Source organism: Heterodontus francisci, chromosome 27, assembly GCF_036365525.1.
Source record: "Heterodontus francisci isolate sHetFra1 chromosome 27, sHetFra1.hap1, whole genome shotgun sequence".
Taxonomy (NCBI): Eukaryota; Metazoa; Chordata; class Chondrichthyes; order Heterodontiformes; family Heterodontidae; genus Heterodontus; species Heterodontus francisci.
The window spans coordinates 30,387,209-30,459,297 of NC_090397.1; the positions used below are offsets into that span (position 1 = coordinate 30,387,209).

Here is a 72,089-nt window from a genome sequence, read left to right on the forward strand (position 1 = left end):
ATATAAGTTTCTCCTCTAGTTACAGAGGAATCAAGTGAAATTAAGGAAACGGAGCAATTACAGGAACAAGTTCCGAGAATATTTCCTGCGCGTGTAGTTACCCGAGCATTGGCTAAACAGGATCTATTGTCGAAGTTAAAAGGGGCACCACAAATAGATAATCAGGCATCTGAAACCTTATTTCAGGATTTAGATAATCCAAATGAAATGTTTAACAGATCGTCTATCATTGCAGCACAACAAGCTATGCAGAGATCTACCAAATAGCATAGATGGCTCTGTCAGAAGCTGAGGTGAAAGGAGTTCCGGAAAACTATTATATAGCAAGCAGGGTTTTGAGGAGGAAATGGAGACTGCCTCATAGACCTGCCGATGAAGACTGGACAGTTGTTGAACAGATAGTGGTACCACCTAAATATTAACAAGGATTATTAAGGTTAGCACACAATGTTCCTTTTTAAGGACATAGGGAAATTTGGAAGAGCAAATCACACATAAGCAAACCTTATTACTGGCCAGGTCTTACAAAGGATGTGAGACAATTTTGTTGGGCATGCCACACCGGTCAAACGGTGGGAAAACCACAAGCTACCATAAAACCAGGGGATGAAGTGTTAGTGTTGTTACCGTCACAGGGAGAACCAGTGAAAGCCCGGTTCAGTGGCCCATATAGAATGATCAAAGGAGTGGGTAAGGTAGATTACTTGATTGACACCCCTGATCGCCGGATGAAGAACCGGTTGTGTCATATTAATTTGCTCAAACCATATTATCTCAGGGAGGAGGATAAGCCAGTACAGGTATGTCAGGTAATCGGGACTGTGGAGAAGGAAAAGGATAGTGAGGGTGAGGCAGAAGTAGGCCTAGGAAATACTCAGATTGAACCTCCAACTATCCAATCAGTGAATGTAGAATGACGAGGAAAATTAAACAATAGGCTTTTACATTTAGAGGCAAAACAGTGTGAAGTGCTAACCAGGGTTTTCACAATGTTTCAATAAGTTTGTTGGGATAAGCCAGGATGTACAACCTTAGCTACACATGATGTGGGTATAGGGGGAGCCATTCCTTTAAAACGACATCCTTGTTGCTTAGATCCAGACAGACAGGCCCAAGTGGAAGCAGAGGCACAATGAATGCTGAAGGGCAGTTTAGATGAACCCAGTCAGGACAGCTGGAATTCGCAGATGGTCTTGGTGACAAAACCTGGTGGGACGGCTCAAACTTGCAAAGACTCTAGAAAAGTCACTGTGGTAAAGAAGGCAGACTCTTACCCAAATTCTCATTTAAAGGACCGTATAGACAGAGTGGCACACAATGTGTCTTAAAGAGACAGATGTGTCGGAGGGATACTGTCAAATTCCTTTGACACCCAGGGTAAGATAAAATCAGCTTCTGTTGCACTGGACAGGGTTTTCTAGTGTCAAGTGATGCCACATAGGTTAAAGGGTACTCGAGAAGCTTCTCGGAGAATAATGAACCCAGTAGTGGTCAAAGCTCCTAGCTGTGCAGCTCACCTGGCTGAGGTGATGGACAATAGGGACACTTGGAAGGAAAACAGGAAACAATTGAAAGACTATGCTTGGAAATTTAAAATATGCTAATTGGAACAACCTTTTGAACATTTAAAGCCAAAATGTTCTGGTGGAACTTGTTGCTGTAGTCTAAACATTTTTTTTTAGAAATGTGTATATCTGTAAATGCGTGGAAAAAAAAGTTCGCATTTTTTCAATTTGTACTTTTTTACCCATTGTAATGAAACGCATTTCAGGAATGGCATTTCATTCCACTAGGGGCGGAGGTGTCATGGTCCTGTAGTTTTTATTTGGAATATGCAGTTTGCTTTTAAGGCTTGCAAGGGATCAGTATTGCTTTAAGAAGCAGCAAGCCTCAGGAGTTGTAGGAAGGTGCAGTTTTGTTGCCTTAGAAACTGCGAGACTGCAATTCAAAGGGTGCATTCTCAATACCATTGAAACAGCCAATGGGAGTGAGACTCATGCGATACATTTGTTACAATTCAGTTTTGAACTGGCTTTTAGTGGAGACAGTTTGTTCGAACAGAGACACACAGACACAGAGGACACAGCTGTGATGAGCACACCTGAAAAAGAGCTCTCAACCATTTAAACTGAAGGAAGAGGATTTTAGTCTGTTTAATTATTAACTCTCAAAATCCTAAAACATCAAGCCAAAACAGAGATCTCTAGTAATTTAAATTGAAGGAAGGGAATTAGACTGTGACAATCTTTTATCCCTCAAAAAACTCTAAAGTCAGATTGATTCTGTTGAAAGTGTTTGCAAGTCGTTAACTGTTGAAATTTGCTGGAGAAGGAAAGTAACATTCTATGAGGACTTCGAGCAACATTCTGTGAGGAGTTCAAGCAACATCCTGTGAGGACTTCGAGCAACACTGGACTGCAAATTTGCAAGGACTCTAATTTTTTCTATTTTAAATTTGTTTATATCTTCATAATGTTTAGGAATTTAGTTCTTCGAATTAAAGAGTTAATTTGTTGATTTAAAGCCACCTGGTTTGGTTAGCCTCATTCAAGGGGTTAATAGATGATACAATTTGGCTGGGTCTTTCTTTAATTTGGAAAGTTATAAATGATTTGTTAGCTGATCTGTGGAGCAATGGGATTGAATTAACAGTGCATTGGTGCCACCACAATCAGAATCATATATTTTGATTGGGGCTTTACAGGAGTGGTCTGTCGTAACACACAGCAGCCTGCTGGCCCTCCCTTCATTGGAGGTGTCGCATCACACCATGGGGGTCCAAAAATGCTGGACGTATGAGACCCATGCCAGGTGACCTGTGGGCTTCCAGATCGCTGTTGAAGCAGAGGCAACCCTGCCTTGGCAACTGAGCTTTTGACGATTCTCTTGGTGGAGTTCCTGATGGACCTGTATGAGCGACCAAACATATCACACAGCAGTTTCGTAACTCAATACAGCACCGCCCACAAACACACACTAAACCCTTGCAAAGCCCCGAGACCCCGAACCCCACGCAGAGCCCCCAAAACCCCAATCCCCCTTGCAGAGCGCATAGCAACACGGTCTGACAAAGGCCTCCAAACCCCCAATCCCTCTTCCCCCATGCAGGAATGCTCAGGGCTGCCTCCCCATCATGGCAATTAGGCCTCTCACCTCAGTGCCACTAGCTTTTAATGGTCGCAAACCTGAAGGCACGTGAGTGCTGCCCACCATCCACTAAATTGAGGGACAATCATTAAATCAGTAATAATTAGATTAAAATGCAGTTAAGTAAGCTGCTCAGCAACTTAAAATAGCTTCCCATTGCATCAGGGCGTCAATGCTACCATGATGCTTTCCCACCACTGACAAAATCCGGAACCAATTTAACAATGCCGGATTTCCAGCAGACAGTTCCAATATAATTCTTCGCTCCTGCACACCATCGTTCCCGCCTTGAAAAGCCTCATTAACTTCTGCCCTATAGGTCATTTAGATTGACATCACCAGTAGGGAAAATACTAGAATCTGTTATTAGGGATGTTTTTTTTATTCATTCATGGGATGTGGGCATCACTGGCCAGGCCAACATTTATTGCCCATCCCTAATTGCCCTTGAGAAGGTGGTGGTGAGCTGCCTTCTTGAACCGCTGCAGTCCATTTGGGGTAGGTATACCCACAGTGCTGTTAGGAAGGGAGTTCCAGGATTTTGACCCAGCGACAGTGAAGGAACGGCAATATAGTTCCAAGTCAGGATGGTGTGTGACTTGGAAGGGAACTTGCAGGTGGTGGTGTTCCCATGTATTTGCTGCCCTTGAACTTCTAGTTGGTAGAGGTCGCAGGTTTAGTTCAGTTCAGTTCAGAGATACAGCACTGAAACAGGCCCTTCGGCCCACCGAGTCTGGGCCGACCATCAACCACCCATTTTATACTAATCCTACACTAATTCCATATTCCTACCACATCCCCACCTGTCCCTATATTTCCAGTTGGTAGAGGTCGCAGGTTTGGAAGGTGAAGCCTAAGGAGCCTTGGTGCATTGCTGCAGTGCATCTTGTAGATGGTACACACTGCTGCCACTGTGCGTTGGTGGTGGAGGGAGTGAAAGTTTGTAGATGGGGTGCCAATCAAGTGGGCTGCTTTGTCCTGGACGGTGTCGAGCTTCTTGAGTGTTGTTGGAGCTGCACCCATCCAGGCAAGTGGAGAGTATTCCATCACACTCCTGACTTTTGCTTTGTAAAATGGTGGACAGGCTTTGGGGAGTCAGGAGGTGAGTTACTCGCCTCAGGATTCCTAGCCTCTGACCTGCTCTTGTAGCCACGGTATTTATATGGCTACTCCAGTTCAGTTTCTGGTCAATGGTAGCCCCTAGGATGTTGATAGTAGGGGATTCAGCGATGGTAATGCCGTTGAATGTCAAGGGGAGATGGTTAGATTCTCTTTTGTTTGAGATGGTCATTGCCTAGCACTTGTGTGGCGCGAATGTTACTTGCCACTTATCAGCCCAAGCCTGGATATTGTCCAGGTATTGCTGCATTTCTACACAGACTGCTTCAGATTCTGAGGAGTCACGAATGGTGATGATTGACCTCCAACAACCACAACCATCTTCCTTTAAGCTAGATATGATTCCAGCCAGCAGAGGGTTTTCCCCGATTCCCATTGACCTCAGTTTTGCCAGGACTCCTTGATGCCATACTCGGTCAAATGCTGCCTTGATGTCGAGGGCAGTCACTCTCACCTCACCGCTTGAGTTCAGCTCTTTTGTCCTTTTTTGAACCAAGGCTGTAATGAGGTCAGGAGCTGAGTGGCCTTGGCGGAACCCAAACTGAGCGTTACTGAACAGGTTATTGCTAAGCAAGTGCCGCTTGATGGCACGGTTGATGACACCTTCCATCACTTTACCGATGATTGACAGTAGGCTGATGGGGCGGCAATTCGCCGGGTTGGACTTTTTGTGTACAGGACATACCTGGGCAATTTTCCACATTGCCGGGTAGATGCCAGTGTTGTAGCTGTACTGGAACAGCTTGGCTAGGGGTGCGGCAAGTTCTGGAGCACAGATCTTCAGTACTATTGCCAGAATATTGTCAGGGCCCATAGCTTTTGCAGTATGCAGTGCCTTCAGTCGTTACTTGATATCACATGGAGTGAATCAAATTGGCTGAAGTCTGGCATCTGTGATGCTGGGGACTTCAGGAGGAGGCCGAGATGGATCATCAACTTGGCACTTCTGGATGAAGATTGTTGCAAATGCTTCAGCCTTATCTTTCGCACTGATGTGCTGGGCTCCCCCATCATTGAGGATGGGGATATTTGTGGAGCCACCTCCTCCAGTTAGTTGTTTAATTGTCCACCACCATTCACGGCTGGATGTGGCAGGACTGCAGAGCTTAGATATGATCCGTTGGTTATGGGATCGCTTAGCTCTGTCTATCACATGCTGCTTACACAGTTTGGCAGGCAAGTAGTCCTGTGTTGTAGCTTCACCAGGTTGACACCTCATTTTCAGGTATGCCTGGTGCTGCTCCTGGCATGCCCTCCTGCACTCTTCATTGAACCAGGGTTGGTCTCCTGGCTTGATGGTAATGGTAGAGTGGGGGATATGCCGGGCCACGCGGTTACAGATTGTCGTTGAGTACAATTCTGCCGCTGCTGATGGCCCACAGCGCCTCATGGATGCCCAGTATTGCATTGCTAGATCTGTTCGAAATCTATCCCATTTAGCACGGTGGTAATGCCACACAACACGATGGACGGTATCCTCAATGTGAAGGTGGGACTTCGTCTCCACAAGGACTGTACGGTAGTCACTCCTACCAATACTGTCATGGACAGAAGTATCTGCGGCAGGCAGATTGGTGAGGACGAGGTCAAGTATGTTTTCCCCTCGTGTTGGTTCCGCCACCACCTGCCGCAGACCCAGTCTAGCAGATATGTCCTTTAGGACTCGGCCAGCAGTGGTGCTGCCAAGCCACACTTGGTGATGGACATTGAAGTCTCCCACCCAGAGTACATTTTGTGCCCTTGCCACCCTCAGTGCTTCCTCCAAGTGGTGTTCAACATGGAGGAGTACTGAGTCATCAGCTGAGGGAGGGCGGTAGGTGGTAATCAGTAGGAGGCTACCTTGCCCATGTTTGACCTGATGCCATGAGACCTCATGGGGTCCGGAGTCGATGTTGAGGACTCCCACGGCAACTCCCTCCCTACTGTATACCACTGTGCCACCACCTCTGCTGGTGGGACAGGACATACCCAGGGATGGTGATGGCAGTGTCTGGGACATCGTCTGTAAGGTATGATTCCGTGAGTATGACTTTGTCAGGCTGTTGCTTGACTAGTCTGTGGGACAGCTCTCCCAACTTTGGCACAAGCTCCCAGATGTTAGAAAGGAGGACTTTGCAGGGTCGACAGGGCTGGGTTTGCTGTTGTCGTTTCCGGTGCCTAGGTCGATGCCAAGTGGTCCGTCCAGTTTCATTCCTTTTTATTGACTTCGTAGTAGTTAGGTACAACTGAGTGGCCATTTTAGAGGGCATGTAATCGTTGCTGTGGGTCTGGAGTCACATGTAGGCCAGATGGGTTTTTACAACAATCGACAATGGTTTCATGGCCATCATTAGACTAGCTTTTAATTCCAGATTTATTAATTAAATTCAAATTCCACCTTCTGCTGTGGTGGGATTCGAACCCATGTCCCCAGAGAAATACCCTGGGTCTCTGGGTTACTAGTCCAGTGACAATACCACCACGCCATCGCCTCCCCTGTGGTAACAGTGCACTTAGAAAATCATTATATGGTTAGGCAGAGTCAACACAGTTTTATGAAAGGGAAATCATAGATAAGGGGGAACCTGTGGATGCAGTATATTTGAATTTTCAGAAGGCATTTGATAAAATGCCACTCAAGAGGTTGGTTACACAAATTTAGATCTCATAGGATTGGGGGTAATAAATTATCATGGATTGAGGATTGGTTCGTGAACAGAAAACAGTAAGTAGGAATAAACAAGTCTATTGGGGTGCCAGAAGGATCAGTGCTTGGGCCTCCGCCGTTTACAATGTACTGATGACTGAAATGAGGGTACCAAGTATAATATATCCAAGTTTGCTGATCATAAAAACTAGCTGGGAAAATAAGCTGTGTGGAGGACACAAAGAGCCTGTAAAGGGCTTTCGAAAGGTTAAGTGATTGGGCAAGAAGCTGGCAGATGGAATATAATGAGGGGAAATATGAAATTATCCACTTTGGTAGGAAAAACAGAAAAGCAGAATATTTTTTAAAAGCTGAGAGACAAGTAAATCTTGGTATTCAAAGGGATTTTGGTGTCCTTGTGCATGAATCATAGTAAGTTAACAAGTAATTAGAAAAACAAATGAATTGTTCATTTTAATTGCAAGAGGTTTGGAGTACAAGAGCAGAAAAGTTGCTGCAATTATATAGGGATTTGGCAAAACTACATTTTGAGTACTGCATACAGTTCTGGTCTCCTTGCCTAAGGAAGGTTATAATTGCTTGGAGGAGGTACAATGAAAGTTCACAAGATTAATTCCTGGGATGAGGAGAGATTGAGTGAAGTGAGCCTATAATTCTCTCGAGTTTATAAGAATGAGGCATAATCTCACTGAAACACATTAAATTCTTAAAGGGTTTCACAGGGGAGATGCTGAAAGGCTGTTTCCCCGACTACAGAGTCTAGAACTAAGCTCATAGTCTCAGGATAAGGGGTCAGCCATTTAGGACTGAGATATGGAGAAATTTGTTCACTCAAAAAATGGAGAATCTTTGAAATTCCCCACCCTAGAGGGCTATGGATGTTCAATCGTTGAGTACATTCAAGGATGAGATTGCTAGATTTTTGGATCCTAAGGGAATAAAGGGATCTGGGAATAGGTCGGGAAAGTGGAGTTGATGCAGAAGATCAACTATAAAGTTACTGAATGGTGGAACAAGCTTCAGGGGTTGCATGGTTTACTCCTGCTCCTATTTCCCATGTACCCTATCACATGCCAAAACCCTCTCAAAGACTTTCATGTACAATAAATTACATTGAAGTGCAGCAACTAGATAATTTTAATGAGATTTAAGATAATTTGAAGGTAATGTTTGTTGCCAGGATTAATTAACTAGAAAACTAAATACTAGTAGAAATATAGGTGCTAATGGTAAACAAGATGATATACTACCCAGTGTCAATAATGACATTGGTAAATAAAGATTAAATATAACATTGCACAAATAATTATTTTGCCACCATTTGGCAAAGTCTGAAAACATTATACCACAGGCCACTAGGACTTGCATTTGCACCAACAGTCCTTCATCTGTTGAGTTCCTGAGCTCAACCATATTATTCTGAGGAAATACTTAACAATATAAGACACTTCACCACAAGAGTAAGCTGAAGACTATATCAACCTCAACCATGCTTGTGGACCTCCATTCCAGCTGGTTGCCTGACTTGAATGGTGAATGATGCTAAAAGAAATCCAAGTAAGATAGAGAAAATACCCCAAAAAGATCAAAATTGACCATCAACGGAAACATTGGCACTATGGAATAAAAGTGTACGAATACTGAACATATTTGTCTGAAATTCCTCTCTGCAGTTTTAATGGAGTTAAAAAAAACTTCACATTTCTACTAGAATAACAGAAAGAGGAATTTCAGATTTTCAGAACATTAAGTGTTTTGTTGGGATCCCATGGTTCAGTTTCAGGACCATTATCTATTATTTTTCTGCTATAATACACATGTACATTTTAAACCTACCTCTAATTATACCCTCAAGTCTAAACCAGGGGAAATGATCACTGACCAATTCAAGCAAATGGACCGCTGGGTGCAGCACGACCGAGAACTGTACTCCAGGGAAAATGTTGTCACTGATACCGCCCTCAATGCAGCCCAGTCTCTGCCAGTCATGGATGAGCTGGATGAACAGCCAACAAAATCGGAACTCAGATGCTATTGATTCTCTGGCCAGTGGAAAAGCCCCAACAAAGGATGACATTACCCCTGAAATAATCAAGAGTGCCAAGCCTGCTATACTCTCAGCACTCCATGAACTGTTTTGCCTGTGCTGGGATGAGGGAGCAGGACCACAGGACATGCGTGATGCCAATATCATCACCCTCTATAAGAACAAGGGTGACGGCAGTGACTGCAACAATTACCGTGGAATCTCCCTGCTCAGCATAGTGGGGAAAGTCTTCGCTTGAGTCGTTCTAAACAGACTCAAGAAGCTGGCTGAGCATGTCTATCCTGAGGCACAATGAGGCTTTCAAGCAGAGAGATCCACCATTGACATGCTGTTCTCCCTTCACCAGCTACAGGAGAAATGCCGCGAACAACAGATGCCCCTCTATGTTGCTTCCATAGATCTCACCAAAGCCTTTGACCTCATCAGCAGATGTGGTCTCTTCAGACTACTAGCAAAGATCAGATGTCCACCAAAGCCCACCATGACAATATGAAAGGCACGATTCAGCATACCCTGAGTGGCGTGAAACAGGGCTGTGTTCTCGCACCTACACTGTTTGGGATCTTCTCACTGCTGCTCTCACATGCGTTCAAGTCTTCAGAAGAAGGAATTTTCCTCCACACAAGATCAGATGGCAGGTTGTTCAACTTTGCCCGTCTTAGAGCGAAGACCAAAGTACGGAAAGTCCTCATCAGGGAACTCCTCTTTGCTGACGATGCTGCATTAACATCCCACACTGACGAGTGTCTGCAGAGTCTCATCGACAGGATTGGGCGGCACAGTGGTTAACACCGCAGCCTCACAGCTCCAGCGACACGGGTTCAGTTCTGGGTACTGCCTGTGCGGAGTTTGCAAGTTCTCCCTGTGACCACGTGGGTTTCTGCCGGGTGCTCCAGTTTCCTCCCACAGCCAAATACTTGCAGGTTGATAGGTAAATTGGCCATGGTAAATTGCCCCTAGTGTAGGTAGGTGGTAGAAGAATTGAGGGAAGGTGGGGATGTGGTAGGGAATATGGGATTAATGTAGGATTAGTATAAATGGGTGGTTGTTGGTCGGCACAGACTCGGTGGGCTGAAGGCCCTGTTTCTGTGCTGTATCTCTCTATGATTGTGGCTGCCTGCAACGAATTTGGCCTAACCATCAGCCTCAAGAAAATGAACATCATGGGGCAGGAGGTCAGAAATGCTCCATCCATCAATATCGGCGACCACACTCTGGAAGTGGTTCAAGAGTTCACCTAACTAGGCTCAACTATCACCAGTAACCTGTCTCTCGATGCAGAAGTCAACAAGCGCATGGGAAAAGCGTCTGCTGCTATGTCCAGACTGGCCAAGAGAGTGTGGGAAAACGGCACACTGACATGGAACACAAAATTCTGAGTGTTTCAAGCCTGTGTCCTCAGTACCTTGCTCTATAGCAGCGAGGCCTGGACAATGTATGTCAGCCAAGAGGGACGTCTCAACTCATTCCATCTTCGCTGCCTCTGGAGAATCCTTGGCATCAGGTGGCAGGACCGTATCTCCAATGCAGAAGTCCTCGAGGCAGCCAACATCCCCAGCATATACACCCTACTGAGCCAGCGGCGTTTGAGATGGCTTGGCCATGCGAGCCGCATGGAAGATGGCAGGATCCCCAAGGAAGCGTTGTACAGTGAGCTTGTCACTGGTATCAGACCCACTGGCTGTCCATGTCTCCACTTTAAAGACGTCTACAAACGCGACATGAAGTCCTGTGACATTGACCACCAGTCATGGGAGTCAGTTGCCAGTGATCGCCAGAGCTGGCGGACAGCCATAAAGGTGGGGCTAAAGAGTGGCGGGTCGAAAAAGACTTAGCAGTTGGCAGGAAAAAAGACAGAAGTGCAAGGAGAGAGCCAACTGTGTAACAGTCCTGACAACCAATTTTATCTGCAGCGCCTTTGGGAGAGTCTGTCACTCTTGAATTGGCCTTTATAGCCACTCCAAGCGCTGTTCTACAAACCACTGACCACCTCTAGACGCTTACCCATTGTCTCTCGAGACAAGGAGGCCAAAGAAGAAGAAGAATTATATCTGGTGAAAGTCTTCAAGCAAATCACTACTGAATCAATGATACTGCAGCATAAATGAAATACTTGTGACAATACAATGTATAGATGTAAAACATTTTATTCTATAAAAGAAACATAATTTTTCTGAAAATGTATTCTATCATGTGAATTCCAATCCTCTGCTGCATTCCAAGGAAATATCACTTGTCGTTCCTGCATCTGTGAGTTTTTCAGTATCAGATATATGAGAAAGCAAATTAAATATTTTGTAACATAATGCTCACCGCAGTGCAATCCTACTCCATATCTCAGTAATAACAGAAAAACAAAGAACTCTGACAAGAATGCAAATCACTGACAACTTCAGATAATTACAGTTAAAGTCTCCAATTTAGTATCCTGTTATAAGAAAAATCTATGATCACTGACCCATAGTAGTGACTTGACTTAGTTGATCTTTTGTACCCTGACTGTCATTTGCGTTTACAGTGCAGTTAGCTAATTCTTTCCTTAAGTTGGCAATTTCCTCATTTCTTTTCAGTAGATCAGAAGAAATTTGACCAACCCTTCCAATGAGATCATTCACTTGTGGCTCGAGGAGAGAAAACTCCTTTCTGAGGTTGTAAACTTTAGGTTTAAGGTCGTTGGAAAATACAATTGCTTTAATAAGTTTAGCTCGACTATTCTCCAGACTCAAAAGTCTGTCTGAAAGTTTATTATCTTCAGCCTTCAATTCAGTCAACTTCTTCTGTAGTGATCCAATTTTGTCTGTATTTCCAGACACCAAATTCTTAATTTGTGTGACTCTTTCAACACTGGTTGCAATTAAGTTCCCTATGTTGTGGATAGCAGTTTTCTCTACATTAGTCACTTTGCTTTCCAGTTCATGCAAAGAATCTTTCAACAAACCAATATCTGAATCCAGACCAGATATCCGCCGAATGTCAGTTTTGACACCAGAAAGTTTTGTGGTGACACCACTTGATATTTGAACTGTATTCTTGTCTATCCTTTCAATGGTATCAGAAAGAGAAACTAATTTTTCATCCAACTCATTTCTTTTCTCCGTGATGCTGGATGACCATATCTTCATTTTCCTGATTTCCATCTGCAGATCTTCCACTTGCTTCAGCAGCGAATGGTCTTTAAGTCTGTCCACAATTTCTTCTGTATTTTCACACTGCAAAGACAGAGAAACAAGCTGCTTCAGTGGTGATACATTAAGTATAAAACTGAAAATTCACTTACTTTGAGCATTTATTCTTTCATGATCACTAACAATCATATATCACCTTATCGTCTTTCTCAAGAACAACTCAAAATGTGCTCAAATACAATGAATTACTTTGAAATGTAGTGAATGTTATGTTGGCAATCTCATCATCCGTTTTGCACACAAGTTCCCACAAACAGTAATGAACAGTTAATCTGTTTTGGCCTGTGTTGGTTGATGGAGAAATATTCACAGAGAGAACACCTTGCTCTTCCTCAATACTGCCATTAGATACATAAAAACCATCTTAATCACAAATACAGGCACACACATCATCACATCTGAAGGACCACTAACAATGCAGCATCTCTACTGGAGTGTCAGCCTAGATTATTCACTCAACTCTGGATGCATTATTTAAGATGAGAGGGCTAACAGAGCCAAACTGACACACATTCAAGTTATACAAATAGTATACTGCTGCCAAATAATTAGATATCAAAACATATTTTTGTCTACAGCTGCCTTTGTGAACTGTACTTACATGATGTGCCATAATATTAATTATGGAATTACTAGCTCAAAGCATTTTTGTCTAGCATTAAAGCAGAGATTGTGCTATTACACACAAATTGTTCATTATACATTTGCTCAAATAAAACCTCAGTGTAAAGATATACAATGCAGTCCAAAAAAATCAGCTTTGTACAAAATTCTAAACAAACCATTTCTTATTCTTAGTTATATTTTAGGTCAATTTATGTCACAATGGAGTCTATTTTAGGTCATAATGTCCTAGGTTACAGAATGTCAACAAACCTCACATTACAGATAATATTGTCACTCAAAACAGATGTGCATTCTTGGCTTGGCTATTAACGTTTTCAATTCAGGCTGTAACATGCACGTCTAAATACTTTGTTCTAACACCTTAGCTCCTCTTTGTATTCTCAATTTTGTTACGTTTCTGCAGCACTCTGCATCGGGTAGAAGTTGAGAGTAAAGCTAAAGGGCTAAGCCGAGGACAAAAAGTGACACAAGAAAACAAGAACAGGAGTTGGCCATTTAACCCCTCGAGCCTGTTTTGCCAACAAATGAAACCATGGCTGATCTACAACCTAATCCATGCGCTGGATTTTAAGAGCCTGCCGTCACTCCCAGCGGCGAGCTCAAAAAATGGCGGTCGAAAAGCTGCCGTGATCTCCCGTGCGATGGCTCATTTAAATAGCCGGGCGGTGCACCTCCCCCAATCAAGTGGAGGGGGCGGACTGTCCATCACTGGCAATGGCATCAGTCCTGCCGGAAAATTTGAATTTTTAAAGTGAAGCCCCCGAAAATTTACAAAATAAGATTGTAACGCTCCTTTCCAACCCCCCAATAAAGATTACTGTAAGTTTTTGCCCTCCCCCCCCCCACAAAAAATACTTACCTTTGAATGCTGACCTCCCCCCCCCAACCCCTCACCACCCGCCTCAGACTGTACAAAGTTGAAAGTACACCCCCTTCCCACCATCCCTATACTGATGATGTTTATTTGACCTCATCCCCCAGCAGTAAAAATCTTAGCTCCTCCTCCCTCCCCACCAGTGCCACGCCTGCTTTCTCCAAACGGGGAATTGAAGTGCCAAAGATCACGCCGGGCCCAGAAGATTCAAGGTAAGTTGATTGAAATTTATTCATCTCATTAATTTAAATAAATCCAGGTCCCATCTCCCAGTGGTGAGGGTGGGGGTGGGGGGGGGGGGGGGAGGGGTGCTGCCATGGAGCCTCACCGCCACCAGGAGCAACCATCTTCCAGCACCCCCGACCATCCTCCCACCCCACCACAGAACCGGACATCATGGGCTTCATAAAATCCAGCCCATATACCTGCTTTTGTCCCATATCCCTTAATACCTTAGGTTAACAAAAATCTATCAATCTCAGATTTAAAATAAACAAACAATTAATCAACCATCAATTGCCATTTGCGGAAGAGAGTTCCAAACTTGTACTACGCTTTGCTTCCTAGTTTCATTCCTGAAAGGTCTGGCATTAATGTTTACCTCTTGGCCCCTAGTCCTGGACTACCCAACCATCAGAAATAGGTTCTCTCTATCTACCCTATCTGTTCCCCTTAATATCTTGAAAACTTCAATCAAATTACCCCTTAAATCTTCTAAATTACAGGAAATACAACCCTTGTTTGCGTAATCTCTCCTCATAACTTAACCCCTGGAATCCAGGTATCATTTTGGTAAACTCACGCTGCACTCCCTTCAGGTTCAATATATCCTTCCTAAGATGTGGTGCCCAGAACTGTTCACAGTACTCCAGGTATAGACTAATCAAACTTTGTACAGCTATAGCATAACTTCTACCCCTTGTAGCCTTCTCGATATAAAGGCCAGCATTCCATTAGCCTTTTTGATTATTTTCCATATCTGTTCATGAAATTTTAATGATCTATGTACATGGACCCCCAAGTCTCTTAGCACCTCCACTGTTTCTAGCTTTTCACCACTTAGGAAGTACTCTGATCTATCCTTTTTAGGTCCAAAATGGATGACTTCACAGTTGCCTACACTGAAATCTATTTGTCACAGTTTTGCCCATTCAATTAATCTATGAATATCTCTTGGTAATTTTATGCGTCCATCTACAATGCCATCTATCTTTCTGTCAGTCATCGACAAAGCTGAATATGGCTTTCTATCCCATTATCTAAGTCATCAATAAATACAGTGAATAGTTGAGGCCCCAACACAGATCTAGGTCACCACTATTCACATCCTGCCAATTAGAGTACCTATCCACTCTCCCTACTCCCTGTCTTCTGCTCCAGCCAATTTCCTAACCAGGTCAATAATTTGTCCTCAATTCCATGAGCTTCAACTTTAGCTAACAGTTTCTTATGATGGACTTTAACAAATGCCTTCTGGAAGTCCATATAAGTAACATCCATGGACATTCCTCTGGTGACTTTATCACCTCTTCAAAAAATTCAAACAGGTTCATTGGACATGACCTATCCTTTACAAATCCATGCTGGCTCTCTCTCTCTGATTAGGTGAAAATTTTCAAAGTGTTCAGTCACCTCCATCCTTAATTATAGCCTCTAGCAATTTCCCGTCAACAGCTGTTAACCTAACAGCTGGTTTCTCTCTCTCACCCTACTTGAATAGCAGTAGTGACAGGTACAATTTTCCAATCTAAAGGAAGAGTTATTGTATCAAGAAAACTTTGGAAATTATATTTAGGGTATCTGCAATGTCCTCACCAACTTCCTTTAAAACCCTGAAACCATCAGGTCCAGGGGATTTGATACTCCTTAAGTGTCATTATTTTCTTCACCATTGTTATTTTGCTTACATGCGCCAATGTGGGGGGGGGGGGGGAAAGAGGGGGGGACATGAAGAAAAATGTCAGGCTGAATTGTGAGGATACAAAGGAAGAGAGGTTTGCAAATGTGACCTTAAGGGGAAAAGATTAACATTCTGAAATGGGAGGGGTGTAGAGCAGTGCCAGCATGGACTGGCTGGGGTGTAGAGGAAAACCAGCAGAAACTGAGAGTTGAAGCAGCAAAGAGTGGCAGTGGGAACTGAGGTGAAAAGGAGAATTGATTTGAAGTAAAGAATTGTGCCATGAGCTGGGAGAGGAGGGGGGAGATCCCTCTGTCACTTTGACAGCTGCATAAACAATAAGGAAAGCCAAACTATATCCACATTATCCTTCAATTTTCTACTGGAAATTGGGGAAATATTCATAATTTGACAGCATCTTCTGCTACATAAGTGTAAGAATTTTACGTATACTAGCAGCTTAGATTAGGGCAAGTCTGTCATAATGCACTTTCAATGTGACTGCAGATCATAAGCCAATAGTTGAAGCTGTTGATCCGTTTTCCTAGATTGGAACGTTTGCATTTGGGTTCTCAAGAAGAGAACACTATGAGCAGCAAAGACAAAATACAAAATGGAGGAAGTGTATGTTAGATAGAGGACTTAACCACAAAGTTTCTATTAGCTGTGGCGTGGAGCACGGAGAGGGGAAACCCATTAAAAAAAAATCAATTCTAGAGGCATTGTGGATGAGGCGAGTTCTACTTTGCATGCACCAAGCATAAACACACACATTACATATGCCTGTACATATGTAATGGTTTGTCCAGTTTTGGAGGAAATCAGAGTGCTAGGCTATGTGGGTGTAAAATGCCCAGCATAGTGAGTCATTGTTATTCATTGAACTTCAATCATGTGGCCATGCAAGAGTAACAGGGTAAGAGTAAGCTAATTTTGGAATAATGAGCCAAATGGTGTCAGGACTTCTACTCAAGCCAAGTATCATAAGAACAATTTCTAAGAGAAAAATTAAATGAAAAGAAGATAATTCAATGCTGCTCTAATGTGCTGTGCCATGGACTGGTAAAATCTGGGTTTGATTGTTGATTCCTCATACATCAAGTTCCCAATGCTGATAGATAAAATTCAAATAAGGTCCAAAGCTGCTTCAAAGAGAGAGAAACCATAAAAGTGGTTTGATTTTAGCGTTTATTTTACAATTACCATAGCCATATTTTCTGTTAAGACATCAATGCAAAATATTCAGTGTACATATCATTGCTGTTTTTGGAACCAATGAACAATATTACTGGACTGGTAATCTCAAGGCCTGGGCTAATAATCCAAAGAACCCGAGTTCAACCTACATCATGGCAGTTTCAAAAATTTGAATTCAGCTTAAGCAAAAATCTCGAAATAAAAATCTGATATCAAAGTGACCATGAAGCTGTTGAATTGTTGTAAAAAGCCAACTGATTCACTAATGGCTTTTAGGCAAGGAAACCTACTGTCCTGACCTGGTCGGGGCTATGATTGACTCCAGTCGTACACCAACGTGGCTGCCTCTTAACTGCCCTTTGAATGTTCTAGCAAGCTAGTCAATCAGGGGAACGAAGGATGGACAATAAATGCAAGCTTTGCCAGTGCCCAAGAATGAATGAAGAATAGAAAATTATCTTTAGCTCTGCAAAATTAATCTTGTGTTAAGCTTGAAACATCACAATCGACATGCAAAACATGTAGAGGAGAGCAGAGGCCAGAGCAGGAATGGGGAGGGCTGTGGTGGAGGCAAGTTTGAAAAGGGTTGGTGGAGGGTGGGGAGGGAGAGAGACTGGAAGGATTGGAAAGTGTCTGATTGCGGGGTACTGGCGCAGCAAATATGCAGATTCCAGCAGGTAAGTGCAAAGGTACATCTTCTGGATCCAGCAGTCCTCACCTCCCATTCACTACCACATTTCCCAAGGCTCAGAAAACTCAGCCAGCAGAGGTTAAATATAAAATGGTGGTTGAATAGGAGGCATGCAGCCTCATTATAATAATATTTAAATTGTCAACCCAGCTCACGTGAGCAGGCTGGTTTCCTGTTTCTGGAAATAAATTTGATTAACTGCTTTAGTTTTTTGAATCTGTGGCATTTGCTGATTATTTCTGTCAGTCCAAGTTAAGTGCGAGAGTGCAGCATGAGATCTCACGGAATCCAATAAGTGCACCATGGCTGCAATAACTGTTAATGTTTGGGTCCATGCACTCTGCAAGGGCCGAAAGTGAAAAGTGACAACTTTCAAATATGAAGTGTTCGGCTTACTAACAGAAACTATTCAAGGCCATTGAATGAGAAAATGGGACAAAAAGACGCTACTACAAGATGCACTGTAATAATGTTATAAATAATACAGCACAAAACGAACAAGGCACTATCAAAAAACTGCTCTAGCAGCCTCACATTCTCTCACGTGGCAATAAGTGATTTCCTTGTATGTTCAACAGAATTGGCTCACTACTACTCTATGAATAGCTCATTTCTATTGATTTTACAATTTTAAGGGATGTCGTTGCTCCTTGCTATAACATATCTGACAGGAAAGATTGCACATGGCTTTCAAACTAGCAGAAATACAGCACATTTCACAACCAGCAAACTATACGTAAACTGCACAAGAAGTTGCTAAGCACAATTTGTAATCCTCAAATCAAGGCCAGTACATAACTCACAAGTGGCAAAATCAATACGGGTCCTCTTCACTTCCGGGAAAATCTATCAAATTAAACAATTTCCTCCTTAGGATTCTACTTCTAACTATTTCATTTCAACAGATGTCTAATTTTTTTCTCTCGTGTGGCCACTTCTTCCCCAGAATGGTTTGCAGTCAGCATTTTGATATTACATCTTTGGCTGTTGAGTGGTAGTGGAAGAATGTATGGTTATTACAGGAAGCTGAGATACTTTGTTTACTTTGCTTCAATGACTTCAGTAAGTGGAGCAGAGATTGGGAGAGTAAGAAAATTAAAAATAAAGGGTTTAATGCGAAGGACAGATGTGGTTGAATTACTCACCTTGTATGGACAAGGAACTGGAACACAGAATACTCAACATTTGCATACCTCGTGGATAGTTTTCTCAATTTTCAATTGATGATTGTTTGTGTGAAAGTAGTGATGATTCTCACATAAATTCCATGTCTCGTAGAAGAAACATATTTATTACTAGGTGTAATATGTTGGACAAGAAATATTTCCACAATTGCCAAGCACTGCATACTTATAAGTGGATTATGCATAACCTCATGAGTGAAGATAGTATTTGTATTGCATGGCTGGCCTTGACAGGAGTACTCTTCTGAGTTTGCACTCTCAGTGGAAAATCTCACCCATTAACTTATTTTATTTTTATAATATATTGCCTCCCTCAATGTATCCATAGGGTATTTCCTCACCTAGGGGAAAGGATGTACAATTCCTCTTAGCTTTCTGCTAAAGCCTTTCCATTGCTGACTACTAACTGGCTCCGCATGGTAACTTGGTTAGTTGCTGAAGCCTCTCAAGATTTGAGTCTATAGGCTGCGTTTAATTTGCAAGTGCCTGCAATTAACATTCTGTAATAATAATTCTGCATCATGGAGCAGGGGCTGGGTATAGTATGCAGTAGGTCCTTCAATGCACTGATAATCTTGATGGCATGCAGCATTGGAAACTTAGGGTCAGGCCCATAGAATTCTTTGATTTGGGAACCCTGAAATCCACCGTAGAATTTCTTCCCCGGTGTTCTTTCTCTTGTTCAGATCCTCTTCAATGTAACTGTTAATGCCAATTGTACCTGCACGTTCTGAGATCAGTGATGTAGTTGCAGTTGGAAAATGCACTGAACAGGAACTGATTATTAAGATTCATTCTAGTTTTCCATTGGCAAAAGTAAATTTATCTTTCTAGCTTCTGAAGCAATCATACTTCAAATTGGATGTCATGTAGTCAGTTTGTACATTTTTATTTTAATCTTAAAATAACTTGACTAATTAATCTTTTCAGTTGTTGAGAAAAAGATGAGCTGTTATTCTACATGATGGTGTTGTTATGACCAAGGGGGAAGTAATACACTGTTAATTCAGTCCCACTACTCCACAGGTCGTAGCATATTAGAAAAATTTCCCACCTACTGGAAAGTAGCCAAATTAAACACTCTATTTGTCCCCCAGAATAAAGCACACCAAACCAGGTTTCTTTAAACAACAAAATTAACTATTTATTAATAAACTAAGTATTAAACAATAATGAGATAACTCTATATGTGAAAAAGATTTTTTTCAAACTTCTTATTCTTCCTAACCCTCATGCACACACACATACATTCAAAAACCGGTTAACCGGGGAAAAAAGCTTTTTCAGTTTACAACGGTTTCTTAGGAATATCATAATTGGGTTGTCACGGTCTGGTAGAACATTCCGGGGTCAGTGAGCTGTCCCAGAATCAAATAGTCGGATGCCACTCAAAGACTCTCCAGGCAAGGTTAACAGTGTGTGATGGGTAGGCATTCAAGGTAATTCAACTGCAGAAGGCATCAAACAGGGCTTTCAGCAAAGGGTCTAACAGGTCTGCTTGGGTTTTGAAGTAGCAGTCTAGCAATAGAAGCTTTCTTGAGATTTCAGGATCTCCCACAACACAAGAGGCAACAGGAATCACTCTTGATGCAGAGATTCTTGAGAGACTGGAGGCAACAGAAAACTGCTGCCTTTGAAATGCAGGGCTTCCTCTCTGCAAAGCAGTCTTCCTCCACAAAGAGCAGAAATTCCTCTTTTCCTGGGTCCTTTTTCTCTCTTCTAGGGTCTTTTCCAGGCAGACCACAGCTACCACCTGAAAATGTAGGATTTTTTCCCCAAGAGATGCGAGTCTTCTTTTACAAAGAGCAAGTTTTTTCCTCTGGTCTGAAAAGAGGTCCCAGCCAGCTCACTGCATACTGCTGGTCCAACCCACACTTCTTTCACAATGCAAAGTGTAACTTAAGCCCACAATCAAGTTATGTGACAGTCATAAATCTTCCTGTCATTTCTCTGTTGAGCTGTTTGGAAACTGGTGCCTTGCAGTCTGTGCATACTTCACTCAGTCCACAATTCAAATATCAGTTCTTAAAGCACTTTTTGCAAAGAAAGATAAAAACACTCAGGTAAGTGTGTTTGGAGATCTATTTGGCCATTTGCTTTGATATTAAATTTACAATGTAAAAAAAAACAATGGAAGCAATCATCTATCTTTGGTGAAAATAAAAGGGAGTTTTTTTAGACCGCTTGGAATAGAAAGATAATTTTGAATCTTTGGCTGCTTTTTGGAGCACTGCACCCTCTCCATACCCCTTTCCCCAGTGATCAGGGAGCCCTTCTGCACCATTGCATTGCCACAGCATCTACGTGCTCCTGCCACGGAATTCCTTTCAGCTTTCAGGAATGAGCCTGAAGGTACTGCAGTATTCTGGTGGCCCGAGATTTGGGGTAGTTTTGTTTAAAGAGGAAGCGACTTCCATGAGCTTTTAAAAAAAAAATTACTCCAACTATTTAATGAAAGTAAACTGCATAATGTGATGATTGGGTTGCTTTTGCTTTGGTCTCAGCAGAAAAATTGTTCCAGTTTTCAATGTGGCCATTTGGTACAGTGACAACAGAATACAGTTCAGTACAGTGAAAACAGGATGACGATCTCTGTATAAACTTCTGTAGTCAATTATACTTAGCTGTGTATTCTGAATAAATAGCTGTGGCAGTATCGAGCATAAATAATAGAAATAATTTGTCAGTACTTAAAAATTCTTCAAGTAATCCATCTGGACTAAGTTTGTATTTTGACAGATACAACTGACTTGTAAAAGCTTTACTGGAGACAGGTTGTATCACTAAACAAACTGATTGATATGTACTATTACAAGCTGCAAAAACTATGCAATAGTTATAGTGTTAATGTAGCCTGTTTTTGCCAAGCTGTTAAGCCAATTCAATGCATGCTTAGGATTTGCTGGATAGCATAATTGTTACATAGTGGTTATTTAGAATATGTCTCATATAAACACCGAGGAAGTCACCACATCATTTGTGATACATACAAGCAGTGTGATGCCATTACTTGTTACACAAAACATAATAACAGGCTACTGTGTACTATGTAATATCCCCAGTTTCTGTAGTTTCCCATATGCTTTCTCTAGCTTATCATCTTACATTTTTCTTGAATTAAAAAACAGTTGTCTTTATTTTGAACTCCTATGTTCTTTTATTGTAATATATATTCATTCACAGGATGGGGGCATCACCAGCAAGACTAGCATTAATAACCAATCCCTAATTGCTCTCAAGGTGGTGGTAAGCAACCTTCATGAACTACTGCTGTCCATGTGGTGCAGGCACTCCTATTGTGCTGTCAAGCAGGGAGTTCCAGGATTTTGGCTCAGCAACAATGAAGAAACATGATTGATTTCCAAGTCAGGATGGTGTGTGAGTTAGAGAGGAACTTGGAGGTGGTGGTATTCCCATGCACTTGCTGCCCTTGTCCTTCTAGGTGGTTGAGGTCACAGGTTTGCGAGGTGCTGTCAAAAAAGCCTTGGCGAGTTGCTGCAGTGTATCTTGTAGAAACTGTGCACCGGTGGTGGAGGGAGTGAATGTTTAAGGTGCTGGATGGGATGCCAATTAAGTGTGTTTTGCCCTGGATAGTGTTGAGCTTGAGTGTTATTGAAGTTGTACTCATCCAAGCAAGTGGAGACTTTCCATCACACTCTTGACTTGCACCTTGTAGATGGTGGAAGGGCTTTGGGGAAAACTCACCACAGAGTACCAGCCTCTGACCTGCTCTTGTAGCCACAATGATTATGTGACTGGTCCAGTTAAATTTCTGGTCAATGGCAATGCCCAGGATATTGATAGTGGGGGGATTCAACAATGGTAGTGGGGAAGGTGGTTAGATATTCTCTTGTTGGAGATAGCCATTGCCTGGCACTTGTGTGGTGTGAATGTTACTTTATCAGCCCAAGCCTGAATGTTGTTGAGGTCTTGCTACACGACGGCATGGACTTCTTCAGTATCTGAGGCAAGGTATGAATCTGCGAAAATGACCAGGTCAGACTATTGCTTAACTAGTCTGATGGGACAGCTCTCTCAATTGTGGCACAGGTCTCTCGATGTTAGCAAGGGTGGGGCGGGTGTTAGTGCAGGATAGGGCTGGTGTGCTTCTGTTGTGTTCCGATCTGGTGCCTCATTTATAGTAAGAAAAGCAATGAAAGAGAAATGGGTTGGGGAGAAATAATAAAACCAGGCTGCAAAAATGAATCCATGCAAAGGATAAATCAGCACCTGATTCAATTCCAAAATATATTACACCTAATGTTATTAAGTCTGTTAAGGTTACTGAATCAGTCACTTGATTTAAAGTACCATTAAAAAAACCCATTAATTTTGATTTAAAAGCGGATAGTGGAAAATACAGAAAATTATTTTATTACAATTTTCAAATCTGGAAAGAAATTGAATTGGTTTAACCTGGTCACATTTTAAGCACAGTGCAAACTCACAATCACTGACCCAAGAGTCAAATTCTTCTTATTCAATAACAAAAATAGCTGCAAACACACAGCAGTTTAGGCAGCATCTAGGGAAAGGTAGAGTTAACATCTCAGCTGGATGACATTGAACTCAGATAATGCCTCAGTCTTTCAGCATTTTTTGTTTCTCTTTCGGATTTCCAGTATCCGCTGCATTTTTTATCATTCAAAATCTAATAAATATTATTAATGAGGAGCCTGTTTAACATGTACTACATAGAAAAGGAAATTCAGACTGGAATTTTAGAAATGAAAGCGTTAGACCATCTCCTCGATGTGTTCCTGCCTCCTCACGCTTTTCCAAGAGGTGGGAGTGGACCGGCAGCAGAGGGCAGATAATTAAGCCAATAAGTGAGGTACTTCGCAGGTATTTTGTGAGTGGACTGTAATCTTGTCGGCGTCGCGCGGGCCCTCCACTGTGTCTGGGGCCTGGCAAGTAAGAGGAGGCAGCTGCACAGCTGGCGGTGGAGGCTGCAGTACATAAGATTGAGATTTAACTGATACTGACAGAAAATAGCAAGGCTGCTATCGCCGCATCTCACAGCTTTGCTGCTCAGCATGGAATTTATGGAGACAGATGATTCAGATTGGGGGCCATAAAATTAAGGCCCATGACAACGAGCAGGCTGGTGGTTGGGGATGGGAAAGGGGGTAGGGGCCGTTCCCAGCCACTCCCACCCCTGCTGCAATTTTACATGGGGCTGCGATGGCAAGAAATGGTCCACCCACTCCAGCCCAATCAAGGCCCTCAAGTGGCCAACTAGCTGTCACTTAAGGGCCTCTTCCCGCCGCCGGGGTATATTACCTCCAGCGGACGGACGGCAAAGGCCCTAGTGGCCTTCTTGTGGGCGGGGCTCCTGATCGGGCACCCTGTGCCTCACGGAGGGCTGCCCCCAAAGCCCCAACTACCCCCCCACCCCGCCCACCCGCACAACACTCCCCCCACCCCCCAACCAACACCCCTTGCCTCACCGGGGCCTCAGCCATTTTTTTGGGCCTCGCCAGGGACACTTGCCTGAGTTGCGTCTGTCACCTTACTTGCGATGGCTGGGTACAGTCCCAGCAGTGGCCACTGCTCCTGGTGGCGCTGCTGGCTCGCTGATTGGCCAGCACCTCCATTAGGTGCCTCAAGGAGGTGGAAGTCCTGCCCAAGACCAATTAGGGGCCTGGGGAGCAAAAGAATCTCAGTGTGGCTCCCCAAGACTGCTGGAAACGGAAACCTCCGACTTTTCAGCTGGTAGGCGGGGCTTCTTCACCCCCCACCCGCCCCACCAAAAAAAATTACATTCCAGCCATGATGTCTCAGCCGCTCCCTTGATGCTGATGGTGGCTTCAGTGCTTCCCTGCTCCTAGGGCCTCAGCAGCACTTCCAAAGGTCACACAGTGGGGGTTGCCAGCCTCCTTAATAGTGGGCCGTGCTGGTCTGAGCTCCTGTCTCTGGAACCCGCCATCCATCCCGAATTGGATAGCGAATGTGGAGGCATCCCATTAACTGGCTGCCTCCCTGAAGATAACGCCATAGGGTGCACTGCAGCCACAAGCAAGGGCGGAATCCAGAAATGATCCAGAGGCCAGAGAATTTTATAAGTAAGGAAAGTTCCAGCCTCAATCCCTGAAAGGTAAAGTTTGTGCTTATGTTCTGCCTTTGTATTGAGCTTTCCCAATTATATTTAATAGCTTCTTATCTAATCTAAGGTCACTCTCACAGCTCACTGTTCTTGAATTTTCCTAAAAGACATGGTTGCAATTTCACACACGAGTTGTTAGTCACAACACATATTCTTCAAATTGCTGCCAATGTTTCATTTCGTGGATATTATCATTAACATAAAATTATTAATGTATCTATGCTATTAACAATGGTCAAAAACATTGATTTACTTATGTTAAAAAATTGCCAATTGTACTTTGCCTATGCCTCTCACCTTGGAACTGAACCAGCACAGCAATTTGCACTTGCATCTATTTTTCGATAACATGCTGTGCTGCACATACATGTAAGCGTTAATCATGTCAGTTCTGAATCACTGTAGATGTGAGTCCATAATTACTTACAGCAGCCCTTTAATATTTTTCTCTCTCGTTATGTTAAATCAAGTCAAAAATCTAATTCCGAAGTGACTTTTTAAAAAGCTAGTCAAAGACTCTAATTTTCAATCTGTAATGTCTTGCACTGCATATCTGCATTAGTCCAATGTAATCTTTTCTGTTGCACCATTACAAAAATGCAGTGTAATGCTGCATATCTTGCAGAAGTTGGAAATATCCCGTCATTTCTTTTACCAGCAGTTGAAGCCCAATAATCAGCACTTGGCGCAGATGAGTAAGTTTGTATTAATGGAACTTGGCTTTCCCCAAAAGCAAAGCTGGAAAGTATCAAAACTGTGACTCATGCATATTGCTGTACAATTACACTTGTGCATGCAGTATAATAGAACACTGACTTTAATTGTAGAATACTTCTTCTGAACTCTTTCCTCTTTCTCACAGTTATTATATCCCATTACAGTAACTTTCATGGCATTCAGATTTACTTTTCAATGGCATCAGACTGTAACAATTCCAGCTCTTTTTTAATATCTAGTATCTCAGTTATGATTTTTAGCATATTGTCCTCCAAATTAAATATCTGGACAGTCATGTGATCGACTTTCTTTTCAATGTTAAGGAGATCACTCGACACCTTAAGGATAGAGTGGACACCGTCATCAATTGAGGGAAGATGTTCTTGGCATTCTGCAAGTTTAGGTTCATACTCAGTCAGTTTCTCTACTAACTCTTTATCCTGAGAAATCAAACTGTTCTGTTGTTCGGTTAAACGCTCAATGGATCTCGTATTCAAGTTTGCTTGCTTCTCAAAGCCGCCTATATCTTCCTCCTCTTGTTGCTCGATTGCCTTTGTATTTCTCATAGTACTAACTTCTAAATCTTCCAGCTTTCTGGTGAGCTGCTTCACACCTTGCTCAACTGTATTAATTTCTGATGAAATTTTGCTATGCATGTTTTTTGACTCGGACTTCAGGCTTGCAATCTCACTGTTTATTTCATTTAAGCTTTGTTTCCAGGTATCTGAAATATTTTGGAAGTTCTTATTGGCATTCTGCATTTTTCTTGCTATTGTTTGTTCTTTATTCTGTAAGCTAGTCATACTGCTACGTAGCTCTGACATCTCCTGTTCAAAGTGGGTCATGACCGAACTAGATGATAGTGCTTTCTGCAGGACTTCTTCTGATGATTCCAGCTGTATCCACAACACAAAACGGGCAGATCTACTTAATCATCAATAAAGAGTTTGTGCAAATTCATTCTGAAATAATTAGTAAATGTACATATTGCTAATCTGTATGCCTCTTTTTTTAAACGTTGAATTCAAGACATGGTCCTAGACATTTGTTTAGGTTCATTTTCGGGCACAGAATAGGTGACAGCCTCAGAGTGTGCGCCAGAATACAGAGGTATCAGAAATTGGGCCTCATCTAAATATTTCCAGTGAACTGTGGGCACCTGTTGGACCTCCATAGGCAGTACACCACTCTTTGAACTCCAAATGGGGTCAGCTTCCACAATGGCAGAAGACCTCAGGGAGGTGCTGAGAGAAAAAGGGTGTAAATGCGGGCCAGCAGCAGCCCACAGTTGTGCATGAGTACAGGAGGGGCACAATGCTTATGCTTTTGGTGGCAACCTCCAACTGTGCCTTTAAAGACCACTCATTAGGCCACTGAAGAACCAAAAAGATGGAGTGATGCAGGCACCTATTCTACACATCGCTGACCCATTTCCCAGAGGGATTTCAAAAATAAAAGCAAATGATGAGAGCTACAATTTCTCTGCAACTGTTTTTCAAAGGGCTTCACTTTATTGAAAATAATGCAAGAATGTCATCGGTGTCAGAGGTAAGTGGCCAATAAAAGTGCACATGAAGTATCATTCATGTTGCAGCACAATATTAAAACAATAGTAAAAAGGACTCATGCAACAGTATTTCGGAAGCATTGGTCTAAAGTATAAGAGGCCAATGCTCACAAAATCTCTCTACGATAAATAGTTGGATATGTTCCAAAGGTAATCCCGTGTTATGAGGAAAACAACCTGTAATGTTGTTGCATGCAGTAAAGTTCCAGGTTCCCTGACCTCCCATTTTTGAAGATTCCAACTCACACTATTCTACTTATAAACACTAAAATTGCAGTAATATAGTATATTAGCAAGATGTCAGGGTTAGCTCTATCACTAGAACGTTAACCCCACACTACAAAAATCAGCATGGGTATTAGGAGAGTTGTGTATTACTGACCTTTCTCTTACGGGACCTAGGATTGAATTCAGCTCAGACCAATGGGATGAAAACCTCCTCTGTAGGAGGTCCATTGCAAAGTGGGTTTGGACAGTTTCAATCTAGTTCCTGGTAGGAAGTGGTACACAGCACAAATGTGCCCCAATGTCAACACTTATTGGCAGTAAATTGGTAAACTCACTCAGACAGCCTACAAGATAGCAGATTCTATCAAAGGATAAATGACTACTCCTCCTCTAAGTTTGTAGCACATTTTCAGGACAGAGTGGAGGGAATGGTATTCTACGTAAAACTACTTTATATCTCTGTGTTAACTATCCTTAACGAATAAGTGGCTGATGCTTCTCAGTGCCTAAAAAGGGTTATATTATATACATAACCCTATGTATATAAATGAATAAAGATTTCTACTTAGAATTTTTTTTAAAAAAGGAAATAAAAGTTTTTTTTGTTATGTCTTTCTATCCTTCAATTCCAGCAACCATTTTGATGGTGGGAATATCAAAAAAATTGGCCTTTGATTGGTTGAAAAATACCTCCAAATGACCCCAAAGTCAATAAAGAATGAAACTGGATGGACCACCCGGCATCGACTTAGACACCAGAAATGACAGTGGCAAACCCAGCCATGGCGCTATCAGATCAGCCATGATCTTATTAAATGGCGGAGCAGGCACGAAGGGGCCGAATGGCCTACTCCTGCTCCTAATTCATATGTTCATTTGTAAATTGAAGATGGCTTTCGATGTTCCAATTGCGGCCGCAGATCTCTGTCTGATGTCTTTATGTTCTGATGTTCTCTTCGTTCTCCAAAAACAAAAAAAAACCTTTAAAAGGTAAACTCATTAAGTGCTCGTCTCACCCATGTGACTTTAGGTTTCAGTTCCTGAAAGGCTATACAACAGCTTCTGGTGGCAGTCTATTTTGATAAGATGAGGTGTGTTCACACTTTATTGTCCTGATTGCGGATGGATACAGAGCATCAGCGAGTGCCTTTGTTTTAGCTCATTTTTGTGGATAGCTCACATCCATGTGTGATGAACAGTTTACAATTTTAGTGTAGATGGGGTTAATGAGTTGTCGTTCCAGCAGGCATGAATGTGTATTTCAGTGCAGGCGAAGGTGGATGTCATGTGACTTTGTCCTCCATCTTGTTGAAGGCAAGTGTACCAGTACAAAGAACAGTACAGCACAGGAACAGGCCATTCGGCCCTCCAAGCCTGTGCCGATCTTGTTGCCTGTCTAAAACGAAAACTTTCTGCACTTTCGGAGTCCGTATCCCTCTATTCCATCCTATTCATGTATTTGTCAAGATGCCTCTTAAGACATCGCTATCGTACCTGCTTCCACCACCTTCCCCAGCAGCAAGTTCCTGGCACTCACCACCCTCTGTGTAAAAAAAAAAAACTTGCCTCGCACATCCCCTTTAAACTTTGCCCCTCACACCTTAAACCTATGTCCCCTAGTAACTGACTCTTCCACCCTGGGAAAAAACTTCTGACTATCCACTCTGTCCATGCCGCTCATAACTTTGTAAACCTCGATCATGTCACCCCTCCACTTCCATCGTTCCAGTGAATACAATCAGTTTATCCAACCTCTCCTCATAGCTAATGCCCTCCAAACCAGGCAACATCCTGGTAAACCTCTTCTGTACCCTCTCCAAAGCCTCCACATCCTTCTGGTAGTGTGGTGATCAGAATGGCACGCAATATTCCAAGTGTGGCCTAATTAAGGTTCTGTACAGCTGCAGCATGACTTGCCAATTTTTATACTCAATGCCCCAACCGAAGAAGGCAAGCATGCTCGATGCCTTTTTGACTACCTTATCCACCTGCGTTGCCACTTTCAGTGAGCTGTGGACCTGTACGCTCAGATCTCTCTGCCTGTCAATACTCCTAAGGGTTCTGCCATTTACTGTATACTTCCCACCTGTATTAGACCTTCCAAAATGCATTACCTCACATTTGTCCGGATTAAACTCCATCTGTCATTTCCCTGCCCAAGTCTCCAACCGATCGATATCCTGCTGTATCCTGACAATCCTCATCAGTATCCGCAACTCCACCAACCTTTGTGTCGTCCGCAAACTTACTCATCAGACCAGCTACATTTTCCTCCAAATCGTTTGTATATAATACAAACAGCAAAGGTCCCAGCACTTATCCCTGTGGAACACCACTAGGCACAGCCCTCCATTCAGAAAAGCACCCTTCCACTGCTACCCTCTGTCTTCCATGACAGAGCCAGTTCTGCATCCATCTTGCCAGCTCACCTCTGATCCCATGTGACTTCACCTTTTGTACCAGTCTGCCATGAGGGACCTTGTCAAAGGCTTTACTGAAGTCCATGTAGACAACATCCACTGCCCTTCCTTCAATCATTTTCGTCACTTCCTCAAAAAACTCGATCAAGTTAGTGAGACACAACCTCCCCTTCACAAAACCATGCTGCCTCTCGCTAATAAATTAGTTTGTTTCCAAATGGGAGTAAATCCTGTCCCGAAGAATCCTCTCTAATAATTTCCCTACCACTGACGTAAGGCTCACCGGCCTATAATTTCCTGGATTATCCTTGCTACCCTTCTTAAACAAAGGAATAACATCGGCTATTTTCCAGTCCTCTGGGACCTCACCTGTAGCCAATGAGGATACAAAGATTTCTGTCAAGGCCCCAGCAATTTCCTCCCTTGCCTCCCTCAGTATTTTGGGGTAGATCCCATCACACCCTGGGGACTTATCTACCTTAATGCTTTGCAAGATGCCCAACACCTCCTCCTTTTTGATAACGACATGACCCAGACTATCTACACTCCCTTCCCTAGACTCATCATCCACCAAGTCCTTCTCCTTGGTGAATACTGATGCAATTTACTCATTTAGTACCTCGCCCATTTCCTCTGGCTCCATGCATAGATTCCCTCCTCTGTCCTTGAGTGGATCAACCCTTTCCCTGGCTACCCTCTTGCTCTTTATATACGTATAAAAAGCCTTGGGATTCTTCTTAATCCTGTTTGCCAATGACTTTTCATGACCCCTTTTAGCCCTCCTGACAACTTGGTTAAGTTCCTTCCTACTTTCTTTATATTCCTCAAGGGCTTCGCCTGTTCCCAGCCTTCTAGCCCTTATGAAGGCTTCCTTTTTCTTTTTGACTGGGCTTACAATATCCCCCATTATCCAAGGTTCCCGAAACTTGCCAAGCTTATCCTTCTTCCTCACTGGAACATGCCGGTCCTGGATTCTAATCAGCTGACGTTTGAAGGACTCCCACGTCAGATGTTGACTGACCCTCAAACAACCGTCCCCAATCTAAATTCTTCAGTTCCTGCATAATATTGTTATAATTAGCCTTCCCCCAATTTAGCACGGTCACCCGAGGACTACTCTTATCCTTATCCACAAGTACCTTAAAGTATTTTACATTTTTTTTTTATAACTCCAATTTATTTTTGTATTTCCGTCACTGCACTTCCCATGAGCGTGACATCACTGATACTTTGTGTTTTTCTTAACACTGCCTATCTTTAGCCACCTGTTCATTTTTCACTATTACGTCCCAGCAGATATGGTTATAGTGCGACGTAAAAACTATAAAATGCCTTCAACCTCCCAACAAACAGCAACTATTTCCGACCCCAAACAAACACCAACTGTCCCCCAGTCCCCTAACTATCACCAGTCCCTGCTAAGACTTGCTGTTGGATGCAAGTAATAACTCTGTAATAGGAGGAGGGTGGTGGTGGTGGTGTAGCGATATTGTCACTGGACTAACAACCCAGAGACGCAGGGTATTGCTCTGGGGACACAGGTTCGAATCCTACCATGGGAAAAGGTGGAATTTGAATTCAATTAATAAATCTGGAACTAAAAAGCTAATCTAATGATGTCAATGTTGTAAAAACCTATCTGGTTCATTAAGGTCCTTTAGGGAAGGAAATCTGCTGTCCTTACCTGGTCTGGCCTACACGTGACTCCAGATGCACAGCAATGTGGTTGACTCCTAAATGCTCTCTGAAATGGCCTAGCAAGCCACTCAGTTGTATCTGCTACGAAGTCAATAAGGAATGAAACCGGGCAGAGCACCTGGCATCGACCGAGGCACCAAAAACGACAATGGCAAACTCAGCCATCAATCCTGCAAAGTCCTCCTTACTAACATCTGGGGGCTTGTGCCAAAGTTGGGAGAGCTGTCCCACAGGCTAGTCAAGCAACAGCCTGACAGTCATAGTCACGGAAACATACCTTACAGACGATGTCCCAGACACCAACACAATCCCTGGGTATGTCCTATCACACCGGCAAGAAAGACCCACCAGAGGTGGCGGCACAGTGGTATAAAGTCGGGAGGGAGTTGCCCTGTGAGTCCTCAACATTGACTGTGGACCCGATGAAAGCTCATGGCATCAGACCAAACATGGGCAAGGAAACCTTCTGCTGATTACCACCTACCACCCTCCCTCAGTTGATGAGTCAGTACTCCATGTTGAACCACCACTTGGAGGAGGCACTGAGGGTAGCAAGGGCGCAGAATGTACTCTGGGTGAGGGACTTCAGTGTCCATGACCAAGAGTGGCTCGGTAGCACCACTGCTGACCAAGCCCTAAAAGATATAGCTGCTAGACTGGGTATGCGACAGGTGGTGAGGGAACCAACAAGAGGGAAAAAACAAACTTGACCTCGTCCTCACCAATCTGCCTGCCATAGATGCATCTGTCAATGACAGAATTGGTAGGAGTGACTACCACACAGTCCTTGTGGAGACTAAGTCCCACCTTCAAACTGAGGATACCGTCCATCATGTTGCGTGGCACGACCACCTGCTAAATGGGATAGATTAGATTAGATTAGAGATACAGCACTGAAACAGGCCCTTCGGCCCACCAAGTCTGTGCCGAACATCAACCACCCATTTATACTAATCCTACATTCCTACCAAACATCCCCACCTGTCCCTATATTTCCCTACCACCTACCTATACTAGTGACAATTTATAATGGCCAATTTACCTATCAACCTGCAAGTCTTTTGGCTTGTGGGAGGAAACCGGAGCACCCGGAGAAAACCCACGCAGACACAGGGAGAACTTGCAAACTCCACACAGGCAGTACCCGGAATCGAACCCGGGTCCCTGGAGCTGTGAGGCTGTGGTGCTAACCACTGCGCCATTGTGCCGCCCTTAAAATTTTTTTTTAAAAACTAGATTTCGAACAGATCTAGCAATGCAAAACTGGGCATCCATGAGGCGCTGTGGGCCATCAGCAGCAGCAGAATTGTACTCATCCACAATATGTAACCTCATGGCTCAGCATATCCCCCACTCTACCATTACCATCAAGCCAGGAGATCAAGCCTGGTTCAAAGAAGAATGCAGGAGGGCATGCCAGGAACAGCATGAGGCATACCTCAAAATGAGGTGTCAAATGTGGAAACTACAACCCAGGACTACTTGTGTGCCAAACTGTGTAAGCAGCATGCGATCCTACAGCCAACAGATCAGATCGAAGCTCTGCAGTCCTGCCACATCCAGCCATGAATGGTGGTGGACAATTAAACAACTAACTTGAGGAGCTGGCTCCACAAATATCCCCATCCTCAATGATGGGGGAGCCCAGCACATCAGTGCAAAAGATAAGGCTGAAGCATTTGCAACAATCTTCAGCCAGAAGTGCCGAATTGATGATCCATCTTGGCATCCTCCTGAAGTCTCCAGCATTACAGATGCCAGGCTTCAGCCAATTCACTTCACTCCACACGATATCAAGAAACGACTGAAGGCACTGGATACTGCAAAGGCTATGGGCCCTGACAATATTCCGGCAAAAGTACTGAAGACCTGTGCTCTAGAACTTGTCGCGCCCCTAGCCAAGCTGTTCCAGTTTCGCTACAGCACTGGCATCTACCCAGCAATGTGGAAAATTGCCCAGGTACGTGCTGTACACAAAAAGCAAGAAAAGTCTAACCCGGCCAATTACCGCCCCATCAGTCTATTCTCAATCAGTAAAGTGATGGAAGGTGTCATGGACAATGCCATCAAGTGGCACATGCACAGCAATAACCGGCTCAGTGACGCTCAGTTTGGGTTCTGCCAGGGCCACTCCTGACCTCATTACAGCCTTGGTTCAAACATGGACAGAAGGGCTGAACTCCAAAGGTGAGATGAGAGTGACTGCCCTTGACATCAAGGCAGCATTTGACCAAGTATAACATCAAGGAGACCTAGCAAAGCTGAAGTCAATGGGAATGAGGGGGAAAACTCTCCACTGGTTGGAGTCATACTTAGCACAAAGGAAGATGATTGTGGTTGTTGGAGGTCAATCATCTGAGCTCCAGGACGTCACTGCAGGAGTTCCTCAGGGTAGTGTCCTAGGCCCAACCATCTTCAGCTGCTTCAATGACCTTCCTTCAATCCCAAGGTCAGAACTGGGGATGTTCGCTGATGATTGCACAATGTTCAGCGCCATTCTCGACTCCTCAGATACTGAAGCAGTCAGTGCAGAAATGCAACAAGACCTGGACAATATCCAGGCTTGGGCTGATGAGTGGCAAATAACATTCGCGCCACACACGTGCCAGGTAATGACCATCTCCAACAAGAGAGAATCTAACTATCTCCTTGACATTCAATGGTATTATGATTGCTGAATCCCCCACAAATCAACATCCTGGATGTGAACATTGGCCGGAAACTGAACTGGAGTAGCCATCTAAGTACTGTGGCTACAGAGTAGGTCAGGGGCTTGGAATCCTGAGGTGAGTAAGTCACCTCCTGACTCCCCAAAGCCTGTCCACCATCTACAAGGCACAAGTCAGGAGTGTGATGGAATACTTTCCACTTGCATGGATGGGTGCAGCTCCAACAACACTCAAGAAGCTCGACACCATCCAGGACAAAGCAGCCCGCTTGACAGGCGCCCCATCCACAAACATTCACTCCCTCCATCACCGACGCACAGTGGCAGCAGTGTGTACCATCTGCAAGATGCACTGTAGCAACACACCAAGGCTTCTTAGACAGCACCTTCCAAACCAGCTACCTCTACCAACTAGAAGGACAAGGGCAGCAAATACATGGGAACACTGCCACCTGCAAGATCCCCTCCAATCCACACACACCATCCTGACTTGGAACGATATCATTCCTTCACTGTCGCTCGGTCAAAATCCTGGAACTCCCTTCCTAACAGCACTGTGGGTGTACCTACCCCACATGGACTGCAGCGGTTCAAGAAGGCAGCTCACCACCACCTTCTCAAGGGCTATTAGGGATGGGCAATAAATGCTGGCCTAGCTAGCGACACCCACATCCCCATGAATAAAACAAAACACCATAAGGAATAAAACATGAACTACGGCATGCAGGTTTGAACCTTTTGTTAAACAGTGACTACTACTAAACCTAAAGGTGATTAATTGAGGTATTACAACTGAATGAAGCAGCAAAATACATTACAGGTAATTTCATTAGACCAGTTCAAGTGGAACGATGAAGATTTGTCTTCATGGGGGCCAGTGCTAAACAAGGCTCTTCAAATCTTCATCACGAGGAAAATCCTAATGGCTTCTCTCAATTGGCTGCCCTAATTTCAGCAGAATCCCATTTACACATCTATCTTGAGGGTCCACATATCTGTCAAATTTACAGCAGTAGATCAGGAGAACCAGAGGAAATTCTCGTCAAAGACTTTATGAGCAATGAACCAAAGGCATTGGTCAATATGTGCAGATTGCTTCAAATAGCAGCTTTTCTGATAACTTGAGTGTCAATTATCTCAGATTATTTCAGGAAGCAATTATTGCACAAGTACAATATCCCAAAACCTTCAAAGGCATCTCATCCAACTCGTGGATCATCTAACAGTAGACAGTCACTTCCCACTGAGGCAGTAAAATGAAGATTCCCACTGATTGGTATTTATCGCAAAACTGCCAACAGGTTCATTTTTTTTGGTTACAATTTTGGAGGAAATTGTCCCTGTGTACGTGTACGTGTACGTTTACATCACAAGGTGCCCGGTGGAGGGCTGCCCCTGCTACCCAAATCACCCCAGCACCCAACACGCCCTCTTCCCCTGAACCGACCACCCTTGCCTCACCAAGGCCCGACTGATTATCCCCAGCGATGCAACTGAAACCTACCTGTCTTCCCAGCTCCATGTCTTCGGCTGGGCCACAGCCCCAGCAGTGGCCACCGCTCCCGGTGGCATTGCTGGGACTAAGAACTGCCGGCCCGCTGATTGGCCGGCAGCTCAATGAGGCGGGACTTCCTCCCTCAAGCGGGTGGAAGTCCCGCCTCGGAACAATTAAAGCCTGGGGACCCGTAAAACGTGGGTCGGATCCCCAGGCGAGACGGCAGCGGGTTCGTCTCCGACCTTTCAGCCGGTGGCTGGCTCCCGTCCACCCAACGTGAAATCCCGGCCACTATCTCAAATTAATCAATCACAGTTAAACAGAATTCTAAGCTATTATACTTGAAAAATATTTGAATCATTTGATACCTAAGGATTTGATATGCAAGTTTGTGTGATCTTTGTGCAAAATGGTTACCAGTTTTATTATCCAACAATAATTATTGAACTTCAATTTATTGTACATGAAGTGTTTTGAGATGTTTCTGGGAGACAGATAACGGGATGTTGGAAATGCAAGTCTTTCATTCCTAAAACATTCAAATATTCCAATAAATATCTATTTTTAGTATATAGTTGTTATAAAGACAAAACTATTGGCCATCATAACCCCATATAAATATTAGCTTATAATCAATCATTCAGGATATTAATAAAGTGACAGTGTCACATCTCTTGGAAAGATTGCAACAGTGGCAAGGCACCGAAACAAAAATTGTATGGAAACAATGGTAATCACGTTTTGTAGGAAGAGTAGTAAAGGCTTAATCTACAGGTTTCTTTATGGGCTTCTTAATGGATTTTCTTAATTTGTTCAGTGGATGTGGGCAACACAGACAAGGCCACATCCCCTGCCCAACCTTAAGGTGCACCAAGAAGGCAATAGAAGATTTCTTCTATATTTTACAGCTGAATGGGCTGCTTCAGAGGGCATCAAGTATCAAGCACAAATTGTGGAACTGGAGTCAAGTAGGGATGGTAAGCTCGCTTCCCTTAAAGACCATTACAACAATCCAGAAACTTTCATGGTGACTTCGGATTCTAGTCTACAAATTACTAGATTTATTGAATTCATTTTCAGAATGGCAGGATTTTATGCCAGGCATTCTGGGTTACCAATGCAGAACCAGATCCACTATGCTAACAGTGAATATGCAGTACTATCTCTTAACTGTATGTAATTTGTTTTACAATTCATGTTTACTCTACCATGCACTTGTTTTTTTGGCTACAGTGGGTGCGTTATCATATTTACCTTTTTTGAAACTTTGCTAATTTCATCTTCCAGGGCCTGGGCAGCTACAGATTTCATGTACAGTTGCTGGTACTTTTGTTCCACATCAGCAAACTTAACTGATTGCTGGAACATGAGCCTGCAAAAAATTGATAAGTTTCAAAATGTCAAACTTATTCACAATTCTTTATTTGTAGCTTCCAGACAACAATAGTAAAGGCCAATAGTTAAAATCATGCAGGTGGTTAGACCTTTAAAACAGTCAAAATTTAAGCTACCAGTTTCACACCGATAGGACTGAGGGAAATACAAGCAGGCAGCAAGTTATACTGCCAGCTCCACACCTCTCGCATCTTTGCACTGAACTAGAAAAACACTGATTTTTAAAAAAAGTTCATACACCTAGGAAGTGGTGTTGATGTCCTAACAGTGTATTACATTTTGGCAAATGATGCAAATTGCCTTGAGGAAGTTGTCTGCCAATACTTTGGCTTTGAACACACTGCAGTGTAATTGCAACCTAGGGAAAGAAACCATCTCAAGGCATCTATTGACTGCCAGGGATCATTTTTTAAGTGGTCTCAATGAGCAGTCTATCTCATTACCTCTTGTTTGCCATAAAAAAATTGGATTCTGACTAAAAGCAGAAAATGCTGGAAACACTCAGCAGGTCTGGCAGCATCTGTGGAAAGAGAAAATTCATGTTTCAGATCGGTCAACCTTTCAGTTCTGACAAAGGGTCACCAACTTAAAACGTCAACTCCATTTCTCTCTTCACAAATGTCACCAGACCTAAGTATTTCCAGCATTTGTTTTTTAATTTCAGATTTCCAGCCTCCACAGTACTTCACTCTTGTATAGTTATCTAGACACTGGACAACAGGGTAGCATGGCGTCAAGAAAACATGATACGCTGAATGAGAAATATTAATTCATCAATTGGAAACTTATTTTAGACTTTTAATGGAAAAAAATCCTAGTTAACTTTTTTATTTAAAATGACAACCAAAATGGCCACCACAATTTGCATGAAATACCAGGAATCAAAACAGAGACACAAGTCTAACAAGAAGCCCAGTTAGAATAATTCTTTGGCTAACTGAGTAGATTATCCAGATCACCCTTGTTAGCGTGATATTCAAAGCTATCTTGAGGTAATCACGAATGCAGACGTGCCTCTGGGGGTAAACACTGACAATGCCACCTGAGAGGTTTTGGATTTTAGACTTTGGACCTCATTTAAAACAAAGTGGATTGAGAGAACCGAGTGACCATCCCTCTAGGCTGTGGAAAACTGGGAGTTTTGTTACACACATGAAGACAAGCAGTAACTGAAACTGCAGCAGTAGAGAAAGTTGTGTGCCTCCCTTTCTCTCTCTTCAAAAAAAAAGTTTGGAAACCGTCTGTGACTGTGAACCCTGCAAGCTTACAGATTGCTACAGAGACCAGGAGAAGAGAGCCATCTACAATGCTATCTGCAAGAAAACTCTGAGCCAAGCTGGCCAGCCACAAAGTGCACTTTCACCAGGCAAAGATGTCAAGAATACAACTCCAGCCAGAAGACCACCGAATCATCCAACCTCAGACTGTGCATTTAACTTTTATTTATTCTGGACTTTAATCCAACCAAAAAAATTATTTTCCACTTTGTAATCTATTCGTGTGTGTGTGTGTTCCTCGTGTGAATGTCTAATTTTTTTATTTTAGATTGGCTTCAGTTTGTTGAGTATAATAAACTTACCTCTTTCTTGTTTAAACTCAAGAAAACCTGTTTGATTGGTTCTTTCATGATCACATTAAAGGCAAAAAAGGTAAAACACTCAGAGGTGGTAAGCACAACCACTGTTTTAAAAAAGGAGTAAACCCTGCTGCAGTCAAATAAGAGGAAGGGCAAGAGGGGCAACTGTAATCCCCTCCTCACCTGGCCGCAACAACGGACTTAACAGAGTTTTCCCTGGCCACAGTCTGACAAAGGGTTGATATTCAGGATAACTTCTTGTTGGCAACTCTGATTCCAATAAAACAGGTACCGATTTCAAAGGTGGGGCTAAAGAGTGGGGAGTGGAAGAGACTCAGCAGTTGGCAGGAAAAAAGGCAGAAGCGCAAGGAGAGAGCCAACTGTGTAACAGTCCAATCAACCAATTTTATCTGCAGCGCCTGTGGAAGAGTCTGTCACTCTAGAATTGACCTTTATAGCCACTCCAGGCGCTGCTCCACAAACCACTGACCACCTCTAGGCGCTTACCCATTGTCAAAGAGGGGACAAGGAGGCCAAAGAAGGTTTCAAAGCACGACCTGCAACAGATACACAGGGTGTAGAAATGTCTGAAACGTGTACGGATATTCAAATAACGCCCAGAACGCATTTTTTAAAAAATCAATTGAAATAAACAACAATGCGTTTCTGAAATGAATTCATCCTAAAGTTCCTTCGTCAGTTCAACTCCGACAAAAGCAGAGTTTAAGGAACCCCGCGGTTCACGTTCCGCGCGGTCCAAGGCGTCAACCTCGCAAAACGGATTGAAAACGAAGCGACAACGTCCACAAATTTGCTTCGAGATCCTGTGGGAAGAGGGCGAATAGTCTGGTGCGTTTACAAATATTTTTGTGGAAAATCCCATCTCTGCCTGGACTCTATTTAGGTTTCATAGTTCGAGGTGTTTCGAGGATAGAAATTTTGCCAAAAATGATTGAATTTAAATTTAAATCTGTAACTCCCACAATAAAATCGACCAAACAGGCCGCGCTATGACGCCACTTCATGGGGCTCAATTCCAATAAATTGGTCGAAAATCGCAACCTTGTTCTTGGCTACTGTTTCAACTACACATTTAAAAGTACTTTCGTCTCATCAGAAATCCACACAGCTGTCAGTCGGCTAAAATTTACACTCCCATCCACATCCCTTTTTATTTTTAAGTTTATCCCTTTAAAATAAACCTTTCCTGGTCCTTAAAGTTCTGAGCTAAAGTAATTCTCCGCAGCATTAAACTTGACAGTCAGTACTTGCGGTGGGTGGGCAACACGAACAGCTCATCGAAGAGGAGCCACAGGGGCGAGTGCCACTGGCGGCCGCCTTTCCTTACCCAGCGAGTGCCGCGCTGGCGAGAAGCGAGAGCAGACACAGCGCATTCCTCACATCCAGCGGCCGCCTGCACGGCCCGGGCTCCGGCTCCTCCGCTATCTTCCCTTTCACATTTTGCTCCCTTGCTCCGTCGCTTTGTTTACTGCCAGCAACGTTTTTCTTCCTTTGCTTAACTTCACTGGACATTCTGCAATTTTTTTTTCTTCTTTAAACAAACCGTTCTGTCCCAACACTCGCTCTTCTCTCAAGATGCTCCTTTCAAACTTGTTTCGAAATCTCTGCCAAATTCCAACACCAGTAACGGTAGGGAAGAGGGGAATCTCTCCCGTCACCGCCACCCTCCCGTCCACTAAAAACACAGGATTTACTTTGATTTGCCTTTCAATTTGCCTTTCCGTATCCTCAAATATATTGCGTGTTATTAGCGAAAACCGCGTAAACGAATTAATCCTAGCATGAAAAACACAACGCTTGAACTTCCCTTGTGTGATTGTAAATGGTAAAATCCAACACGCCCGTGTGAATGGGTAACCCGTCATTCTGCATTGGACTAGGTGGAGGTTCACGAGGTAAAATGGATCAAACTGCAAGTTTCCATATCCCACCTCACTTTTTAGAGCAAAACAGAATTTGTAAAGACATTACGTTATTTAATTTATGTGCTCTATCAAAGTGGTATATGTTTTATAATTTTAATAGAGGAGGAAAACAAAGCAGTATTGGGCACGAAAACTGAGGTGATTATTATGAGGAAGCACTGTGTAAAAAGGAAAAAGATTTGCGAAGACAAGTGTGGACTCATTACAGGCAGAGACTGGAGAATTTATAATAGAGAATAAGGAAATGGCAGACAAACTAAACAAATACTTTGGGCTGAATTATACAATTGCACTAAAATAATGGCGGGTTACATGTTGCGAAGTAGCGGCTTAGGCGCTAGTGCCATTTTTAAAGGGCTTTGAGCCCTACTGTTAAATTTAAATATTAAAAGCTAATAATATTTAAATGAAAAAAATTAATACATTTATTTTGCCCCTATCCCATCCCCCAATAACAAATTATTTGCCGTCTTCCTGCCCCAAAACACTTACCTTGTCCACCTGACCTTCCCCCCCCCCCAAGTGCATAAACTTTAACCTAAAACCCTTCCCACCATTCTCTACACCAATGATGTTACTTTGACCCCGTTCGCCCTATCTCCTACACTGAGAAACTTACCTCCTCCCCTCTCCCCATAAGCGTTCTGCCTTCGTTTCCTTGGATGGGGATCCGAAGGATGGGAGTGCCAGCCAGCGGCAAGAAAATCGAAGCGGGACAGAAGGCAGTGTTATAAGTATGATTAATGCATTCATTTCCATATATTTAAAAATGTAAATGGGGTTCCCGTAGGCGAAGAGCAGGAGAGCTGCCATAAGGCCTCGCCGCCACCGGCAATATCGGGCCAGGCGCTCCCGGCGTCAGGGCCCTCTCCCAGAGCCATTTTCTGCCCCCATCACCCCCATGTTGGGAGGTCTATAAAATCCAGCCCTTTGTGTCTGTCTTCATGAAGATTTTTTTTAAAACTCCCAAAAATACTACATACCCAAGGGACTAGTGAAAATAGGGAACTGAAAGAAATTAATATTAGTAAAAAAGTAATACTGGAGAAATTAATGGTACTGAACATTGGTAAATCACCTGGACCTGATGATCTACATCCCAGAGTGTTGAAAGAGATGGCTGTAGAAATAATGGATGCATTGGTGGTCATTTTCCAACATTCTATAGATTCTGAAACGGTTCCTGCAGATTGGAAGGTAGCAAATGTAACCTCGCTATTTCAGAAAGGAGGGAGAGAGAAAGTGAAGTACTACAGATTTGTTAGCCTGACATCTCTCTCAGCATTTCTTTGCAGATAAAGATTTGGGAAGGTTGTACTTATCGGTTGCAGGCCTGCTGGTGGCCAGTCAGGCCAATCCATGTACGGCAAATTCTCCCACAGCAGGTACAAGTGAAGGTGTAGTTGCTGCTGGGAGCAATTGGCTCTATCCTTCTCCTTTTCTCTTTCATGCTGGTTCTTCTCTTGTCTTAAAGGTGTCTGTAGCCCTCCTGATGTAGCATCTCCAGGCATCACGATCTATGGTCTGTGTTTCCCACTGGTGATGGACGATGTGGCACACAGAGAGGGACTTCTTCAGGGAGTCCTTGAAACGTTTGCATGGGGCCCTCTGTTCCTTTCACCCGTGGTCAGCTTTCCATACAATATGATCTTGGGCAGGTGACTGTCATCCAGCCGGGCAACGTGACCTGCCCAACGCAATTGGCTTTGCAGGAGGATGACCTTGATGCTGGTGATGTTGGCTATTTCCAGGACTTCAATGTTTGTGATGCAGTCCTGCCAGCGGATCTTGAGAATGCTGCGGAGGCAGTGCTGATGAAAGGGCTCTAGAAGACGTACGTGACGGGGGTATAGGACCATACTTCAGCGCCATACTGAATGGTGGTGAGGACTACGGCTTTGTACACTTTGAGTTTGGTCTGTGCTCTGAGGCTGTGGTTGCTCCACACTCGTTTGTAGCGTCTGCCGAATGTACTGTTTGCTTTTGAGAGTCTATTGTCCACTTCCTTGTCTATGGTGGCATCAAGCGAGATGACACTCCCCAAATAAGTAAATTGCTTAATGGCATTCAGCTCAGTTCCCTTGATGCCAATGCTTGCTGGTCTATATTCTTCTTTGGGTGCAGGACTTCAGTTTTCTTTAAACTGATCTTTAATCCAAAGAGTTTTGCTGCCTCGGAAAAATGTGTTGTTATACGTTGCAGGTTTGACTGACTGTGGGCCAGGAGAACACAGTCATCGGCGAAAAGAAGTTCATGGATGAGTTTTTCTTGTGTCTTTGTGTGAGCCTGAAGACTGAGGTAGTAAAGGCCTCCATCAGTCCGGAAGCGTACGTAAACTCCCTCCTTAAGGTTTTCCGTTGCCTGCTGCAGCAGCGTGCTGAAAAAGATGGTGAATAAGGTTGGCGCCAGCACACATTCCTGCTTCCACGCCATTGGAGATTTGGAAGGGACTCGAGAGGTTGCTGTTTTGCTTGACTTGTCTGTACTGATTTTCCGGAAACTGCTTCACCATGGCCAGGAATCTGAGTGGACATCCAAGTTTTACAAGGATTTTCCAAAGTCCATCTCTGTTCACAGTGTTGAATGCCTTGGTGAGGTCTACGAAAGTGACAAACAGGTCTTTGTTTTGCTCACGACACTTTTCTTGTAATTGTCTGAATGCAAGTACCATGTCTGCCAGGGCCTGACATCAGTGATAGAGAAAATAGTAGAATCTATTATAAAGGATATGATAACTGGACATTTAAAATATAATAAAAGCAAAGTACTGCAGATGTTGGAAATCTGAAATAAAAACAGCAAGTGCTGGAAATACTCAGCAGGTCAGACAGCATCTGTAGAGAGAGAAGCAGAGTTAACTGCAGTTCTGATGAAAGTTCACAGACCTGAAACGTCAGGATGATTCTGAAGCAGGGAAGCTGCAACATTCCTGTTTCTCTTGGCCTCACAAAGGAAAGAAGCCAACTTGCCTTGAAGGGCCTTTTTGTTCCCTTGACAGCTGCTGACCTGGTGGGAAAATTGTGATGGCATCTCCAATCAGGCCCAAGTGCTCATTGATGCAATGGAACCCCAATTAGCAGAAACTTGACAGGCACCTCAGCCAACAAACTTCAGTAAGTGAAAATGGTGGTTAGTTGGATTCCAGCAGGAATGGGGAGATGAAGCTGATTGCACCCACCCACCCACGCCATCCCCATCCCCCTTACCTTTCAAATTCCCTCAATTAGATACAGCCAGGCATCAGAAGAAAGCACAGTTTCAGATCAAATTTAAGAAGAACATCAGGAAATATTTATTTTCACTGAGGGTGATCAACAGCTGGAAATGATTAATAGGGGACGTGGTTAAGCCCAACACACTGATCTTAATTTTAAAAACAGCTAAAGATACTGAATTGGGAAGATGGTAATGTTATTTTACTGAACAAATGAAATAGAATTAGCTGAAAGGCCATCCAAAACTATCTTATGATCTTCTCTCCATCCAAACCCTAGTCATCCATTGAGAGGATTGCTACATAACCTCATAGTAGTTACTCTCCAGGTGCAAGGAATTAGCTGAGCATTTTATATTCCATTTTCTATTTCAGGTAAGGCTTTACCTTTAACCCTGGCCCATTTAAATGTAAGTAATAGCCTTTCATGTGGAATTTTGAAAGTCTAGTTCAATTCAGTTGGGATGTTACTTCTTCAAAATAGTCAAGGGTTTGACCAGGCAGGATCTTTCCTTCTGAATCAATACTGGTTACTACTTATTCAATTTTACTTCTGATAATCAGTCTATTATTTACCCAAAATAAATGTGAGATTGATGTTTCTGTAGTTGTGTGTCTATATTGTTACCATTTTTGAAAATGGGCACCACATTTGCTCATTTCCAGTATCAGCACCACACAAATTTTGTTCCTTGTCTCTCAGTGGCCTAAAGTGAGTATCATCCATCTCCGAGGATTTATTTGCATCATGCTCCCTTCCTCTGGACCTCCATCAAAACTAGATTTAAGTCATTAACACTACTGCAATTATTACAGATCATGGAGGGCATCCACTTGGAGGAATACAGTGCATCTGAGGTCTGTGCTGCAGTTGTCATTGAATTTTGTTGCTTCACAATGGCGATCTGCAGCGCAGACAACAGTTGCTCCATAATGGTGTATAATTGGTTGGCAAATTTTGGAATATCACCTAGATCAGCTTTCATTTTGCTCTGCAAAGACATAAGTAAATGGTTCACTCATTCACACTCGAACTGACTCTGTGTTTCACTGCTGATTGGATCAGAATCAAAGTATCTCTGTAGGGTCGTTGGCCATGCTAGGACTCTACTGAAAAGCAGCCACCAGCTCTTCTACAGGCACCACCTTTCCCTCTTCCATGCCCATAATGTTCCCTCTTCTAAATCACTGAAACCATCCACTGTATTGAATCTTATCAGGTGCAGTTTCATGTTGCACTGGTCCCATACAGAAGCTTGATGTCCCAAGGGGCTGACTCGCTGCTCATGAGTTTGAGGATAGCTGTGGAAAGAGAAGCTGGCAATCATAAGTACGTGTGTATAACTAGGCATTTGATGCACATATGGCATATACTTTTCTCTGCAACTCAAGTTAATTTGTGACTTTAAAGCAGCTGAAAATCATATTCATTGGTATGGTTTTGTTGTGAGTATAAATGCACAAACTAACAAAAGCATGCCTGTGCCTTCTGACTTGTGCATCACTCAGGATTTCTATGGAGCCCAAGCATAGAATCTTCATGATAGCTTCTTCAAAGTAGGTAAGAGGTTTTTGTTGTTGTGTGGCCCCACCTGACCATAAAAGTTGTATTTTGTTGAAAAACACATTCTACTGTAAGGAGCCACTAATATGCTTCAAATGATTGGAGAGGTAGAGTGTTTTTGGCTGCAGCTCATTGTCTGTGGCCGCATGTGTCATTTCATTGAATTTAAAGTACCTTGGCAGCTGAACTTCTCACAACTGATTGAGTGAATTGAATTGTCAGTTGTATGTGTGCATAAGAATCAATCTTTTTCAGCTGGCATCTTTTTATGTTTTCCTTTTTTGGCTGCCAAACAGGTCAGAACAATCTTCATTAGTTCCTTTGCTAGTGTTGCAATTAGATCAGGTTACTGGATAAATGAGAGTGTTTTTAAAGCTACTCAGCTGAAAATGGCTGACACCTACCATGTAGATGCCATATATGGCAACTTTGGGTTATTCAAATTCAGTCTTATGGCTCACTTTTGCACTTTACTTCAGGTTTGACCCCTCTTCTGAATATCCTTCCAAGTGCAGCAGTTGGTGACATTTTATTTACTGTTGACTGCTCTGCGAGTTAGTGGGTTGGCAGCCTACCCAGAAGAGGACCCTTAACCAAAACACCAGACTCTATGTTCTATGGCTTCTTTTCTGAAGTGAGCTTTACACAGTCTGTGTTCTACCATCGTTTTTTCACAGAATAACACATTCCTACACCAGTAAAATCTAAAACAAGCTGCCAGTGCTGTAAAACCTCAAACAAAAACATTTTCAAAAAGGGATCTGCACTGGAAACATCAATCTTTCTGTTCTCTACACATGCTACTGAGTTTTTCAATCATTTATACCTGTTCAGCTGGTTGTCAGGTTCTTCCTCATCATTATTGCAAGTGCATTATGATTGTTGATTTACTTGAACATTACTTGTAACTCACTCAAGCTCTCTGCAAGCACACATGGGGCAATTTTCTGGGTTTGTGCTGTGATTCCCCAATATGCATCGGCAGCAAAACAGGGCTCTTTATCAAAACCAGAGCTTGGAAAATTGGCCCTAGAGAATATGTGTCTAACTAAGAGTACATTTAAAAAGGAGAGAAACTGTACTCCCATTTAAATCTTCCTCTGGTTCTAAGAACACTTTCAGACTCGCTGTAACATCTATGATATTATTTAGCATTTTAATAAGTTATAAGTTTATGGCTCAAGTATAAAAATTCTGCAGCTCAATTCGGCCAACTCCCCCTAACTCTCCGTGTCAGATCTTTTTGTATAATTTTACTTAGGTAGATCTTCCAAATTGAACAGCCTGTAACATTCTCGGGGTGTCACTTGAAAGCATTACAACCTATTTAAGTAAAAGCTGGCATTGGCCACTGCATGCATACTATGTTGCTGAGTTTCCTTAGTAGGAATAAATGGGTCATTTTAAGATTGGCAGTCTCTTAGTAGTGGGCTGCCACAAGGATCTGTGCTGGGGCCTCAGCTATTTACAATTTATATTAATGACTCAGATGAAGGGACTGAATGTAATGTATTCAGATTTTCTGATGAGACCAAGCTAGATGGCAAAGTAAGCTGTGAGGAAAGAGTCTGCAAAGGGATATAGATAGGTTATGTGAGAGGGCAATAAAGTGGCAGATAGAATATAATGTGGGGAAATGTGAGGTTATTCACTTTGGTTGGAAGAATAGAAAAACAGAATATTTTTTAAATAGTGAGAAACTATTAAAAATGTTTGTGTTCAGAGGGATTTGGGGATCTTTGTACAGGAAACACCACAAGTTAACATGCAGGTACAGCAAGTAATTAGGAAGGCAAATGATATATTAGGCTTTATTGCAAGGGGTTGTAGTACAAGAGTAAGGAATTCTTGCTGCGATTGTACAGGGCTTTGGTGAGACCACACCTGGAGTGCTGTATAGTTTTGGTCTCCTTACCTAAAGAAGGATGTACTTGCCTGACAGTGGGTGCAATGTAGGTTCACTAGATTGTTACTGGGATTAGAGGGTTATCCAATGAGGAGAGATCGAATAGAATTGGTCGAAGAATGAGAAGTGATCTCATTGAAACATATAAGATTCTGAGAGGGCTTGGCAGGGTCGATGCTGACAGACTGTTTCCCCGGGCTGGAGTGTCTAGAACTTGAGGGCATAGTCTCACAACTGAGATGAGGAGAAATTTCTCCACTTTGAGGGTTATGAATCTTTGGAATTCTGGGCCTTAGAAGGCTGTGGATGCTCAATCATTAAGTATATTCAAGGCTGAGATCGATAGATTTTTGAACTCTCAGGGAATCAAGGGATATGGGGATTGGGTGGGAAAGTGGAATTGAGGTTGAGGATCAGCCATGATATTACTGAATGGCACAGCAGGCTTGAGGGACTGTATGGCCTACTCCTGCTCCTATTATATTTTTATGTACTTGTCAGTCCACTGGTAATTCAAAATCTAGCCCTTACTTTCACTAACGACTAATGATTTGACAGAGCAATTTTTTCAAAAGTTTTTCAGTTCTATTTTTGCAATATTTTCCAGAAGTTTCACCAGCAAGCAAGAGAAATTCTGGACAGAAGATGCTGTTTGTCTATTGGTCCACCAAGGAGGACTGTTTCCCACTCATCCACCAGGGTGTGCTATTTGTCCACCTAACCACCCCAGGATACCCTGGCAGCACAATGGGAAAATGTGTGAGAATTCACATAGCTGACAACGTCCCATGTTTGATCCTGGGTGCATGTTGACATAGCTGAGACCAACCATGATATTAGCAGCGCATTTCAATTGGCTGCAGCAACCTTGGCTAGAACAGGGAAACAAGCTCAACTTGGGTTCTGTTCCCTATTGTTATCCAATAATTCCTGCTGGAAACTGCATCTGTGTGAAAGTCAATTCAAGATCAGGCTCAGCTGTGCTGCCTTGCATTGTTGAACCATTTCTGACACTCACTGTTTAAGCTCTCATCGGAGCAGGAGTAGGCCATATAATTAGTCAAACTTTTTCCGCCATTCAGTTAGATCATGGCTGATATGTATCTGAACTCTATTTTCCCAACTTGTTCCGTAATCCTTAATACCCTTGCCTAATGAAACCCTATCAATCTCAGTTTCGAAATTTTCAATTGACCAAGCCTCAGCAGCTTTTTGGGGGAGAGTGTTCCAAGGGAAAACTCGGCAACTACAAGCCAGTCGGCCTTATGTCACTGGTGGGGAAACTTTTAGAAACAATCTGGAACAAAATTAATTGGCACTTGGAAAAATATAGGTCAATAAATGGAAAATCAGCATGGATTTGTTAAAGACAAATCATGTTTAACTAACTTGATTAAGTTCTTTAATGAAATAATGGAATGAGTTGATGAGGGCAGTTCAGTTGATGGTGTGTATAGTGACTTTTAAAAGGCATTTGATGAAATACCACATAATAAACTTGTCAGAAAAATTCAAGACTATGGGATTAAAGAGGCAGTGGCTGCATGGATGTGAAATTGGCTAAGTGACAGAAAGAGAGTAGTGGTGAATGTTTGTTCTTCATACTGGAGGGAAGTGTGAAATGGTGTCTCCCTGGGGTGGGGAGGGGGGTGCGGGTGGCTGGCACCACTGTTATTATCAATATGCATCAATGGCCTGGATATATAAGACATAATTTAAAAGTTTGCAGACACGAAACTCAGAAATATAGTAAACAATGAGGAAGGTAGTAACAGACTTCAGGAGGACATAGACTGGTAAAATGGGCAAACATTGGCAAATGATATTTAACACAGCTCGGGTCGTGTGGCCAATTGTGGGCACCACATTTTAACAAGGATGTCAAGGCCTTATGGTGCAGAGAAGATTTACTGGAATGGTACTCGGAATGAAAGACTTCAGTTACGTGGAGAGACTAAAAAGCTGCGGTTGTTCTCCTTAGAGCAGGGAAAATTAAGGGCCATTTGGTAGTGGTGTTTAAAATCATGAAGGGTTCTGATAGGGTAAATAAGGAGAAACTGTTCACAGTGGAAGCAGGGTTGATAACCAGAGGACATTGATTTAAGGTATTGGCCAAAGAAACAGGCTACATGAGGAAAAAGTTTTTACACAGCTAGTTGTTGTGATCTGGAGTGCATTGTCTGAAAGAGTGGTGGCAACAGATTCAATAATAATTTTCAAAAGGGCTATGAGGAAAGAACAAGGGAGTGGAACTAAGTGAATAGCTGAATAGTTCTGAAGAAGGGTCACTGACCTGAAACGTTAACTCTGCTTCTCTCTCCACAGATGCTGCCAGACCTGCTGAGCATTTCCAGCATTTGTTTTTATTTCAGATTTCCAGCATCTGCAGTATTTTGCTTTTATTATATAACTGAATAGCTCTATCAAAGAGCCGGGATAAGCACTTTGGGCTGTCCCATTCTATGAGCCTGTGATTTTCACTATACTTTGTGTGAAGAAATGCTTCCTGATATCAACCCTGGACAGCCTAGCTCTAATTTTAAGGTTATGCCCTCTTGTTCTGGACTGCGCCACCAGACGAAATAGTTTCTCTCTATCTACTCTCTCAAATCCTTGAATCTTCTTAAACATTGCAATTAGAGCATCACTTAATCTTCTACACTTAAGGAAATCAAGCCTGGTCTATGCAACCTGTCCTCACAATTTAACCTTCAAGCTCTCACTTGAAGAATGGGTGACAGTCCTGATAGATATGGACACCATGGAATTGTATCACAGCAGGAGAGGATAAAAGTCTGGGGAAAAAACGGTATTGGATACCATGTAAAACAAAAAGATTCTGGTGAAGAGAATTAAACAGTGGGAGCTTCTTCCAGCTGTTTGTACCAGATCTGATGACAGTTTACAAGTTTGCAGATGATACAAAACTTGGAAGCATTGTGAACTGAGAAGGAAAGTGTCGAACTTCAAAAGGACATAGACAAGTTGGTGGAATGGGCAGACAGGTGGCAGATGAAGTTCAATGCAGAGAAATGTGAAGTAGTTCATTTTGGTAGGAAGAACATGGAGAGGCAATGTAAAATAAAGGGTACAATTCTAAAGGGGCTGCAGGAGCAGAGGAACCTGGGTGTATATGTGCATTAGTCATTGAAGGTGGCAGGACAGGTTGAGAGAGCGGTTAATAAAGCATACAGTATCCTGGGCTTTATTAATAGGGGCATATAATACAAGAGCAAGGAAGTTATGTTGAACTTGTATAAGACATTAATTTCACCTCAGCTGGAGTACTGCGTCCAATTCTGGGTGCCGCACTTGAGGAAAGACATGAGGGCATTGGAGAGAGTACAGAAAAGGATTCATGAGAATGGTTTCAGGGATGAGGAATTTCAGATATGAAGATAGATTACAGAAGTTAGGACTGTTTTCCTTGAAGAGAAGGCTGAGAGGAGATTTGATAGTGGTATTCAAAATCATGAGGGGTCTGGACAAAGTAGATAGAGAGAAACTGTTCCCACTCGTGAAAGGATCGAGAACGAGAGGGCACAGATATAAAGTATTTGGTTAGAGAAGCAAAAGTGACATGAGGAAAAGCTTTTTCACGCAGTGAGTGGTTAAGGTCTGGAATGTGCTGACTGAGAAAGTGGTGGAGGCAGGTTCAATTGAAGAATTCAAAAGGGAATTAGACAGTTATATGAAAAGGAAGAATGTGCAGGGTTATGGGGAGAAGGCAGGGGAATGGAAATGAGGGAATGGCTCTTTTCGGGAGCTGGTGCGGACATGATGGGCCGAATGGCCTCTTTCTGTACTGAAACAATTCTCTGAAAATGTGAAATTGTCTTATCTTTCAGACAAAAAATACTAAAGTAACTTTGCTGTCATCTGGTGGAATTTTGGCAAATTGCAATAGTTTGATTTTACAAACAATTTACCAGAGCTTTTCATTTTGTTGTCCATTGAGATGTCTTTGTAAGTGAAAGTTAGCTGTGGAGCTTACTGCTCATTTCCTCTTCATGGCAATGGCAGAATATTTTGATTTGAGAAAAATGAAATGGAGCAAATTAGTTCTCCAACACGCTGTGCAGAGGAACGGTAGAAGCTGATTCCAATGCTGTTATTTTATACACAGTAGGCCTGATTTTAACTAGAGGGATGCAATGCAATGCAAAGGCAGAGAGTGCCTGCCGCCTGCCCATTGCAATGGGCATTTTGAGGCTTGTGCCTCATTTGCTCATATTCGCTGGGCTCCTGGTGTCAAACTGACTCTCCGTGGTATCTCTCCATTTGGGGGTGGGCAGGAAACCAGTAATGTCGAGCCACAACAATATGCCAAGCGAAGAAACTTAAATTTAGGAAATGCAAGAGTAGACACTGCGTGCTTCGCCGTAGACACAGAGTGAGTAAAACTTAGTGACTAAATCATCCTAAACTACTGTTCTATATTTCTTGGTGGATAGTTACACCGTGATACGGCCGAGGCCTGGGATTAATTAACTGACTCATCATAATTCTGTATCAAATCTCCTACTATGCAGTCAAAAGCAGCATTAATGGTGGCCTTGAGACAGGCTGTGTTTCCATCGTGACACCCCTCCCCCTTGGCTACAGGAGGCATATAGCTAGGGAGATCTGCAAGGGGAGAAAGTGACGAAAAAAAGTTCTGACCAAGGTTATCAACCTAAAATGTTAACTTTGTTTCTCTCCACAGATGCTGCCAGACCTGCTGAGCATTTCAGAACAAAAGAGAAGGTCTGTGATAGGGTGGAAGCCAGGAGTGATGCAGTGAGAAAAGAAACGATGGTGCAAGGCAAAAGGGATAATAAAGAAATGAAAGATGGGTTCAGAGGAGATGTAAATGGCAACAACAGAACTATTACTAGCATCTACTGACTGAGAAAATGGGAGCAGTGGCTATGATCTGAAGCTGTTGAACTCAGCGTTGAGTCTGGAGGGCTGTAAAGTGCCTCATCAAAGATGTAAAAATGTATATTTTGGTTTGGTACTGAAGCAAGAATACCAGGATAACTCCAGGTTTGATTCTTGGCCTATGTGAATGATTTTCTGCATTAACATAGCAACGCAGCATTTGTCATGCTGGATCTTCTTCTGGCAACAAGTTTGCTGTCAGTGTTTTCTGATTGTCAGATATTTACAAGTCAGGCGTCTTGTTCATGCATTCAATGAAAGTATTGCATCTTTTAATTCCTTCAAAGCAAGTTTCTCCATATTTCTAGCAAGCCTAAACTACAGCTGCCACTTCTTATCTTTGATGATTCTATCTTAATCCTCCATTGCCAGCACTATGCCCAAAACCACAATTTGCTCCAAATAATTCTTTCCCCCTCAACATCTCTAAACTATTAATAAGCAAAATGACTCTTGACAACGCAGAGCGTGCGCGGAGCAATCGCCGACGTCATCAGTGTATGTGAACATTTGCCAGCTTGCCAGTATGAATGCACGCACATGATGTCACCATGCAATGACGCCTTCACCCCTCAATAGCCTTCTCCAATCACCCAGACAGTACCCCGCTCTCTCCCACCATCCCTTCTTCAATCGCCGCTTCACCCCGCTCAACCGCTCGCTCCCCACCACGGGGCTGCCTTCCCTCAGCCATTTGCTCCACCCGCCCCCGACCGTTCCCACCCCACCGTGGTCGAGAGGAGGGAAGCAGCACAGCCTGGACCGAGCAGCTGAGGGGGGGTGGGGGAGCGAGAGGCTAAGGTAAGACAGCAGGGAGCGAGCGGCAAGAAGACGGGTGCAGGAGGGAGCAGCGAAGAGAATCACAATGGCAGGAGGGAGCAGGGAACTGTTGGAGGTGGGATGGAGGCGGCGATGGGAACCATTGAGGGGATTTTCGGGTTGAATTTGTTTTTTGTGATAAATTGAGCAGTGCCATCTTTATTACTGGCAGCTGCCTGAGAGGTCGCAGACAGTGACGTTTCAGTGGATGAGGCTGCATTTGTGCATGTGCCAGTACTGCGCCACCTAGTGGTTGCGTTGTCAGCAAACAATCATATTTGGAGAGCTTTTTTTAATCTGTGTAGGATATAACTAGACCCTTGTTGTCTGATACCTCATTCCTCTCTCACCCTGTTACTCTTTTTTGTTTTACTCCATTTTATCAATGTTGCTTCATTATGGCAAGTGCTCCTGTGGCTTTCCTTTCATGTTTCTTGTAAACTAAAAAAATGCCTTTGTACATGTTCTTCTTCCTCCCCCCTTCCATTGTGTTCAAATCAAGATACATCATACTTGTGTTTCTCAACTGTCTTTTCTCTAATGATGTAGTTTAATGTAGCTGAGCTTCAATTGGACAAGGTAATTTGCTGGACAGCTAATACAAAGAATGCGACTGAGATTTAACTTATTGCATTGGTACGTAAATGGGTAGGTTTTCTGACTCCTTGTCTATGGCTGTGAGCAGGATCAGAAAGTCAGTATCAGGCTGCCCACAACTTTACAATCTTAGCTCCCAGTTGACCTCACCTTAAATGAGGACTCAGAACATGTAACCTAAAAGTCTGAGAAATAAGAAAATTCCACTGATTCAACAGAGAAGTTGTCATCGCAAAGCAATTGGTACTTTTGTCCATCTGGTAATCATGGGAAAACAGCATTAACAGTCACTGCACAAAGAGAGCATTTGACCTGTAGTGTCCCTTTGCGGAAATCAAGAACAGTTTGTTCTTTGTCATGCACAGGATCACTGAGAAAATGACTTAAGGATATTCAGTATTAACTCTAATCCTAAAATGATATGAATTCAGTTTACAATGTTCTTATGTTATCACTAGAGTAAGGAATTAGCTTTTATCATCTGCTATGCTTATTAATTCTAAGATAGATCATTGAATTTCTTCCTGTACCTTCCTTTACATGCCTATACCATAATTTCTGCTCTTTTATTTTGTGTCTACCCTTATGCACACGATGATTAAGCTGACTTGCTTTTTACAATTCCTTCACTTTTAAAGATAATCTGGCTTCTCAACTCTACAGAAAAGCTTTCATATACATTTCACCAAAATTGAAAATACAAAGCAAGTCAGTTTGCATCAGTAAAGAGAAAAGTGAAGTTAATGTTTCACGTGTAATCTCCATCACAACTGAAAATTAAAAGATAAGCATTTTATAAAGGCTGGAAAAAATAGACAGTAAAGGGAAGGAGTGGGACAGCAGATAGGACAAACTGTAAATTTGCATTATAGAAAACTAATGGAATGTGCATCTGTAAGTGTAACCTGGCCTCGCTGTGGCTCATTACTCTGATTCCTTTGGCCTCCTGTTACTAAGCAGGATCAACACAAGCTTCAGGAACAATATCTCATCTTTCTCCTGGGCAATCTTCAGTGAGGAGATCGAGCCCATGCTGTTAGCCTGCTTCTTTTCCTTTTCTGGGATTGGCAGTCCTGCTGTCTGTTTCCATCGTTTCTGTTTTAATTTTTGGTCTACATTTCATTTTTACATTTTTGCAGCTACCAATCTACTAAATCATACCCTCTCCACCACTTTTGATGCCCTTGTCCCCATTAAAATGTTTCTTTCGACTTAGTCATTCTTCCTCATCTGCACTCTCTCAAGTCCAAGGAATGCACATTTGAATGTCTTTGGTGGACAACGCGTTTAACCATCCATTGCCAGATCTGGCTGGACCACATAAAGCAGCATTGGGTCCTGTTCTCCATCGCTAAAATTGCTCACTATTCAAAATCATCCAGGATGCAACCTCTGGCTTCTCTTCACCACAAACCATCTGTTCCCCTACTTTCTCCACTCGCACCACCAAAAAAGTGTGAGGAAATCAGGGACTTTTTTGTCACAAAGATCAAGATAATCTGTTCAACTGCTCTGTTTCCTTCCCTTCCCCGAGCCCACCTGGCTAGACTTTCCCAAATGTTCCCCACTGCCCTAGCCCTGAACTCATGTCTTTTTGATAGATTCTATCCCATATCTTGTCTTGATCTCTCTAAGCTCATCTTATCCATGAGGCCCACATCCTACTCCCTTGATCCTATTCCAAGCAAGTTGTTCACCATCTAACTTTGCTTCCTGTACTCATATTATTAAGGGTTTCCTCTCATCAGTTACTGTCTCCCTACATTCCCCGCCCCCCCCCCCCCCCAACACCACCCAGTCTTCATATCTGCCACCATCACTCCTCTCCTCAAAAAAACAATCTTTGAGTCCTCTGTCTTTGCAAACTACCATCACATCTCCAAGCTCCCTCTCCTCTGCAAAATTCTTGAATGTGCTGCTACTTCTGAAATCCATGCTTACCTCAGGTTGGTGAAGCTGTACGGACATAGTTTGCTCTGAATTTGGCAACATTCTAGTAGACCTGATATTGACACCTAAGATGGGACCAACATGTTGACCAAAAAAAATCACCAAACCATTTTAAGTGAAAATAAATAAAAGAAAAAGGGGGCCAAATCACAAAGTCCAAAACAATCCACTTGAAGACAACATTTCCATCTGAGATAGACAGAAACACTCCTCTAATAGTAACCAAAAGAGACCACTACAATCCAGAGTGGAGACAGAAATACTCAGAGGTGCACAATGTAAATAAAGTGCTTGGGAAATGGAAGTATTCTTAGCTGTAAACATGAGTGGCATTGAAGGGTCCCTTATGCTTTATACATTAACATGGATTGATCTCTTGACCATACCAAAAGTAGGTTTGAGAAGATCAATTAATAACCAAGAAACAGCAAGTGCTCATTTTATTTTCTAAGAATTTACTCAGCAAACCTCCAATTATTTCTCAGAAGCTAGATGTTATTGAGAACTGGCCCTTATCACATTACTATCACAGCAGGCTAACATGCACAGTCTCATGCTATGATTTCTATGTTGCAGCACATATAATGCAAAAAGGTACCCATGTCGTCTGAATGCAAATTTCACCCAAGACAGCAGTGTTTCCATGGTGATAATAGTGGATTATGGGATACAGAATCAGTGTCAAGTCAATTTGCAGTTTATTTTGCCACAAATACCTGTTTTAGAGTGGACTTTAATCGAGAGAGTGGCAGGTACAGATAGATACTGGGGTGAGGTAAATTTGCAAATGTGCAATCTCACCACCAGTCATACACCAATAAAAAGGCTGCAGTGCAAATTGGGCCTACAGATTCACTAGAAAGAAAAACAGAATTGGGACTTGATTCTACCCATTACTCAGGTTTTTAAATTAGGCTCCCTCAATTAACTTCAATAGGGTATACTAATTAAAGATAGTGCAACATTCATTGGAACTGAACGTTTAAATGATGATCTTGTTTCAAACTGCCGGTCCTGGATAAAATTGAAGAAGCAATTTTACAGCAGCTTAATATCTGACTTGAATACTAATGAGGGCATGATTGCATTGAAAGGCTGGCGTTATTTCATGCAACGTGTGCTTGGGATCCTCATACTCTTGGGGATACAGTCAACGTGAATTCTGTTTCAATACAGGATATATTCTTCTGTTGTGTACCATTTAAAAAATGTACTTTGATGCAATTTTGCCAATCAATGCATATATGTTATTGAAGCATTTTGTCGCATAACGTGCTTCTATTGACAAAATATGGGTTATAAAATCTCTGATTTCCATGTCAATCTTTAAGCCGCTCTGCACGGTATCTATTCAGCTTTTGGATTAATAGTTTGTCCCAACCTCCTTTTGATACGTATGAGCTTTCTCCCAGACCACTCTATCTGGTTATTCCTCCAGATTTGCATATTTTTTGCACTCTTCACATATTTTGAAGCAAGTATCATTTTTTAATGAATATCCATCCAAATGTTCACTGTCAAACTGGTTTTGAAACTTTGACTACTGACTCAAAAATATTTGTTCTTATTTTGTAGGAAATCAATAAATAGAAATAGCGAATTGTTAAATGGATCTTCTTTCTCGATGGTAAGTTGATCCCTGCTGTGTGACATTGCACAGGACAAGATGGAGCTCATATATATCAACCCCATATCTGAATAGTACATCAACGTGCCCTTTATAGGCTCATACCTAAAGAACAATTGTTAGACAAGATACTTCTGGAACCCATACCCCATCTTCAGAAGATGAAAGACATAGGAAATAAACTGGACTGGAAAAAGCTACAAAAGAAAAAATCTCAGACAATCTGGCAGAGGTCCATAAAAACAATAATTGTTAATTTTGCCCCATCTTAAAAGAAGACTGAAATGAAACTAGCACCATCCCAACCTAGACAAATTTCTGCGTCATTCCGAATGGGTGTACCAGCATCACCGCTGATCTTGAGGACCCATTGAGAACACTTCCCTGTTTGAAAATGAACAACTTACCAGAACAGCTGCTAAACCAGTTAAAAACTCTCAGCTGGCTAGAGTCATACCGATCACAAAGGATGATAATTGTTGGAAGCCACTCATCTCAGCCCAGCTCATTGCTGCAAGAGTTCCTCAGGGGCCCAACCATCTTCAGCTTCTTTATCAATGACCTTCTTTCCACCATGAGGTCAGAAGTGTGGATATTTGCTGATGATTGCATAGTGTTCATTTTCATTCGTACCTCCTGTTATGATCAGGCGAGGAGAGGTAGAAAGGCTCCCCTCCTGTACCTCTCCTTGTTTGACTGCGACAAGGTTTATTTATTTTAAAACAGTGGATATGCTTACCAATTCAGTGAGTGTTTAACCCTTTATGTGCTATGATCATAAAAGAACCAGTCAGACAGGTTTTCTTAAGTTTAAACAAGAAAGAGGTTCGTTTAATATAAAATAAAAACAAAGGCTGGAAATACTCAGCAGGTCTGGCAGCATCTGTGGAGAGAAAAGCAGAGGTTCGTTTATTGTACTTAAAACCAAAAACTGATCTAAGTAAAATAATAAACTACACTCCAACTTCCACACATACACGAGAATCACACACACCCACATAGATTAGAGTGGAGAAGAATAGATTGGTTGGATTACAGTCCAGACCAATAAAAAAGAATATACAGTCTGTGGAGTCTGTCTGGCAGATGTGGTCCTGAAGTTTCTGGCCAGTAGATGTGGTCCATTGGTTCAGGGTTTTCTTGGAGACAGTAATGCAGATAGTTTTCTTCCCAGGGTCTCTGTCTGCAGCAATGATAGACTTGGATGTTTTGCAGCCAATAGGCAGGGTTCAAACTTGCCAGGTTGCCTGGAGAGAGAGAGAGAGGCAGACAGACTCCACTTGGGTCCTGCACTGGTCAAAATCAGTTGCTTGTCTCTCTGTAGAGAGAAGGAAATGCAAGTTTTCACACAGATGGTACACACTGCTGCCACTGTGCATTGGTGATGAAGGGAGTGAATGCTGAAGGTGGTGGATAGGGTGCCAATCATGCGGGTTGCTTTGCCTTGGATGGTGTTGAGCTTCTTGAGTGTTGTTGGTGCTACACCCAACCAGGCAAGTGGAGAATATTCCATCACAGTCCTGACCTGTGCCTTGTAGATGGTGGACAGGCACTGGGGAGTGAGGAGGTGAGTTACTCGTCGCAGAATTCCCAGCCTCTAACCTGCTCTTGTAGCCACAGTATTTATGTGGCTGGTCCAGTTCAGTTTCTGGTCAATGGTAACCCCCAGGATGTTGATAGTGGGGGATTCAGCAATGGTAATGCCATTGAACATCAAGAGGATATGGTTAAATTTTGCACTGATGTGCTTGTTTGAGGTGGCCATTGCCTGGCAATTGTGTGGCACAAATGTTACTTGCCACTTATCAGTCCAAGACTGAATGTTGTCTAAGTCTTGCTGCATCTGAACATGGGCTGCTTCAGTATCCGAGGACTCATGAATGGTGCAGAATATTGTGCAATCATCAGCGAACATCCCCACTTCTGACCTTATGATGGAGGGAAGGTCATTGATGAAGTAGCTGAAGATGGTTGGGCCTAGGACACTACCCTGAAGAACTCCTGCAGTGATGTCCTGGGGCTGAGATGATTGACCTCCAACAACCACAACCATCTTACTTTGTGCTAGGTATGACTCCAACCAGCAGAGAGTTTTCCCCCTGATTCCCATTGACTCCAATTTTGCTGGGGCTCCTTGATGCCATATTCGGTCAAATGCTGCCTTTGATGTCAAGGCAATCACTCTCACCTGTCTTCTGGTGCTCAGCTCTTTTGACCACATTTGGACAAAGGGGGTAATGAGGTCAGGAGCTGAGTGGCCCTGGCAAAACCCAAACTGAGCGTCAGCGAGCAGGTTATGTGCTGCTCGATAGGACTGTCAACGACATCTTCCATCGCTTGATGATCAAGCAGTAATTGATAGGGCAGTAATTGGCCGGGTTGGATTTGTCCTGCTTTTTGTGTACAGGACATACTTGGGCAATGTTCCACATTGCCAGGCAAATGCCAGTGTTGTAGCTGTACTGGAACAGCTTGGCTAGGGGCGTGGCCAGTTTAGTTTAGAGATACAGCACTGAAACAGGCCCTTCGGCCCACCGAGTCTGTGCCGACCATCAACCACCCATTTATACTAATCCTACACTAATCCCAGATTCCTACTACATCCCCACCTGTCCCTCTATTTCCCTACCACCTACCTATACTAGGGGCAATTTTTTTTATAATGGCCAATTAACCTATCAACCTGCAAGTCTTTGGCATGTGGGAGGAAACCCACGCAGACACAGGGAGAACTTGCAAACTCCACACAGGCAGTACCCAGAATCGAACCCGGGTCCCTGGAGCTGTGAGGCTGTGGTGCTAACCACTGCGCCACTGTGCCGCCCTAGAGCACAAGTCTTCAGTACTATTGCCGGAATGTTGTCAGGGCCCATAGCCTTTGCAGTATCCAGTGCCTTCAGCCATTTCTTGATATCACGTGGGGTGAATTGGATTGGCTGAAGATTGGCATCTGTGATACTAGGGACCTCAGGAGGACACCAAGATGGATCATCCACTCGGCACTTCTGGCTGAAGGTCGCTTAGCCCTGTCAATCGTTTGTTGCTTCCGTTGTTTGGCATGCAAGTAGTCCTGTGTTGTAGCTTCACCAGGCTGACTCCTCATTCTTAGGTATGCCTGGTGCTGCTCCTGGCATGCGCTCCTGCACTCTTCATTGAACCAGAGTTGGTCCCCCAGCTTGATGGTCATGGTAGAGTGGGTGATATGCTGGGCCATGAGATTACAGATTGTGGTTAAATACAATTCTGCTGCTGCTGATGACCCACAGCGCCTCATGGATGCCCAGTTTTGAGTTGTTAGATCTGCTCGAAATCTATCCCATTTAGCACAGTGGGAGTGCTACACTGCACGATGATGGGTAGGTATCCTCACTGTGAAGACAGGACTTCATCTCCACAAGGACTGTACGGTGGTCACTCCTAACAATACTGTCATGGACAGATGCATTTGCGACAGGTAGATTGGTGAGGACGAGGTCAAGTAGGTTTTTCCCTCTTGATGTTTCCCTCACCACCCGAAGCAGACCCAGTCTAGCAGCTATGTCCTTTAGGACCCGGCCAGCTCGGTCAGTAGTGGTGCTACCGAGCCACTCTTGGTGATGGATTTTGATGTCCCCCACCCAGAATTAGTTCAGAACCTGGTATGAAAAGACTCCAACACCATCAGGACATTCTATCACAAGGGTCAAACAGTAGCATTTCCAAACTAATAGACAAATTCCAAATTGCACAGTCCAATCTATTCTGCTCACCCAAAACCAGTTATAGCTTCAACCCCAGTAATACTCTGCAAACTAACACATTCTGACTTCACTACCATATCTGATTCTCAAAGGTACACCACTGACTTCTAGAAAACTCAAGCAGACGCATTTTATCCAATACACTTTATTCACTTTTATGTCAGCAGGCAACACAAGAAGTGTAAGAGGTGTGTCTATTCCCTGACATGCAATTCACTGCAACTGTTATGGTCAGCCAGAAGAATTATCAACCTGTTATGGAAAAGCATACCCTACCCAAAATAGGTATGCGGGATGTATAAACTACATGAAGGCCTGCTACCCGATCCCGACAGGACGCAACGACATATGTTGGGCTCAGGTCAGGTCGCACTTCCGGATCTGGCATTCGGGCTTGGGTTGGGTTGGGCTGGATCGGACGTGCTCCCTATCACCACCTCAGGTAAGTGACTCTAATGTTAATTGACTTTTTGGACTTTAAAGGTGGTTTTGTTACAGTTATTTTAAGCTTGTGTAGGTAAGGAACAAAGTGAAAAACGGAAGGTAAGTTAACTGATGGTCGGGTCGGGCGCAGGAAAAGAATGGAAGGACTCGGGCCGTGTCGTGCCTCATTTGCAGACCCGAGCAGGCCTTTACAACTGCATATCCTGCTAATGGTTGTATCTATAAATATATGTGCAGTGATGTAATGCTGCAGAGAGGGAGAGCAACCAGACATTTTTACTTGTAACAGCATGTCATCATTGATTTCATTAGAAAAGAATTCTGGTCAACTAAAGGCCAAAATAATCTTGAAATAAAGCATGAGGGGGAGTTTATACCTGCAAGATAGCATTCTGAAAGTTCAACTGCATTTTTACTGCTATGCCTCAAACTCAATGGAGTGTAAAATGTATCCACGATGTGGTGAGCTTACAGAGCAATGTGAATGGAGAGTGCACATTGAGGGAGTGTTTAGATTGCTTAACATGGGGTGTCCAAGATGCTCTTTCAGGCCTAATGTAGGCAGGAGCTCTTTTTATCCAGTCTGCAAAGCCCCTGCCAATTGGTTTCATCGTTGCATGCTAGTACAAAAAGCCAATTTCATATTCTGTTCAGGAACCTAGGAACAGGAGTAGGCCATTCAGCCCCTCAAGCCTATTCTGCCATTCATTGAGATAATGGCTGATCTGTATCCCTTAATGCTCTTGATTAGCAGAAAACTATTGAACTCAGATTTAAAGTTAATTGAGCTCATAATTACTGCTGTTTTTGGGAGTGAATTCCACATTTCTACCACCCTTTGTATGAAAAAGTGTTTTCTAACTTCTCTCCAGAATGGCCTTGCTCTGATTTTAAGGTTATGTCCCCTTGTCCTAGTCTCTTCACCAGCAGAAAAAGTTTATCTCCAACTACCCTATCAATTCGTTTCAAAATCCTCAATAAAATGCAATCAAATTAGCCCTTAAAACAAACCTAATTTATATAGCCTTTCCTCACAGTTTAACTATTGCAGCCCTGGTAGCATTCTGGTGAATCTGCATTGCACTCTTGCAAGGCTTTACATCCTTTTCAAGGTGCAGTGCCTCTGCTTCAGCTCTTTAAAATTCCTGTTCCTGGAAATCTGCAAAAGGTTGTTCTCTGATTGGTGGTTTTAGATGAATCCAAGTGCTGCCTGTGTCAATCAGGAATCAGCCTTTACCAATCTCCCAAAAGTTTAAAAACCTGAATGAACCTTTCTGTTTGCAAGCTACAGGGTAGAGAGATGACGGAGGAAGGAGTGGCAGGGAGGGGAGTTGGGAATACGGTTTTGAGGTTTTTCACGTATGTAGCATGTATGAGTGATCTCATTTTTGTGCAATTTTAGTGTTGGGGTCTCAAATTTTTGTGTATAGGAATGTTGGAATTTCAGTTTATCTAGGAGTTGTACTTTTGGGTATGGGGACTTGCATTGCTATGTAATCATATGAAGTCCACTCACATGTTTTGGTACATAATCCAGCCCATAGCATCAAACGTTTGCACATCCTTGGCTTAATATATTAAAAAAATTCTTGCAGACAGTCAGTTAATTCAGCCACTTACAGTGTACAATGGTTTATCTACCTCTCATTATACAGGTTTTAACCACAGTCTAAAAAGCACCGATCTACCTTGAAATAATACCATGGAAGACTAGCAGATAAGCCTTAACACTTTCATCTGAAATATCTCTCTCCACTATTTTACCTGCTTTGCCAACCCATTGCCAACAGTGAATGTTTCCACTAAAATATTGAAAAAATTTCAGAGAAATACATTAAGCAGTTACTGCAAACTGTACTTTGTTGCATATTGGGAATAATGTATTGCTATTCCTTGCAACAAATGGTGAATTTTTTGTGCTGATCACTGCTGAGCAAAGTGAAAAGCATTTCAATTTGGTTAACAAGTGATGTCAATAGTAGAGTAAATATCTTCTTAACCTGTATCTACAATGTGCCTTAGTCCCAATCTCAATCCTATCCCTATTACACCGATACAAATTTCACCACTTTCCACACCAACAATCACTATGACGTCTCTAAGTGCGCGTGGCAATTTTGTGCTGATTAGAAACAATGGGAGGAAATTTATGCTGGCGGCGGGGGTCTTAACGTCAGGGAAACGAATTTAGTGCCCATCAGGCACTTAAATGGACAGCAGCGGGCCTTGCATAGGATTTAGGACCCCGTTGTGGAAATCCTGGCCTTGCAGAGCTGCTGGCCAACCAGAGGATGGCAGCTACAGCCCCACTGTGGAGGCAGTAGCTGCACCTACCGGAGGCCACAGAGCGTTGCTGGAGCCAGGTCTCAGGTAGTTCAAGGCGGGAGGAGGCTCACAGGGTGGGGGTCGGCAGCAAGGGCAGGGGATGGCCCTCAGCGGGCCGTCCCTTCACGATGCCTGCTTCCTCAATCAGGCACTGTGCCTTTGATCGAGGGACCCCACCCTCCCCACCCGGAGCCAGGAAGCAATTTGCACAATTTTCCTACTGTGCTTCCCATGCGGCAACAAGGCTGCCTGCCACACAGATAATTGCAGCTGCAGCAGGAAGAGGCCCTTAATTGGGGGTTAATTGACTAAATTTCGGTGGAGGCAGAATGGTGGAGGCAACACCCCCCACCGCCCCCCCAAACACCATCCCACCTGATTTTATGCTCTCCTGCCTTTAAACCTGCCATGGAGAAAGAACATAAAATTCCACCCAGTGTCTGTTATAGATCCACGGTCACTCGGATCTGGAATCAGAGCACTCAAGTTCACAGAATCCCACAATCAGCAGGCAGTAAAGACTTTCATCCCATCAATCTGGATTGGATTTGAACCTGACACTCACCATTAAAAGGCTACTATCTAATTAGATGCGCCACTCACTCCTCCCTAACTTTTCAGTCATTTTATTATGCTAGCTAGTTTCAGCTACCAGACTACAATTAAAGACAAAACATGCTGGAATCATTACTCTATTAAACGTGCATCAAATAGAGGTATTTGTGGCAGATAATTAATCCATGTTTTACGATCCAACTTTGGAAGCAAAGACAATTATCATTCATAAAAGCATTTAACTAAGCTGCAGCTTTTCTCCAAAAGTCTTTTCTCTCTCGCTGTGCTCTCTTCTTTTATCATAATATTCTTGGTTCCAGCAGTCAGGGAGCGATAGAGGCCTAGATTTTCATTATTGTTGATTCCTTTCCGTGTTGTTTCAGTCGCTGTGAGGCAACTATGGAGTGACCTCTCCATGGCGCATGCCTGGTTGATTATAATCAATGTAATAAGAAAGATTTGGTGTACAATTTATTGTATGATAACATCTCTGCAAATTCACTCACTGCAGCTGCTTAATGGGTCAGGATAATGACTGAATAAAATTGAGTAGCCTGGGAGAAATTCCGGCTGCAAGAAAATAATGGGGGTTGGAGGATGAAGGTAGGTGAACCCACACCATCCTTCGTATACTCTAATTCCAGGGTTGATCTGAACCAGTCTGGGTGGGGTAAAATGGTCAAGGCTCACAACTTCCTACAATGCAGTAGTTTTTTAACTGTTTAGTGCATCATGGATAATATACAAAAGTCAGTACACTGTTCCCTTTGAATTCAAACAGTACTCACATACACTGTTTCCTAATTCTCTTCAATTTCAAAAAGTAGCCACATATGTTGTTCCCTTTAATTCTCCTTAGTTTCAAACATTACTCACCCCGACAATCACTTGGAGTATGTTCCCATCTGTGCAGATGATCAAGTCCATAAACACATACTTCTTATAGAACAAGATGCAGGACGGATGTTCCCGATGGTGGGGGAGTCCAGAACCAGGGGTCATAGTCTAAGGAAACGGGGTAAACCTTTCAGGACAGAGATGAGGAGAAATTTCTTCACCCAGAGAGTGGTGAGCCTGTCGAATTCGCTACCACAGAAAGCAGTTGAGGCCAAAACATTGTATGTTTTAAAGAAGGAGTTAGATATAGCTCTTGGGTCTAAAGGGATCAAAGGGTATGGGGCGAAAGCGGGAACAAGCTACTGAGTTGGATGATCAACCATGAGCATAATGAATGGTGGAGCAGGCTCGAAGGGCCGAATGGCCTACTCCTGCTCCTATTTTCTATGTTTCTATCTAATAAATATCACACCTGTGACAATGATTAGCACAGCCCCTTTTGACTGTAATATCTTAATCTTGTCTGTTTCTACAAATCTATGGAATGTTTGATTTGATCACCTCCACATCCTGAGTCAGTGAAGTCCATTGTCACACAAGGAAATGTCCTCATTCTGCGCAATGTTTTAACCATTATCACACAAAGGTATTTTGATGGGGAAAATTCTGGGTTTATCAGCATCATCAGGTTGGGGAACAGGTTTTACTCTCTGTAACAGTTTTGAGATTATCATTTCCAAGGGAAGTGGGAGCCAATCTAGAGGCAGTGGAACCACAGTCGTTATTTTGTAAGTCCTGTTAACAGCTTGGCCACAGGACTTCAATGGTCAGGACAGTCACATAAATTTAAACAAATGTATGACATTGTGTGGTCTGATTACTCCAGGTATTTCCTGGTTAGCATATGCATGAAGTCAACCCATCATGTCTGTCACTCTACATGAATAATTTCCTTTCAGTTCACAGCTTGTTTTAAAAGTTCAGTTAAATGTACCGCTGGTTCCTGGGATACAAAACTTGGCCAATTTCTTATGATTGGCCAATTTATAAATTGCCTTTACAGCTCAGTCACTTGACCCTTCAATGTCAGTTTACTTTAAGTTCTTGCTGCAAGTCTGGCTACAGGCAGGAAGCAGCAGAAGAGCACAGAAAAAAAGAACTTTCTTGTCATTACTTCTGTGCTGAAGTCAAATATAACCACCAAAAAAAAACTCGTTACTCGCCATGCACATGTTGAAAACTTCAGAGGTCACTGTTGGTTATCAAAAGGGCATCAACAAAATTCTAACTGTACAATTTATTAATTAGCCAATTCTCGGCATATAAATCAAACACACTGCATTGCCAAAAAACAAAACATTACTTTAATACTAGCGTTGTTCCCTAAGAAACAGTAAGGGCTGAGAAAGAAGAACAAATGGAATGTTGCAGCAAGCCACATCACTGTTTACTTGTGATAGAGAGGGTAGTAGGATGGTGGAGTGTTATGTCTCCTAGATCATTGCAAAATAATTCCAGTGGGCATTTTTAGGACATGGAATTCCACAGTTGACTACCCTGCCCCTTTTCCTCCATTATCTTCAGCCCAATACCACTCAAAAAAGATTCAATGCACAATTGATCACACGGTAACATCTGTACTGTCACTGCTAACTTGATAAATGCAGTGGGCTTTAATTCAATTAGAGCCATGTTGGCAATTTCTGTCAGTCAGAAACCGACAATTGTAAATGCAGGATAGTCCAAGGAATTTCCATGCACTGTTCAAAACATTGTCAGTGAAGTAGAGTATATTCCACTTGTATCACTATGTTGAATCACCCATGAATCAGCCCTATCTTCACAATTAGAAACTGGGAAATTGATCAGACTGAAAGGTGATGAGAGGAAGGTGGATTTGGCCTATCAGAACAAGACAAAATTGTTACCTTTCTTATGTCAACAGTTTCTGTCTTGCAAAACAGCAAAAAAAATACCCTTTAGAAAATAGTATCAGCTTGTGATTACTACTTAATTGAGCTATTTGTTTCTTTTTAAATTTAAGATAAGTAAAATATCTTCAGTACTAGTTTCCTTTGTGGACGTGTTGAAGCGAAGTCTGGCAGGAGATCCCTTTGCAGCGCATCCGTGCAGAAGTACAGCAGCAGTATTTGTGGTATCTTCAGAGACTAATTATGGGCCAGTTGTTTTTTTCTTCAATCTTAACTGAGTAATTTATACTTGAAGCAGCAGAGTCTACCATCTAAGTGCCTTGATGCAAGTTAAATTCCACACAGCCAGACAAGCCACAGATATGGAGCAGTTGCTCCTCTTTTTAATTTTCACTCCATGGTGCTGCTGCTGAATTGTTATGTCTCATTTTGGGCATTCTTTCATGAGACATAACTCAACAGCAAAACGATTAATTGATTATTTGATCACCCTCATTCATATATTGAAACTCTTTAGAGACGCTAAGCTTAAATATTGGCTGAGAAGTACTTTTCATGCATACTTACAGAGTTATACAATGGGGAATAAGATGGATTATATCATGTATGATTGAACAATGTATTTTAAAACATACTTCTCTGTGATATATACAGTTATTTATACTTATTAATGTCTATTTACTCACTTCAAATTTTCCAGCTTATTTATGTACCCAATTTGTTATATCTGTATTGATTTTTCAGTATCCCTCTGGATACACATACAAGCGTAGAGGGGCCTTATTTATTCACACTCATTTGATTCTATACTGAGATTTCATGCAGGACTGGTAGAATTTTTGCTTCCTTAGCAAGAGAAACAGTAGGGAATCTTAACTGTGTGGTGTTAAGGCACCTCAGTACATACTTACTGCAGAGCTTTGAATGGTATTTTCTGTTACCACATAATAAATTATCACCATCTGTAAATTAAGTAGCAGGCTTGATGACATTATGTAAATTTGTCAGTTTAACAATTGGATGTGAAGCACTTGACCTTTGTTAACAAGTGCCACTCAGTTTTCAATTGAGCTAATCCTGCAAAACAACTTGCAAACCAAAACTCACAAAGAAGGTATGCTTTGGTAAAATGCAGTTAAAAGTAGCGGTGAAAAGTGTTATCAAATGTACACAAATCTGGAGAATAAAGTAAGGTCCCATACACTAATCAGGTGGTCCACATTATTTGGGCATTTGATGGCTGGGTAAAAATTGCCATGTTACCAGTGATGTAGAAGAATCCAAAAGCAGGTAGACCAACCATCAGTATTTTGCACTGGCAGTTTTTTGGGGAACAGTCCTCATATCTCCATTTGCTAACAGTTCATATGCTGCTCTACCCTTAGCACCATTCTTACCAGAATCCATTTGCTAATGACACTAATCCTGGTTCCTGTATACTGTTGAAAGAAATTCTAATGGGAACTGGAATTTATGACTTTAGTATGAAGCATTTGGAATTACTTTCATCGGCAACAGTATTGTGGCATTGAAGGAAGAGGGAAGTGGATTGGAATGAATGAGTGAAAATGGACAAAAAAAGGAGGTGAACTAAATAGTAATGAAGGGGAGAGGGAATTAAGAAGGAAATGGATGACAATGAATGGAAGAGGGAAATTAAGGGCAGGAAAAGAAGTAAGTTTTTTTTATATTCGTTGCTGGAAGAAGTGCCTTTGAGGAAAAAAATTGGAGAAGCTGGGAGTGTACTTTGGAGTCAGGCAGGAAGGTGATTGTCAGCATTGTGAAGCGAGGACCAGCATTAATATGGGGGTGGGGTGACCAGGGCATTGAGAATGCTAAGAAGAATTAGTCAGAAGAGTGCCCGAGTGAAATGGGAGAGAGAAGAATACGTAGAACTGGGTTGGAGAGGGAGGAGAGTGCCCAGATAAACTGACTGAAGGGGGTGAGAACATTGCCAGATTGAACTGAGTGGGGAGGAGGAACAAGAGTGCCAGTGTGAATTGGAATGGTCGAAGGAGTGTTCTTTTGAACGGGAAGAAGTTGGATGGGACAGTGCATGTGTCAACTCTGTCTGGAGAAGACAGTGCCTCTGTGAACTAGACCAGACCAGGGGTGGGATTTGATGTGAGAGTGAGACTTTTGGGGAACTGATGATTGAGTAGAAATCTAAATATCACTTTATTTTCTTTCTTTATTCAGATTAAAAATCTATCAATTTATGAAGTGTAAAAGTGCTTAAAATTTAGCAGATTGCATTATTTTTAATGTAACAATTCTAATTTTTCCAGCGCAGCATACCCTTGGGTTCTTCATGAAATGTACCATCAATTTTGTAGTCACAAGCTTTCAAAACCTCTCTGGCTTTTACCTGCTGGCATTTCTTCCTCCAATATCAGTAAAGAGATTAAATTTATACCTCAGGGTATTCTTTGGTTGTCAGCTTTTTGGGGCTTTTTCAGCTTTTTTGAGGCTATTTTTGAGGCAGCTTGTGAGAATGACCTTAAAAGAGGTGCATGATTCAAACTGCTCAAAATCATGTCAGAGAAAAGGCAAAGGGTGAAGCTGTAACAAAAGGACATCGCCAGAAAATGGGGTTGTTCTTATCTTTGACAAATCCCTCATTCTGTGTAAATTCATTTTAAGCATTTATATAGTCATTCTTAGTGTTCACATATCAGACACGTAAGAGTTTTTTGATTAGATGCTAAAATCACATTAAGTGGCTTATCACAAGATAACAGGAGGCTAATGCCTTATTCATTTTCTGAACAAAGCTGCAATATACAGTATTCTCTTCATGTGCAAAACATGTTGGCCTAGATTTAGAAATGATCATAATTGCACGAGTAAAATTCTGCATTCCATCAAACACTTTATGGTAATCTTACTGCAATTTCAACTGCTCCCCTTGTGTACAAATAAGTGCAAGGTTTAAAAACAAGTACAATTTTTGTCATAGTTGAAAACAACTTTACACTTCTGTCTCTCACTATTTATCCTAACCAATTTTAATTTCCAAAGAATATTTTCCCAGTTGGAAATATATATATTTTTCCTCCACAATTCCATCCCCTGCTTTCCTGAAAGTGTTGAATTCCTGTTGAGATTCGGGTTCTGTGCATGCTAAGCACTCAAATGGGTATTGTTCAAATGTGAGCTTTGAAAGCAAGTGATACTAAGCTGTTCATTTTTACAGAGACACCACAGTCAAGTCCAATCCTGTCCTTGCTCAATGTCCACCCAACTTCAATTCCAGCATGGATAGCTATCAAGAATGGGAATTCTTCGCTAACTGAGACACTGAAGCCATGAAACTGGGCTCTGCCACACCGCTGATGCCAGTGCTATAGAAGCCCCAAAGTGAACTAATGGCAGCCAGAACACTTCTGGCCACCTCTGGCGCAGCCTGTAATGTGTGCCCTGATTGACAGGGTGTTAGAGCAGGTGTGCAGTCCATGCACCAGAAGCCTGCAGAGTGGGTGGATCGTGACGTCAATGAACCTCCAAGACTGAACTGGCACAGGATCCGCCAATTTGGACCACCTGGCTAATGACTCCCCTCCACCACCCGACAACGTGAGGACAGTGCAGCTATAATGAGAGCCATGCAGCAATAAGGAACATTGTGGAGCAATCTATCAACATCCTAAAGCAATGGTTCTGCCACCTGGACCGCTCAGGCTGGATGGGGGTGGGGGGGTGGGGGGTGGGGGGGGGGGTGCCCTCCAATACTCACCAGAGTGTGTGTCAATATTCGTCACAGTCTGCTGCATTCTCTACAATCTAGCTATCATGATGGCACAGCCCTTGCCACCATGCACTCAGAAGCCACCTCAAGAGGAGGAGGAGGCAGGGAGGAGACATCCGGGACCCCTTCACTCTGGACGGGCTGTCAGTGAGTGGATATTCAGACTCTGGTTCCCGAAGATGTCATTCAAACATCACATTCCCCACCTTTCAGTCCATCTGCTATGTACCATCACAGCATCCTCTTGGCCAAAGTCCAGAAATAAAAGCCACCAACAAATTTCCGTAACAACTTTATCCAACAACATTTCCAATAATATACATAAAAGTGAACTATTCACCTTTGTACATTCCCTTAGTGCCTGTCTTACAGGTGCCTTTGCCTGTCCCAGTGTTCCTACACAGTGCTACCTGAGTGACTGCAACATGGCTCGCGGAAGCTGCTGGCTTTCACTAGGAGATATAGCACATGGCCTTGCACAACGACCTCGAGCAGCTCTGGGTCTCGGACTGCACCATCGCGCCATGGGTGGCAACAGTCTGGGCTGGCTAGCTGAAAGGCAACAGCAAGGGCACGGGCAGAGGAACAGAATGCTGTCATCCTGAGAGGACAGCAGGCTTGTGCACCATGGAGCCAATGGCAGTGCCTCAGCAATCCTAGTCATTTGTTTTAGGTCAGATTGCTAGACTGCTGTGAAAGCCTGCAAGCCCCTTTTAGCATTGCTATCTGCAGCCATGATGGCAGCAGTCTGAACCTGAATGGCATCAATCATGAATCTCATGACCTTTGACTGAGCTTCCACCTCAGCACTGAGACATTGGGTGGCTTCTGCCTGTGCTGCAATGGAAGCTGAGTCATCGCCACAAGACTCTGTATCATGGATGGATCCACAAGTACTGTAATGGAGTTGGCCACCACTTCCACGCTGGAAAAGATAGGTTCCCAGCTCTATGCGAAGCCCTGTTCCAAGTTGGAGCCAGACTTCTCTACGCTCCTTGTTGGTGACAACAGGCTGTCTGGCAGCCCTGCCAATGCACCAAGCATCTCAGTGTGCATGCCTATCAGCGTTCTTCAGTACACTGCCCCACCAAATCCTTATCTGAGTCCTCTGCCACAGAACTCATCAGCGACCTTGTCCTCTGTTGAGCTGGCTGTCAAACTATCCTTTATGCCTGGCCTGGCAGCAGCCCCACTCATGCTCAGTGGCTACCACATGCAGATCCCAACTCTATACTACTGTCTAAGGCACATACAGTGCCAGTATCTGAGCTGGTAGCTACGAGTGTCAGATCATATGTTGGTGCTTCTTCATCAGAGGTCAGATGTAGCTGTCACCCTTCCTCGTGAGCCTGCAGTGGCAGGCCAAGGAAAAGCTCTTGGGTATCTTAAAGCAGAAATGTAGGAGGGTTGGAGTGAGGGTAGGCTGGTGGGATGAAAAAAGAAGTCCATGGTCACACCATCTGCAGCTTGCACCATGC

The 72,089-nt window shown here is 42.9% G+C and overlaps 1 protein-coding gene across 3 annotated transcripts; it reads right to left on the bottom strand.

Annotated features, from left to right (window-relative positions):
* Positions 1-11,127: 11,127 nt before the first annotated feature.
* On the bottom strand, positions 11,128-40,113 carry LOC137384990 (inhibitor of nuclear factor kappa-B kinase-interacting protein-like). Of its 3 annotated transcripts, none has more exons than XM_068059721.1 (3): positions 39,834-40,113; positions 36,769-36,886; positions 11,128-12,169 (listed from the first exon to the last, which is right to left on the bottom strand). In XM_068059721.1, the coding sequence occupies exons 1-3, from the start codon at positions 40,016-40,018 to the stop codon at positions 11,411-11,413; spliced, it is 1,062 nt and encodes a 353-aa protein (XP_067915822.1). In that variant the 5' UTR covers positions 40,019-40,113; the 3' UTR covers positions 11,128-11,410. The 3 variants fall into 3 exon arrangements, with proteins under 3 accessions (XP_067915822.1, XP_067915824.1, XP_067915823.1); XM_068059723.1 differs by lacking the exon at positions 39,834-40,113 and adding an exon at positions 39,754-39,822; XM_068059722.1 differs by lacking the exon at positions 11,128-12,169 and adding an exon at positions 25,141-26,334.
* Between the last annotated feature and the right edge of the window lie 31,976 nt (positions 40,114-72,089).

Coding starts and splice junctions, on each gene's coding strand:
- LOC137384990 (XM_068059721.1), bottom strand. CDS start 40,018: ATGTCCAGTGAAGTTAAGCAAAGGAAGAAAAACGTTGCTGGCAGTAAA. Junction 36,887..39,833: donor GCCAGCGCGGCACTCGCTGG/GTAAGGAAAGGC, acceptor AATTTTTTGCAG/GCTCATGTTCCAGCAATCAG. Junction 12,170..36,768: donor TTAGCAAAGTTTCAAAAAAG/GTAAATATGATA, acceptor CTGTCTTTGCAG/TGTGAAAATACAGAAGAAAT.